This window comes from Diospyros lotus, chromosome 13, assembly GCF_014633365.1.
Source record: "Diospyros lotus cultivar Yz01 chromosome 13, ASM1463336v1, whole genome shotgun sequence".
NCBI classification, from domain to species: Eukaryota; Viridiplantae; Streptophyta; class Magnoliopsida; order Ericales; family Ebenaceae; genus Diospyros; species Diospyros lotus.
Window position 1 is genome coordinate 4,326,349 of NC_068350.1, and position 60,948 is coordinate 4,387,296.

The 60,948-nt window shown below is 32.7% G+C and overlaps 2 protein-coding genes and 2 non-coding genes across 14 annotated transcripts; 2 read left to right on the plus strand and 2 right to left on the minus strand.

Moving 5' to 3' along the window:
* Window positions 1-15,827: 15,827 nt before the first annotated feature.
* TRNAD-GUC (transfer RNA aspartic acid (anticodon GUC)) lies at window positions 15,828-15,899 on the minus strand. Its single transcript has one exon. It is a non-coding gene; the product is annotated as a tRNA-Asp (tRNA).
* A 1,719-nt stretch (window positions 15,900-17,618) lies between these two features.
* LOC127788452 (protein ROS1A-like) lies at window positions 17,619-54,569 on the plus strand. 10 transcript variants are annotated; one of them, XM_052316718.1, is made up of 21 exons: window positions 17,627-17,758; window positions 41,526-41,675; window positions 41,812-42,091; window positions 42,742-44,448; window positions 44,635-45,003; window positions 46,243-46,333; window positions 46,418-47,837; window positions 47,970-48,049; window positions 48,226-48,310; window positions 48,404-48,495; window positions 48,577-48,645; window positions 48,789-48,825; window positions 48,920-49,002; window positions 49,433-49,903; window positions 50,298-50,334; window positions 50,425-50,482; window positions 50,713-50,852; window positions 50,953-51,018; window positions 51,126-51,240; window positions 51,320-51,358; window positions 54,242-54,569. In XM_052316718.1, the coding sequence occupies exons 1-21, from the start codon at window positions 17,750-17,752 to the stop codon at window positions 54,367-54,369; spliced, it is 5,526 nt and encodes a 1,841-aa protein (XP_052172678.1). In that variant the 5' UTR covers window positions 17,627-17,749; the 3' UTR covers window positions 54,370-54,569. The 10 variants fall into 10 exon arrangements, with proteins under 10 accessions (XP_052172682.1, XP_052172678.1, XP_052172676.1 ...); XM_052316716.1 differs by having other exon boundaries at window positions 17,632-17,758; window positions 41,440-41,675; XM_052316715.1 differs by lacking the exon at window positions 17,627-17,758 and adding an exon at window positions 40,920-41,123 and having other exon boundaries at window positions 41,440-41,675.
* Window positions 21,388-29,201, plus strand: LOC127788455 (DNA glycosylase/AP lyase ROS1-like). 2 transcript variants are annotated; one of them, XM_052316728.1, is made up of 4 exons: window positions 21,388-21,690; window positions 26,961-27,051; window positions 27,136-27,558; window positions 29,071-29,201. In XM_052316728.1, exons 1-4 carry the CDS (start codon window positions 21,675-21,677, stop codon window positions 29,102-29,104), a joined length of 564 nt encoding a protein of 187 aa, XP_052172688.1. In that variant the 5' UTR covers window positions 21,388-21,674; the 3' UTR covers window positions 29,105-29,201. The 2 variants fall into 2 exon arrangements, with proteins under 2 accessions (XP_052172688.1, XP_052172687.1); XM_052316727.1 differs by lacking the exon at window positions 29,071-29,201 and having other exon boundaries at window positions 27,136-28,042.
* Window positions 36,496-36,567, minus strand: TRNAD-GUC (transfer RNA aspartic acid (anticodon GUC)). Its single transcript has one exon. It is a non-coding gene; the product is annotated as a tRNA-Asp (tRNA).
* Window positions 54,570-60,948: the final 6,379 nt, after the last annotated feature.

Here is a 60,948-nt window from a genome sequence, read left to right on the forward strand (position 1 = left end):
AAAGTGCATAAGTTTCATAGAATCTCACAAATAAATATGGAGCCAACCTGCCGGGCTATGGCCACCTCGTCCCGTGCCAAGTGCTCTAGGGTACCCTTTCTCCCTCCGCGCAAAATAATAGGTGCGCAAAACATATATATATGAAACTTGTACATGTATGCATCATGTATGCATTTGCCAACCACATGTATTTAAATTCCTGATTCTGCAATATTCATGCTGTTAACATCACTTACCCATACCGGGTATTTTCCCCATCATCAGATAAATTCAACATATCTTACTTCATAATGTTTACCACATTCAAGATGTAATTTATGGCACAAAAATGCTTAATGTAATTTACAACACAAGAATACTTCTTTGAGAGATGCTATTTAATATTAAATCTCAATTCACCAGTTGAGGAGTATTATAAATTTAATAACTATTATTCCCATAATATGATTATTGTGATTTCATTTAACTAGTGATAGTATGCATTTACTTGCATTCATGCTCATAGCTCAAATTCATTATTCGACCCCATACAATCAAATGACCACACCACGTGAAATTGCTGACCAAATATAATCCTGAAATTTTTCTAAGTAATGGACCAAATAGAACATTTTTTTTGAAAATGTTTTCATCTTGGAAAACTAACTCCCGGTAATTTGATTACTAACATTTATTGTTGTAAAAATGATTTTTAATGAATTTTTCAAGAAACGAAAACTATGTATTTCGATGGTGGTAAAATTGCAAATTCATGGATTTGTACTAAAACCAAAATTTTAACTTTTTATTTTTATGGATTTTGATTTTTTTGATATTTTTATTGAATCCAAATGGGGGTACTTTCTTATTTACATTTATGTATTAAAGTAAAGGAAAGTAAAATATAAATTAAGGAAAATGCAAACATTTACTTTTGCTGTGAGCTCGCGGCAAAGAGCTGGAACGAGCTCGCAGAAAGAACTGGAACGAGCTTGCTAGAACATCAATGAAGCTAAACGTGTATATATATAACTGGGTTTGTCGAACAGAACAGAACAAGGGCATTCGAATGACTGTTTAAGCATAACATATTGTGGATTAGCTAGGCAGGGCATGCTTTAATAAGCTTTTCAAATCTCTGGGGGTATCAGCTCGTTACGCATATTGAATATAAGTAGTTACAAGTGGGTCTCATATATATAGGCAAACAGTTTATATATATTTTCAGTTGAGGCTTTTGCTGTTTGCTCCAAATACCTTAATGAAATCATTTGAATGGACTGAGCATTTTACATTCAAACACAGCACATATACATATAAGAAGCATTTGGATCAGCGAGCTCATTCAGGGGGTGATACACACAAATATATATATATATATATATACATTGAACACTGCTTCTTTGGATGCAGAACGAACAGAGGTTCTCATCCTCACCTAGCTATATAAAATGCCATTCACGAAGAAAGCTTGGGGTGAAAACAAACCCCATTTTGAGATCGCAAGAAGACCCACAGAGAGATACAAAAGCAAAAGGTTGAACACAATGAGATAAAATGAACACAATGAGCTAAATGAGCTAAAATGGACACAGCAAGCCAACATGTACGCATTAATCATATTGGCAGAAGGAGATATGTGAAGGAACTTGCACTGAAAATCAAAGGGGAGTGCAAGAAGAACTTGCCTGATAACTTTGTTATGCAGAAAAATCCTCCATTCCTGAAGCTGCTATCAACCCAGACGAAAATACCAGCAACCAGGAGGGAAAATGAAAGATAAGGAGAAGAAGTCTTAGATAGGAAAGGAGAGTACGCACAAGAGAAAAGGTCTCCACTGCAGATGAAACATGAAGAGGGCAATGCGCAGTCTGCACCTGCAACTTTGTCCAAATGACCTGATTGCCCTTTACCTTTACAATGGTCAAATGGAAGACCAAGGGCACTATTGACATTTGATGGCTAATTTATTTTATTATGACTTTCTTTCAAAAATTTCAAATCTCATTCCCCAATTAGGCTCAGCCCATACCTTGGGCCATTCCATGGCCCAACTCATTAATCCAAATGAATTATCATAATCCAAGCCAATTCATAATATAATTAAAAATTTTGAACACATCACAATGGCCCAATTTATTTGGACTCTTCCCACATTGATGGATCCCAATTAAATAGGCTACAAAATTCTTATTTCCACTTACTCTTTATTCCAATAAACAAGGGAGAATATTTTCAACCCTCAATTAATTAAAGCAAAAAAATTTTGAACCCAAAATAAAATACCCAAAAACGTTTAGACCCCCTGACGGGTCGTTACAGTATTGGTTGGAACTAGTACTCTTGTATCGAGCGAGTTATTATTATATAATTTACGCATATATACTCTTTGTATCCCTAATAAACAACAGATCACCTTCAAGTTTATTTGCACCCTCTTCTCCATTTAGTTTGCTTTTCTTTAAAGATTCAAGGTTTTTGGGGGTATCTCTAAACAAAAGATTAAAAAAAAAATTGATATGATTAATTGTTTCATCACTCCCAACCACAGGACTTTGAATACTCTCATTGATATCTCTTGATTGGATGAGTTGGTTCTGATTGCAGTATTTGTTAATTAAAATATAAGATGAAAGACATTATATATGAAAAATATTTTAAATATTTATCTTTTATAATATGTTTGTTAAATTGATCTGATTATTTTAAAAATAATTTATGTAATTTCTTATTTGACTTTTTATAGATAAATTTATCTGACTCACCCTCTAGATAAATTTATATGATATTTTATAAATAAGCTTAAATTACATATATGTTATTTAATATATTTTTTAAATTACCATATATTTTCTCAATTTTTAAAATTTAAATGACATTATTCATTTCACCAATGTTTAAAATTTAAATTTCTCTATCTCTATTCTTATTTTATTATCTAATACAAATTTCTTTTGCCAAATTTTAAAATTATTTTATTCAATCTTATATTTTATTATCTATTATAAAAATATGTTTTGATAATTTTTAATTATTTAAGCGGAATTATTGTAATTCCATCAATAATTATTTATACCTTTTAAACTTTTTAGGATCTATTTTTTAACATGGATTTAGAAAATAAACATTATTTTTATTTTTAATTTTAATTTTTTTTTACAATTCACATTAATCATAAAATATTATTTTAATCATAAATTTGTTATTAATGTTAACATACAATTTTGAATGAATTTAGTAATAGGGATATTTTGATAAAAAAAAAACCATTATCTCGATATTTATTATATGTATTTAATAAACACATTAAAAAAAGTATAATTTTTAATAAATTTTAAAAATTTAACAAATAGTCTAATAGAAATTTGTGAATATTTTTTAATTTTATTTTGATAATTTTATATCTTGATTTAAAAATTATTTTAATTTTTTTATCTTATTTATTTTAACACATGCTACCTAAAAAATATTTGTAAATAGAAAAATCATTTCATTGACACAAATAGGCCTGTCTCTAAGAAGCCCCAGCCTGACGCGCTCAACAATCTTTATCAAGGTCGTCCTGGAGTTGGGCTGGTGCATTGTGGCGTTCAAGGGGCTGCCGACCACATATATTACACAGGATGTGCCCACTGCCCGCCACGCCAACTGCCATCTACTGGTCCATCGGATAATGCTACACGTCCAGAATCTCCTACAGAAAATCTTACAGGTAAATTTTATTTTTTTGCATTTCCCCCCCCCCAATACTCTCCCGCCCACTAAATTTTCCCCCCGCTCTCTCTCTCCTCTCTCTCTCTCTCTCTCTCACTTTCTTTTTCTTTTCTTTCTCACTCTCTCTCTCCCTCCGGCCAAGGCTGCCGTTGCCCCCCACCGCCGCTCCCGCTCTGGCCGTCGGCCGCCCCCTAGTCGCCCGACTCCTACTGTCGCCAACCCCACCGCACTCACCTGCCGCCACCGCCGCACCCACCTTGTGTTATCGCTTTCTCTATTTGTGGCATATTTGCAGCAGCTGCTTTACAATTCAATGGTTTGAAACCCATCTCTTCGTCTTCATCCTTAATCATTGTAGTCTTGAAATTTAAGCTACAAATTGAAGTCATTTTTGGAACGGGAACACTTTAAAAATAGATTAATTTCTTATTATTTTACTAAAAAATTGAAAATGATGTCACCAATCCTAAGTTAGAAGTCCACTACCCATCCCATAAATTCAAAGAAAAGTGAGAAATTTCAAGCATTTCAATCCTTCTGCAAATCCAGCAATCAATACAAGCACAGAAACTAAAAGAGAAACTCTCTCCTTCTCACCCAAATCACCATTAAAGAAACTCAGAAAGTATGGAATACTTTTGTATTATATTGTCAAACACAAATGAAATCTTTACATCTCCAAAAAATCTCTAGAAAATCAAACCAAACCAGACCAAAGAACAAAAGAACTCATTAACGAGAAAGAAAAATTTCTGACGAAACCGAGGATCAAAAAGAACTCATTAGCTCTTCCTCGCCATCAGGCCGCCGGTTCTCTTTTCCACCAAGTTCGCCGACTTACTACCCCGATTTCGCATACAACTTCGCATTCTTCAAAGCCGCCGAAGGCGTTAGACATTTTTCCCTCATCAGCGGTAGCGTGTTCGCCAGCTTCCTATTTGATTAATGGTTAATTTTGTAAAAATTTTGTTATAATTATACCCTTCTTTTGATCTTAAAAATGGTTTAAATTAGATATTAATATATATTTTATGGTTATATGCAAGTTTAAATTGAAAAATGAATGAAATGAAATTCTAAAGTAAAATTTAATAATAATAATAATAATAATATATAAAATTATATATAATACATATACATCATTATATGCATGCATGTAATATATATATATATATATAATATAATCTAATATATATATGTGTTATGTGTAATACATATATATAATATATAATTTATTAATAACATTAAATTATTTTTATTTTATTTTTTAGGCATGAAGAATTCAAGCCCATGAAGACTTAAAGTCCATGAAGAATTCAAGTCCATGAAGAAATCAAACCCATGAAGAAATCAAGCCCATGAAAAATTAAAGTCCATGAAGAATTCAAGCCAATGAAGAATTAAGGCCCAATTTGAGCAACCCATGGAAGATATTATTTGGAGAAGGCCCAAGGATTATTTTTAATCCTAATGAAGATTAAAAACCAATTTATAGAAATCTATTTTTATTTTTTATGTGAGAGCTTTATTAAGTGTGTTTTTTAGCTAAAATCCATTTAACTATTAGGTGGATATTATAGCTAAAATCCATTTAACTTTATGAGTGCTTTATTAGGTATGTATTTTAGCTAAAATCCATTTAACATTAGGTGTGTATTATAGCTAAAATCCATTTAACTTTAAGTGTGTGAGTGCCCATTAGATATAATTATGTCTAGTTGAATAATTGAAATTGTGTGGTTTGTATTGCATCTTGTGGCCTATAAATAGGTCACTTGATTGCATTTGTAAGGTGATTATTATTCTTGAATCAAAGTTTAGTTGTTTCTTTATAATTCTCTCTTTGAGAATTGTTCTTGTTCTTTCCCCTTTTCTTTAGTATTCTCTCTTGTGATCTTACTTCCTTCATTTCTTCTTTTAAATTCTTATGTCATTTATTATTACTTTATTATTCACCGCCTAAATGACCGATTAATTTGTGCCTTTAAATTTCTGCAATTTTAATTCTTGTCATTTAATTATTCACCGCCTAAATGGACGGTTAGTTTATGCCTTTAAAATTTCTGCAATTTTAATTCTTGTTATTTAATTATCCACCGCCTAAATGACCGGTTAGTTTATGCCTTTAAAATTTCTTGTCATTTAAATTCTGTTATTTAAATTACGTCGTTTAAATTCATGTCAATTAACTTTTAAATGGAAATGAGTAGCTAAATCTAATCTTGGGTTAAGGCAAGGACAGTGTCCAACGCCAATGATTCCCAAAGAAAGCTGCGCTTTAAATAAGTAACATTAATTTAAATTTCAGTATGAGTGTATCTTAATTATTGAGAAATCACTAGGTTTGGATGGGAGCGTAAGCCTAACTTAGAGCTTTCATGCCATGTATGAGAGTTATTAGAACTGGAAACGCTATCATACCCAAACCCGGATGATTAATTTAGTTATTTTGTGTATTAATTGCAATTGAATTTATGGTGGTTGCTTAAATTAGAATCCCGCATATCATGTATGGGGATTGCTTAACCTAGAACTATCATCATCTCTAATTGCATTTAATAACAAACCCTCATATCTGGAATTAAATTAATGTTGCTAATCTTTTATGCTAAAATTTGGGAATCAACGGGTTGGTACTGAAATTGTCTTAACTCAAGCACTATCCAAATTCATATTTTTACGTTTAATGTTTATTTCAATTTCTGCCTTACTTTATTTTCTAGTATCTGTTGTCTAAAAAAAAAACTCATAAAAAAACCTTGTTGCCAATTTGTCCAAATGCGTGTGCGTGTGTGTGACATTCTTTTTCTTTTGCCATAAATAAATCTCTCAGTGGACGACCTGGATTCATCCAGAAAATATAAATTTAAATTTGGACTACAACTGCACTCGTACACTGGCGAGTATAAACCTCTCACTAAAATAAAAAAAATATAAAAGTTTTATTATGATTTGTTTTTATTATGTTTTAATTGCAGGGTGAGAGTGCAGTCAAATTTTGGCGCCGTTGCCGGGGAGATTAAGGCAAAAATAAAAAGAAAAAAATAAAAAAAAAAAAAAAAAAAAGAATAAGCATCTCTTGATAAAATCGATAACTCTATTTCTCTTTTACTTTATTTTTGTTTGTGCATTGTATATGAGACTGAGATCAGGTAGAATTTTGAAACAGTATTTTCATATCATTCTGAGTCTTTACCTGCAATTGGATTGTCAACTTTACACTCATGTCTCAAAATTACTACAATCTGTCTGCACAAGATACTTATCATGATGAAAATTATCATTTTGAATCTGATTTGTCTAGACCTCTTAAGGATTATCTATACCCTCTTAGGCAAACCACTTTTGATTTGCAATCAGACACTACCCATTTGTTACCCACTTACCATGAAATTGAGGTTTGGTGTGCTGTGTGTGAGATTTCAGCTCATTTAACGGATGACTGCCCTATAATACCTGCTTTTAAGGAGGTATTGTATGGTCAATCCAGTTACACACACACACACAACTATGAGAGAATGTATTACCAGAACCATGAGGAAAACTACCATTCGGACTTTGATGCATATCACCTTAATTCACACTTTCATCCAAATTTCTCATGGGAAAATGATTTTGTAGCCCAACCACATGAGCACTTCATTTCCCAGCCTCAATCATTTCAAACTAATGAAGGGTCTACATTCGATGCATATCAACCCCCTCATGGGAGTTCATTAGAAGATACCTTCAATCTATTTATGCAAGGCCAAATGGAAATTTTTACACAAATGTCCAAATGTCAAGAACATACCATTAGAGTTACAGAGGACATTAGGAACCAATTGACACAGCTAACACAGACTTTGAGCATGTCAGAGCCTGTCCATCCCAACTCACTCCAAATCCCATTAATAAAACCCATCATCAAAAGTGAAAGTCAGGAGCAGGACATAGGAGTGATTGTCTTAAGAAATGGAGAAAAAATTGAGAAACTTGATGCCCCTAGGACAGTACACCCTTTGGTGCAAGAAGAGAGAGTGGTTGATCACAATGAGGTAGATGTCAATGAAGCCTTGGAGGAAGAAAAAGACCAAAATGATGTAAGAAAAGAAGAAACCTGGGAGGAAGAAGAGGATAAAATTCGAGAGTCAAAATGTGAAAAAATCATAAGTTTATCCACATTTACCCCTCAATTTCTATCTTTTAGGTTAGTCGATATTATTGAGGATCAAATTAAACCAAACACGTGTGAGATGTTTGTGCAAATTAATGTGCCATACGCGGATATAATAAAACCAACACCTCCGGACGATATATTTTCAAAATATATATGTGCATTCATGAGAAAAATCAATTTATATAATTTTGAAAATAACTTTAAAAGTGGTGTAGTGAATGGGAGATATTATACGATTAGGTGGGCAACCACTCATTTGATCCTTAATTGGAAGAAAAGAAAAAAAAAAATTCTAAAAAAAATAAATAAATAAAAATATAATAAAATAATTTTATATATATATACATATAAGTTGTTCTTTTTCTTCATTACTTAACTAGTGTTTCTCTATGTGCAGTCTAAATAAAATTTCTCCATACGAGTTTATGTATTGAAGACCGCCAGGTATGCCTATCTTATATCCTTTTATTGCCAATTGAGGACAATACGCAATTTAAGTTGGGGGATAAGGTGTCTACAAAATTTTACCTAAAAAAAAAAAAAATTAAAACAAAATTAATTAAAAAAAAAATTGAATTGAGAGAGACAGAATTGACGCTGGTGGTAGCCATCTTTTCTTGGGCAGTGCAATCACACTGCCCTATAAAGAAAGAAGGCACACTGCCAAATGTTGAAAACAGAGGCGCCGAGCGTTGAAAAAAAAAAAGGCACACTGCCAAATGTTGAAAAATGAGACGCTAAACGACGTCAAGTCTGACGGTGCAATTATGGCATGCCTCGAGTCGAGTGTAGAATAGTGATGCCCATTGCTCTATAAGAGACTCCATATCTGTGTGAGGCAAGTCACCCCTCTTGAGCTCAATCTTCTCTCCTTTATGTTATTCTCCGATCAGGTACTCTCATCCCTTTTGTAAAGTTTATAGTTCTTTACTTTCTTCTTAGTATAATTTTTTTTTTTTAAAAAAAAAAAAATGGATCTTTATCTCTTAAAAATTCACAAGTACTATCCATCTCTCCCGCAGAATGATTTGAAAAAAATTTATGTTGCTAGGTGTGAAAGACTTAGGTTGTTGATGCTTAATAACATCCCTGAAGATATTCGTTGGCTGATCGAAGCAAAAGTTCGATTAGCTGGTGAAACTTCACCTAGTTTTAAGCATTTTCCAAGCTTAGGGAAGAGTAGTTTTGCGAAGAAAAGAAGAGCGAAAAGAGTGAATGGTTGTTACAAATGTGCTCGATGGACCTGTAACACACGATGCAAATCTGTGGGGTTTACGTCCATAAATCGAGAAGATAAAATTAGTTTCATAAAGGATGGACTGAGTAAGGAGTCTTTGGATGATATCCGATTGACTCTTGAGATGCATCCATGTGGAATAGTGCAAAGAGAACTTCTTGCTTTATGGACCCAGTTCAGAAGTGACCACCAACGCTATAGTCTTGGGAATCTGACTAAAAACGACTCTGTTTGCCAATCTATAAGAAAATTGGATGGGAAGCTTATCCCCGCTTCATAGAAAGTGTTTAAGCCGTTTCTAGACGTAAAACCAGAGAAAGATGTGAGCCACAATCACAACTACTTATACATACGCATGATTTTTGTTTGTATTTATTTCTTGTTGAATTGTTGTATAGCTACTTTTGATCGCCAAACTTCTTTTCAGGACATACAAAAGGAACAAACATGGAAGGCCAGTTAGTTCGTCGAATCAATACCATATGCGTACTTTGTGGCTCTCAACTTGGGAGCGATATTTGTTACGCACTTGCAGCGAGCGAACTTGGTAAAAAACTAGGAGAGAAAAAAATTAATTTGGTATATGGAGGGGGAAGTCGTGGATTGAATGGTTATGTTTCACAAGCTGTACATCTTGGAAATTCATCAGTGGTAGGTGTAATGCCAATCCCTTTAGCTGAACCACATATTTTCGGGATTACACGCGGTCAACTTATAGAAACGACTTCTATGTCTGAGCGCATAGCTTGTAAGATTTATCAGTCAGATGCCTTCATTGCTTTACCAGGAGGTTTTGGAACACTTGAAGAAATCTTTTGTATAATCTCCTGGGCCAAGAGTAATCTCCATACCAAACCCATTGGACTTTTAAATGTTAACCATTTTTTCGATGGGTTACTCTCTTTTCTTGATCAGGCTGTGGACCAACAGTTCATTTCTCGTTCAGCAAGAAAGATTCTCATTTCTGCATCCACCATTGATAAGCTGCTAGAGAAATTACATGCTTATGTTCCACAGTACGATCCTCATGAGCCTCGGATAGACTGGTCTAAGGCAATTAGTAACAAGCGCCAAAGGGGTCCGATTAATTTAGATTTATCACTGTGAGAAATGCTCTTTATTAAGATGGCTGAGTAAGGAGTACTTTTTGTACTCTTGAGACGCATCTAGTTATTGTACACCTTGCAGGATTTTTCTTGGTTGTGTTCTTTAAAAAAAAAAACAAAAAAAAAAAACAAAACTGTGGAATGTTGTTAGCAAAGTCTTTGATAAGGTGGCTGAGTAAGGAGTACTTTTTGTACTCTTGAGACACATTTTGCTTATCTTATGACTTGCATGAAATTTTTATTTTGGTGTGAAAATATAAATATATATATATGGTGTGCTCATTTGTTGTTTAAGTTTTAGCAGTTCACAGCAAATCTATGAACTTGTGGAGTTACAGGTATTCTTAACAACCCTAATTTATTACTGCAATTCAAGTTGGGGGGTGTAAGGTTTAGTTATGAATTATTTGGTTCATATTTAACTGTGAGTTTGCTATTGCTAGTTTGTTGTCTTGTGTGAATTGATTATCTTTATCTGCTCTTATTAAAAAAAAAAAATGTGTTTTAAATAATGTTATTCCTAAAGTTTTGAAGTTATGCACTGATAGCCGGTTAAGTTTGCAATACGAAACATGGATGCATTGATTTCTTATTTGAAAACGTATGTGCATTAGAATAAGTAATTTGCATTAATAGGGGATTCAAAATTTAAAAATTGGTTATCGGTCATAAAGTCAAAGGTAACAGTAATTAGCTAATTAGTACATTGTATGATCCCTCAACAGAAATGGAGACTATTACCCAAGTAAGTGTTTGAGCCTAATAACCGTTAATTCTGAGTGAAATAACACTTACTCTAAATATGCTCTCTTGTTTATCTTATCTTTTCAATGGCTTCAAAATATCAATTCGCTTTGAATGTCTAGTATGATAGCGGATGAATTTGACTGGTTTCAAACTATGAATTAGATGACTGAGAAGCATGATAGGGGGATCAATTTCTTTCATTTTGAGCCTATTTCTTTCTTTAAATCAACGTCTTGTTAGCCCATTTGAGCCATTTGTAGTACAACTTCTTTCGTTACCCTTGTTTAACCCATAACCATATGAATTTTATCCAACCTGGTGTGATTTTGGGAATTAGTCTGTTTATCTATTTTCATATTTAAAGAGAAAAAGAAAAAAAAAGAAAAAAAAAAAAGAAAAAAAAAAGTGAAAAAAAAAGGGGGCAAATTCTCTTAGCTATTCAGCATAACTGTTTCAAAATAAATGCTAAAAAAAAAAAAAATCCCGACACACCCTTTGCACACTCTACCTTTTCTTTGACAACCCGTATTAACCTTATAGCCCCATTACAACCCAGTCTGGTTCTTTTTTATGCTATAAATCATGTGATCTCAGAATTCGAGTTTGGAGTAGGGAATCATGTTTAAATTTAGAAGTTACTCATCCAGAGCATTATTCCAATCATGAAGCTATGTCAATTTCCTTATTCTTTCATGAAAATACGTTCCTTGTATTTGGGATGACACCGAGTTTTGAACTTGTTCTGCATTTACTCTTATAACGGTGCACCCCCTTGTGTGTACACCTGAGGAATCCTTTTTATTGGAGAGAAAATCCATAGTGAGATTTGAAGTCAAAACTTTGAGGGAGTAAATCTGTGTGTTGGTTATCCTAATTTCCATTCCTGAGATTGTATGACCTTTAACCAAAAATCTGATTTAGAATGCTAAATTACTTATTCGATTTTATGCATTTTGGTTTCGAATTTGAAATTTTTACATTCATACAATTATTGTGAATAAAGTTTGGCAGGTGTATAATCTGATTGCTAAGGGACTAGCAATGTTTAAGTTGGGGGGTATGATTAATGGTTAATTTTGTAAAAATTTTGTTATAATTATACCCTTCTTTTGATCTTAAAAATGGTTTAAATTAGATATTAATATATATTTTATGGTTATATGCAAGTTTAAATTGAAAAATGAATGAAATGAAATTTTAAAGTAAAATTTAATAATAATAATAATAATATATAAAATTATATATAATACATATACATCATTATATGCATGCATGTAATATATATATATATATAATATAATCTAATATATATATGTGCTATGTGTAATACATATATATAATATATAATTTATTAATAACATTAAATTATTTTTATTTTATTTTTTAGGCATGAAGAATTCAAGCCCATGAAGACTTAAAGTCCATGAAGAATTCAAGTCCATGAAGAAATCAAACCCATGAAGAAATCAAGCCCATGAAAAATTAAAGTCCATGAAGAATTCAAGCCAATGAAGAATTAAGGCCCAATTTGAGCAACCCATGGAAGATATTATTTGGAGAAGGCCCAAGGATTATTTTTAATCCTAATGAAGATTAAAAACCAATTTATAGAAATCTATTTTTATTTTTTATGTGAGAGCTTTATTAAGTGTGTTTTTTAGCTAAAATCCATTTAACTATTAGGTGGATATTATAGCTAAAATCTATTTAACTTTATGAGTGCTTTATTAGGTATGTATTTTAGCTAAAATCCATTTAACATTAGGTGTGTATTATAGCTAAAATCCATTTAACTTTAAGTGTGTGAGTGCCCATTAGATATAATTATGTCTAGTTGAATAATTGAAATTGTGTGGTTTGTATTGCATCTTGTGGCCTATAAATAGGTCACTTGATTGCATTTGTAAGGTGATTATTATTCTTGAATCAAAGTTTAGTTGTTTCTTTATAATTCTCTCTTTGAGAATTGTTCTTGTTCTTTCCCCTTTTCTTTAGTATTCTCTCTTGTGATCTTACTTCCTTCATTTCTTCTTTTAAATTCTTATGTCATTTATTATTACTTTATTATTCACCGCCTAAATGGCCGGTTAATTTGTGCCTTTAAATTTCTGCAATTTTAATTCTTGTCATTTAATTATTCACCGCCTAAATGGACGGTTAGTTTATGCCTTTAAAATTTCTGCAATTTTAATTCTTGTTATTTAATTATCCACCGCCTAAATGGCCGGTTAGTTTATGCCTTTAAAATTTCTTGTCATTTAAATTCTGTTATTTAAATTACGTCGTTTAAATTCATGTCAATTAACTTTTAAATGGAAATGAGTAGCTAAATCTAATCTTGGGTTAAGGCAAGGACAGTGTCCAACGCCAATGATTCCCAAAGAAAGCTGCGCTTTAAATAAGTAACATTAATTTAAATTTCAGTATGAGTGTATCTTAATTATTGAGAAATCACTAGGTTTGGATTGGAGCGTAAGCCTAACTTAGAGCTTTCATGCCATGTATGAGAGTTATTAGAACTGAAAACGCTATCATACCCAAACCCGGATGATTAATTTAGTTGTTTTGTGTATTAATTGCAATTGAATTTATGGTGGTTGCTTAAATTAGAATCCCGCATATCATGTATGGGGATTGCTTAACCTAGAACTATCATCATCTCTAATTGCATTTAATAACAAACCCTCATATCTGAAATTAAATTAATGTTGCTAATCTTTTATGCTAAAATTTGGGAATCAACGGGTTGGTACTGAAATTGTCTTAACTCAAGCACTATCCAAATTCATATTTTTACGTTTAATGTTTATTTCAATTTCTGCCTTACTTTATTTTCTAGTATCTGTTGTCTAAAAAAAAAACTCATAAAAAAACCTTGTTGCCAATTTGTCCAAATGCGTGTGCGTGTGTGTGACATTCTTTTTCTTTTGCCATAAATAAATCTCTCAGTGGACGACCTGGATTCATCCAGAAAATATAAATTTAAATTTGGACTACAACTGCACTCGTACACTGGCGAGTATAAACCTCTCACTAAAATAAAAAAAATATAAAAGTTTTATTATGATTTGTTTTTATTATGTTTTAATTGCAGGGTGAGAGTGCAGTCACTATTCTACTTGCGCAGAGCCATAGAGAAGTCAGGCATCGACTGGGGTAGAATGGAAGACCCTTTCCGTCGGCTGGGTGGCACCGAAAAGCTGCCCTGAAACTTGACTTGTTTCTTGTTTCTTGGGCGGGGATAGAATGGTGAAAATAAAAGTGAGAGAACCTTGACATTATTGATGAAAATAGAAGCTTTGGTCTATTTCCTTTGTTGCAGAGAGGCTTGAATATAGGTGTCAAAAGGGCCGGGCCGGGCCGGCCCGGGCCCTTTTGTCATTGATAGGGCCCGGCTCGGCCCATGGCCCCCCTACAAAGGGGCCAAGCCGGGCAGGGCCGGGCCCTTAGCCCACAGGGCCTAGCGGGCCGGGCCCGGTGGGCTTGGCTTTTTTTTTTTTTCTTTTAAATATTTTTTTTAAAAATAATACATATAATATATACATATATAAATATCAAAATAATACATATATAAAAATTAATTTGTTTCTTTTTAAAATATTTTCTATCTTAATTCTTAAGTTTTAAATATTATTTCATTATTTTATATTTCAAAATTCTATATGTCTTATAATTTTTCTTGTGAATTGATATGAAAAATAATGTACATATAAAAAGGAGAATGTTTATTTATAATTTAAATATATAAAAAATTTAACTTAAAAATTTTAAATAAATTAATTGATAGTTATTATTTATATATATTGCGAAATTAAATTTTTTAGTATCCAATATCAATAATTACTAAAAAATAACAAAATTAAAAAAAAAATGAGTAAGGGCCTTACTAGCCCAACGGGCCATGGGCCGGGCCAGGCCGGGTCGTGGGCCCAATTTCTTTGGCCCAGCCCGTATGAACAGTAACGGGCCGGCCAAAGCCCGGCCCTTTTGACACCTCTAGGCTTGAAGACTGGTGGGTTCTTGAACTAGTCGTACTAAAGTGAGAGATGAGAGAGGAGAGAGAGAGGGGGGTGGAATTCAGTGGGCGGGAGAGTTTGGGCGGGGTGGGAGGTGTAAATGCAAAAAAATAAAACTTACCTGTAGGACTTCCTGTAAGCCATTCTAGACGTGGAGCATTATTCTAATCAATTTGAATTAAGTTTACGGTCATTCTCGCTAGTTGATGCATCTGAGCACATCTTCCACATGATTCACGTAGATAACATGAAAGTTCTCGATCGATGATTATGTTTGACCACGCTACTAAAATAATAAGAGTTAATTTGCATGGTGACAATTCTTTTTTTAGGACAACTATCCTTGCGTGATTCCTGTTACTCATGCCCTCAATAACATCATGAAAGATAAATTGCAAGTGTGAAATTTTATCTCACTGCGCAAAACGAAAATCGAACTTAAGATCCACTATACTAACATCAAGATATTATTTGTCCGACTGCTCGACTTATGCTATAGAGGTTACAATTCTCTCTTTATTAACAATTAGGGTGTAAGTGTAACGTGTAAATTAAAAAAAAATCTTTCATAGTTAAATTTTATTTTTTTTTAATTTTATTGAATGATATATATATGAATAGAGATGAGTAGGAATATATATAATACTGTAGTTGGTTTATAAAATGTGAAAAATCATAAATTTAAATTTTGTTCATGTGATCAATTTTAATTTTTTAAATAAAATATTATTAAAATTTAAAATATTTAACACGGTTTCAAAAAAATAAACACCAAATTGTAGATTCTTAATAAAAATTAGTTTAATTTAATTGCGCTTGAATCATCTAACAGCTAACAAGCCTATAAAAGCCAAAACAGTTGCACAGTACGCCGTTGCCGGGGATCGAACCCGGGTCGTCCGCGTGACAGGCGGAAATACTCACCACTATACTACAACGACTTTGACGACCGTACACAAAGAAAATATTTTGTTATCTCTTCAACCAATGCCTTCTTGGCCTACCCCTTGCTAAGAGCACAGGTTTAACGTGGTTTCGTACGAGTGCCTGATTAAGGATTTGTATATATGAAACCCAGTAAAGTGTAGTTTTAATTATTAGAGGCATGCAAAATTAAAAGATTCCAAATGAAATTTTGAAGTTAAATATTAGAAAATTTATTTCTAATAATTAATGTTACTAATAACTTGATACCATACTTCTAATTATTCCTTTATTGAAATTCTCGTCTCTGATAAATTTTTATATCATATTAAGACATCATATTAATAAGCTAGTTTGGCTCGATATATTATATTCTAATATTATTGATTAATTGGGATGTATATATAAAAAAAATTATATTAAAAAATATATATATTTTGACTTTCTTGTGCCAAAACTTTACCTTGTAAACATAGAAGACAATACCTGTGTTTTGAAAAGATTAAACTCAAAATTATTGGGATGCCTCTTTACATGGAAAGAATAAGTTTTCTCTTTTAACCTTTTTAAAAGTTTCTTTTACTTCTAGAAGTTTATTTAGAAGGTGAATTTGATACTTAGATATTATTTAAATAAAGATAAATTTTAATATATTAATAAAATAAACTAAATGTCATAAGTTGAAACAATATTAAGCTATATTGGTGTTTGAATTATGTTGGCTCAATGATTTAAATAAATCAATGATATATAATAGTGTCAATTTAGCCATTATATTTTAAATAGACCAAATCAACTACTAAATTTTCATAAATAGATTACGTTAGCTAATCATCAACTTTTCATCTTAATTTCGTTAGTTAGAACATTCCTTTAGTTCTATAGTAGGGTCAATTTGGCATTTTGTCAAAATTTAATTTATGATAAAAAAAATAAGTGAAAGTTCAATAATTTTTTTATAATTTATTTTATTTTTATCTATAAAAATTAAAAATTATTAAAACAAAGACTTATATTAATCTACAAACAACCTCGTCCAGAAATTAATCAAAAGACGTAAAATAACAAAAATATCCTTATTCAAATTGTAAATTTACTTTTTCTACTCATGTCATCTCTTTATTTTTTCGTGGTTGCCTTTAGCAAGCGTCGATTGTCATTACATTACTTCATTGTTTCACAATGATGGTCGACACTTGTTAGAGTCAGTCATGAAAAGGAAGACAGAGTAAGATGAAACAAAAATAAAAAAAATAAATTTATAATTTAAATAAGAGTGTTTCTATAATTTTAGCACCCGATAGTAAGCCTCCCGGTGAGGTTGTTGGGCTGTGGAAGGGTCCATGCATGCAATTCACGTATTAGGCACTTATATTGCACGAAAACACTTTATAGGAGTTGTTTTTCTGTTTCTGAAATATTTTTGAAATATTTTTTATTTTTATTTTAGATCTTATTTATATTTATTTTTTAAAAAAATATTTATTTTCATGTTTTCGTTTTTTATTGATGACGTTTTCTATTTTCATTTTCGTCCAAAATAAGATAAGCTGGGCACGCCGGCACGCCAATTGTTCTGTTCAATTCCAAATAATATACAGCCGTCAAGATAAATACATAAATAAATGTACGTTCATTTTTAATGCCCTTGTTGTCAGTCAGTCGTTTACCGGCAAAAGCCGTTCTCGGTTGAAAGATCAAAACCCATCGACGAGAAAAAGCCTGCTTGTTCTGCGTGCGTTGTGTAACTTGTGCTTGTTTTTTCCCTACTCGCTCTTCTCGATGAACAACCCTCTGCGGCCGTTTCTCTTTAATTCCGGTCACTGAAGCGGATCTCCGGCAATGGCACACTTTTCCGGCAACTCTAATGACCAAGGTCTGTATAGTTCACATCTTGTTCCTTTTTACTTTAACTTGGTGTATATGATCCTTCAAAGGCATGGACTCAAGATATGATAGAAGTGGGAAAAGATCAGAAAACATGTCTGGTCTTTTCCTGATGAAAAAATTTCATCTCGAATCCAAATTATTCACAATTTTTAATGGGTTTTCACTATGATATAAAGCCGTCTTGTTATGATTTTCAGAGCAAGGAGTAGGGGGTTCGGTGATAGAATTTTAGCTCGAAATTTCTCATTCTATGCTTGTGGGAAAAATATCTGAAATTCGTTTCTGCAATTTAACGTCTACTGATGAAATTAAGACACGGTGACAAACAGGGAAAGAAGATTGGGAGCTTCCCTACAGAGATGGCCAGAAAGGGATATCAGAATAGAGAGAGCTCAATTCCAATGAACCTAGTGAGGTCATTCTGCCGAAACTGCAGCCGATCTGCAGAAACAGACGAGAGTCAACTAGACCAACCAAAATGGTTCATACCAGAGATTTTCAAGTGGTTTTGAAGCTCATAGAATAGTTGCATGTTGTGAATCAACAAATTACATTTGGCATCAACAGGGATTTTTACAATTTGAAGGGGGGTTTAGCTAAAAGGTCCCAGGCTCCTGCTTTGCAGAGAGTTTAGCATGGATTCAGATGGAGTAAATGGGTCTTTAACAAGCCTATTAGCCCTTGCAGAAGCTGCTGCTACAACAATGGATTCTGCAGATGGTTCTCCGCTGCGAAGTTTTAATGCGGCTAGCAGTTCTTTCGTTCTTGGTTTCAACTCTCAGTTTGACGGTAATTGGTTCGAAGCCGGCTCCACGACATCGGACCTTGCAAACCGATATACCTCATTCGGGCCAAACATATGGAGCAACAGCAGCTGTGCGCCGGACATACCTTCATGTGAGCAAACTAAAGTTTTAACTTTCTGATTAGTTAGTATTTACCTACCATGCTTTCACCTGTAATCTTAACAGCAACTATGAACTTGGTACAATGGGAACTACAACAAAAAACAAACAATACGATAGCCATATCTTAATGATCAAAGTCAGGTTCAGTTCAAAGGTGTCAGGCCATTAAGTTTGCCAGTGGGATAGACGGCACATCAGCCTCATTTCCAACATAAAGATCCATCTACCAAATAAAATGAGGAAAGCAATCATCTATATGTAAATTGTGGATTCAAATCTTACCTGGAGAGTAGGACTTAGAAGGTGAACAATATTAGGTAGCAAAATACCATTGGGTATCCACTCCCGTCAATAGACCATCCTCTGCCATCCCAGTTTTTTATTCCCCACATCCCCATATGTTCAACCTCATAGCCAACTGGTGGATGTAGTCTCCAACATCTCTGGGCCTTCGCACATTAGGAGAAGGTTGCTTTGCCAACATAGGGTGAGGTTTATAAGTAACGAATACCTTCAAACCAGAACCCTATCCAGATAACATATATGAACACCTCCAAGGCTACAAAATATAAATTCAGATTCTTTTAGTACTCTATACTGCTTAAACTGATACAATATCCAAACCTGACCCTTCTGCAGATGGATATTTTACTCCCCCAAGACCTGCCTGTAATCGCAGTTCTCCACCAGAAGAATTGATAGATACCTTGTCAAGGAGGAATATTCCCTTCCAGTTTGAACCTATAACACCAGACCAGTCAAACAAAGTGGCAAATCAAGCTTATGATAAGCACAACTTAAATATAGATGAAAGAACAAATGAGACAAGGGATAAGCTGGGGAAACAAGTTGCTACCACAAATGTTGAATTCCAAGACCTCCACCATGATACTAAACAGCAACAGTTGCAGAAAGATGTGGTGAATACTGCTGCTTCTACTCAATTGGATGAGAATCACAACTCTGACAATGGAGGTAACCCTGGCATTGACCTCAACAGAACACCACAACAGAAACCAAGGAGAAAAAAGCATAGGCCAAAAATGGTTATAGAAGGCCAGGCAAAGAGGACTCCTAAACCAGTAACTCCAAAGCCTGCCAAGGAAAAAGGTAAGAGGAAATATGTCCGGAAGAATAGACTTGACAAAACCCCAAGCACTCCCACTGAAGAAATAGCATGTGGAAGTATTGATGCAACGAACACGCCACAACTAACAAGATCCTGCAGAAGAAAATTGACTCTTGACTATGAAAGCCTAGTCAGAGAAGAAAGATCTACATTTAGGTTGCAGTCTGATACAAATGCTGATTGGCAAGCAGAGAACTTATATACAAGAGTTGGATCACAATCAAATATGCAACTTGGCCAACGGATGGAGGTAACAGTTGACAAGACTCCAACTACACAGACCACTAAGAAGTCTCTTGAAGACTGCATATTAATGCCTGAAGAACAAGCCTTGGGCACACAGACTCCTGATAAAACAAGCGAACCACAGGAAAATTTGAAGGGTCACATCCAAAATCAACATATAAAAGGGAAGTGCCAGATAGTTTTCTCAGATGAAACACATGATAAACACGGAAATGATGCACAAGTAATGATGAAAAGTAACAGCATATCAGCATCCAGTCCAAACTATTCCAACTGCAGCAGCAGTTTGACCAACACAGAGCAAGGAAGCGGGTTAATGAGGGGATATTCATGTACAAATCATGAGGCAGAACCCAGCCGCACGAACATGATTGGAGGTCACTACAAGTCTTTGTGTGGCTACCTGGCAATGCTTCCAGCAAATATATATAAGAATAATAGGGGATATTCATGTACAAATCATGAGGCAGAACCCAGCCGCACGAACATGATTGGAGGTCACTACAATTCTTTGTGTGGATACCTGGCAATGCTTCCAGCAAATATATATAACAATAATAGGACTCCTGGCTTTTGTTTCCCTGCAATTTACAAGAAGAAGAGAACTGAAAAAGGGCATTGTTCAACCACATCAAGGACCTTTTATAGTGTGACTGCTGAAAAAGATAGTGTGAGACAAGCATCAGAATGGCCTGTGAATGATACCTCTGCAGCTCCTTCCACACCCGAAACACATTTGAGATTTTCTTCTGCTCGATTCAGCACTGGTAGCACATCAAACAAGAATGCCTCACCTATAGACGGGAAGGGTAAACTGTTTTTTGACCAAAAAGGAAGGATAACAAAAAAGAGATCCAAGTGTCCTACACGGGTATGTAACTTGGCTTCACTCATTGGAGTTGTAGCGTCAAGAGAATTGCCACCCTTTCCAGCTGGAGGTACCGCAAGGCGTGGTAGAATGCAAGGGCGTGAAGTTTCGTATCACCCTTACACATGCATGGAATCCCTGGTTGCAGTCACTCGTGCGACAATGACAACAAAGAAGCGGAGTAAAAGGAACCCTTTTGCTGGCTCAATGATAATTGGTATTGTATGATCACCATCAACATTGTCTTATTAGAAACTAAAAAATGTGTGTGCAATTCTGTAAATTTGTTCTCTTTTTTTTTTTTTTTTTTTGGGGGGGGGGGGGGGGGGGGGTGGTTGTGGTAGGTTCTCTTTATTTCTATCTCCTGATTCTTTTTATACATGTCATCTTTCAGATGCAACTCGGAGGAAAATTTCCACTATCGATGATATTGTTGATCAGTTAAAAGAGTCTAGAGATCAATAGAGAAAGCGTCCAGGGCAGAGACCGAAAGCACAGTGAAGAGGAAAAAGCACTTGTTCTTTATCAAAGAGATGGGACTGTTGTACCTTTTGGAGGTTCATTTGATCCTCTCAGGAAACAATGGCAGCGGCCTAAAGTTGACTTGGATGTAGAGACAAATTGGGTATGGAAGCTCCGCCTGGAAAATATAAACAGTGAAGGCATTGATGGAACTGACGAAGAAAAAGCAAAATGATTGCAAGAAGAACGAAGAGTTTTCAGAGGACGGGCAGATTCATTTATTGCACGCATGCATCTTGTCCAAGGTACCCATATAAATAATTATTTAAATCTTATGTCTAGGAATGTTACAATATATCTAATCATGTAACTAAATGGAAATCAGTACTTACAGTTATCAACAATAACTATGCATGTAATATATACATAATATAGGTATTTTAAATTAGAGTTGCACCATAAAGCACATGGTGATCAACCAGGCAGAAAAGTGATTGTGTTTTCCTACACCTACAACCTAGCAAAGTAGCAATATGGACTCGCTACCACACAAGCACAGGCATGACTGCATATTCACACATTTCAGCTGTTAATTTCAAATTCTTAGCAGAAGATGCTGGGACCAAATGGTAAGTTGAAACCTCCCTCCTTACGGTGAAGAAAAGATATGGAAGGGGCCAAAAAGAAGCATCATAAATACCAAAATTGTTTCAATATTGTTGAACTATTAACCATCATCTTATCTAAAAGCTTGAACTGTTAGATAGAAGGCTAATTTTATCTTTTATATTATCATTTTTACTCTCAACAAATATGATTTCGATTGAAATACAACATTCAGTTCTACAACTTCGAGTTATATGTCCAGATTCTGAATGAACTATATTTAAAATATAAGCAATCACTGGATTAACTAATCCCCTGAACACTCCAAGTGTTGAAAGTATTATTCCTTATTAGAGCCATTCCCAAGCACAGCTAAAGGAGGGTGGCTTAGGTAGCTCAAAGGCAACATAAAAACCTTCGGATATTTTTTATATGAATTCTAAACACAATGATTAGTAAGCTAGATTTTGCAACGACTTAAATGGGATTCAGTCTTGGTTGTTATTGTTGCTTTGACATCACCATATTACCTTGGGAACTAGCTGTAAAGGAGATACACAGCAGTCATGCTAATGCAGTATCAAGTCTTGAGCTGCTGTTGATCTGAAAATTATCCCATAGGCAATTAAAGTAAAGATTTTGTCTACATAAACTTTTCACTATCCCAAAGGCATCAATATCTCACATATTATTTTCCAGTTATCAGTGTTCTAAAAGGCGCTAGGCGCTAGTCGGGCGCCCGACTGGGGCCTAGCGCCTAGGGCGCCTAGGCGGCGACTTGGAAAATAGTGTTTTTTTTTTTAAATTTTTTGATGCAATTTGATATCAAGTAAACCAAAGTTGGAATAATAAGTGAAATAATGAATTTAAACATTAAAAAACTTTAAAAACAAACTGTTGTAGATTAGTACTGAGGTCAAGATGACAAAAACAACAATAATACAACATAAACATTTAAACATATATGAAGAATCTAAGTAATATCTAGTTATCTTAGTGGATTTCTTCTTCTTCCTCTCCATATTCTTCTAGCACATGATCTTTATCAGACTCAAAATCAAATTCATGATGCTCTTGTTCATCTTCTTCTTCTGATTGAAAATCATCTTCATGAAGTTCTCTTATCCTAGAACTTCTTCGAGGTTGAAGCATGTCGTCTGCTCCAGAAGCTTCACCAACCATTTCCCAAGTGAGCCCCATACCAGGCTCAATTTCTTCATCATCTTCTCTATCAACGATCCATCCTTGTGCATTACTAGCATCACTAGCAAGTAGCACATCAACATTCCTCTCCTTCTCCCTTTTTTGCTTGTTCATCAGTTTTGCATTAAATTGGACAAAGACTAGATTGTTCAATCGATTAACATCTAGTCTATTTCTTTTCTTCGTATGTATCTACATGAAGAAAATGAAAGCAATATCAATAATTCAATATAAATGATAGATAACTAATTGATTAAAATATTGAAAACACTTTAAAATATGCACTAACCCCTTCAAAAGTACTCCAATTTCTTTCACAACCGGATGAACTACTAGTTAACGAGAGGATCCTTCTCACCATTCGTTGCAAGTTTGGTGTTTGATTTCCATAAGTCATCCACCATTTAACTACATAGGTTAAACAAATTTGAAATTTATACACTAAACTAATATACGATAGAAACTAAAAAAAAAAAAGTCCTAAGGATTAAAGGAAGGAATTTTATACCTGGGTTATAATTATCATCATTTGTTGCACACCCTTGAATTGCCCATGACTTTCCAAAAACTCCTTCTTTGCAAGTATATTTTGGCAACTCAACATTTAAAATATGCCCTTGCATGCGATCATCACCATAAAAAAACATCTCCACAGCATTAAAAAACCCATCCATCAGTTCATTATCAAATTGCATATCCATATCTTTGAACAAATAATATGGATTCAAAAGGTAAGCCGCAAAATGCAATGGACTATCTAGCCTATCTTTCACTCTTGCATCAATAATTTCCATAGTAGGCAAATAGTTCTTTTCAAGATTGTTTAGGGCCTCCTTAATATCCTTTTTTGCCTGATTAATCTCTCCATATAAAAAGCCCATAGAAGGCTTCTTATCTGCATCAACAATTCGAAGCACCTTCACCAAAGGTGCAAAAACCTTAAGACATATAGTCACACCATTCCAGAAAGCAATGCTTAACACAGTTGCATAGGTTGCTTTCCCTTTAACAGTCTTTGACCACTTGCACTCCTCCCACTCAGAGCTAGTAAACATTGCCCTCAATTGGCTCTTTTTCTCCATTAAACTTTGTAGAGTAAGGAAAGAAGAAGCAAATCTAGTGACACCCGGTCTCACTATATCCCTCTTATTTGTAAATGACCTCATTAAGGATAAGGTCTTATGATGTGCATAAATAAAGATTGTCAAACTCTTGGCTTGATCAATGACTTTTTTGTACCTTGACAGTTTTCCAATGCTTTCAAGCATTAAATTGATGGTGTGAGTAGCACATGATGTCCAAAAGATATTGGGTCTCTTCACCTTCAATAACTTTGCCGCTCCCATATTGTTGGCAGCATTGTCAGTTACCACTTGGACAACATTTTGTGGCTCAACTTGCTCAATGCATTTGTCCACATACTCAAAAATGAGTTCACTTGTATGTGCCTCCTCTGAAGATTCTTTAGAAGAAAGGAAAGCAGTACCTGCATTAGAATTAACACATAAGTTCATGATACTCCTTTTTCTATCACTCCAAGCATCTGTCATAATGGAGCACCCATTTCTTGCCCACTCTTCTTCATGCTTCTTTAACAAACCTTTCATCATGTCAACTTCCCCCTTTAGCAACGTTTCCCTCAACTGGTATTGACTAGGAGGATTGAAGCCTGGCCCAAATTGACCAACTGACTCAACAAACAACTTGAAACTGTCATTATCAATGGCATTGAAAGGAATACCGTGCTCATAGACCCACCTAGTACAATATTCACGGACTGTCTGTGTCCTCTCTTTAAAGAGTGCTTCGTTGATATTTTGTTGTCTTTGTGTCATTTTTACACTTGAACCAGCTTCAGGGCTGATGGAGCTTGCAAATTTATCCATAGGGCCAAGTGTGCGGGGTGGGTTATTACTCCCTAATTCTTGCAATTCATCATCGCCATTCCCTTCCCCCTTTTCAGAAATATTGACTGTTGATCTCATCAGATCTTCTTCCTTTTTCTTATTCTTCTTTTTATTCCTTGCCTCCTCAATTGCATTCTTGCATTTGGCTCTATCATCTGGAGAAGCTTTTGGACATGCAGATACATTTCCAGAAATGTGGCCAATGTGTTCTTTAACTCGGTAAACACCGCCAGAAATCACCTTACTGCATAACTTTCATTTGACTTTGTCCATATTCTTGGGATCAACTAGCATCCCATACTCCCACCCCACATCATTTGACTTCCTTTTAAGAATTGAGACGGTAGCGGACGATGCTTCCGTACTCCCCGTTCCAGACATCACTTAAACTGAACAAAATCAAATCTGAAAATCATGTGGAAGTCAAAATCAAATCTGAAAATCATGTGGAAGACAAAATCTGAAAATCAAATCTGAAAATCATTGCTAACAGCCTAACACAAATCTGAAAATCAAAGCTAACAACCTAACACAGGAACTTAACATTGCTAATAGCCTAACACAAATCTGAAACTGAAAATCAAAATCATGTGGAAGATAAAATCTAAAAATCAAATCTGAAAATCGCTAACAGCCTAACACAAATCTAAAAATCAAAGCTAACAGCCTAACACATGAACTTAACATTGCTAATGCTAACAGCCTAACAGATTCCAAGTAGAATCATAATCAGGATGATCTTTCCAATGGACTAAGAACTTTCAAACCTCTCCATCCCTGGTAAAATAATCAGCAAATAGCATTAATTTTATCTTTGTGCACTGAATTTACTGGTAAAGGTAATGCAATGTAAGTTTGGGTAATGAAGTCTAGTTTGTGTTAAGGAGGTTCAATAAGAATCAATGAAAGGATCATCAGGTGACTTATCAAGGAAAAGAAAAAAAGAGAGAGGCTAACACAAATCTGAAAATCAAAATCATGTGGAAGACAAAATCTAAACATTGCTAGTGAAAGACATGGTTAATAAATCTGAAAATCATAGATGATGGTTAATAAATAGTTTTAAATACATAGTACATACTGTTAGTGATGCTTGAAGGCGGCGGACTGAGAGAGAAAGGGGCTCGGCGGTGGCAGAACACAGAGGAGAGGCGGTCGGCGGCGAGGGACGCGGTCGGCGGCCGGTGAGAGAGGCGGTGCGGTGGCCGGTGAGAGAGGCGACTAGTAAGAGAGGCAACCGGAGAGGTTGCTCGGTGAGAGAGGTGGTGCGGTGAGAGAGGCGGCCAAACAGGTTGTCGTTCCAGCAAGCAGCGGCGGCGGGTCCGGCGACAGCGAGGAGGGGAGCAACCGGTGACGCACCAAGATGAGACAACGAGAGGCGAGAGAGAGAGGAGGGGGGGAAATCTGAAAACGAAATGAAATGTAAACCTAAAGCTGAAGAAAAGTGTGGGGGGCGGAGGCCTAGGCGGTGGCCACCTAGGGCTGCGACTGGCGGCTAGGCGGCCGCCTAGGCGCGCTTGGAACCGCCTAGTCGGGGGGCCGCCTAAATGGGCCGCCTCCCCCAAAAGCGCCACGGCTGGCGGCCGCCCAGCGCCTAGGCGGCCGCCCAGCCCGAGTTTTAGAACACTGCCAGTTATTCGTCTTTGAGAAACCAAACCACTACCTTGGACCTGAAAAAAAAGAAAGTTTCCCAAAATGTTTTTTAAGTGTAAAAAGCAGAAGTTACCTCCACGAAGACATCAGATTCAAGCATGGACTTGCTTTACTCCAACAGTTGGAATAATAGAAGCAATTGTGTGAACATTCATCAAACTTTACTAAGTTCTGTTGTTTTTACCATGGTGAGTAATTGTTTGCAGGAGATAGACGCTTCTCTCCATGGAAAGGATCAGTGGTGGACTCAGTGATTGGAGTTTTCCTTACTCAAAATGTCTCAGACCACCTTTCCAGGTCAGTTGGGAACTTGTAACTTCAATTAAGGAATTTAGCACAGCTGCAGTAGAAAACCTCTTTGACTCTAATTTTCCTGTCCAGTTCTGCCTTCATGTCTATTGGTGCACTCTATCCCCTTAAGTCAAATAGAAATGATGTACCATGCTCTGAGGAGACAAACATATGGGCCAAAGAACCGGAAATGTGTATACTGGATCAAGAGGACACCATCAAATGGCATGAAGAGAAGACAAATCAATCAGCCGGCAACAGGATTTCTTTGACACTCCCTGGTGATTATTATGATACAGAAAAGGAAGTTGTCAACAGTAATGAATTGCTTGGAAGCAACAGTAGTGGAGAAAATTTAACAGATGATTTGACATGTAAATCCTCAGATATTTCTGGAAATTATCTGCAGATTTACAACAAATCAACGGGAAACAGAGTATTCATTCACCTGGCAGAAACAGAAGCAAATTCCATGGGAGATAATAGAGAAATGGATGATGTAGTTTCTTCTCGGTATTATTCTTCTTCCTCGCAAACCTCCATGGCAAATGTTATTGTAACAGCTGGGCACAGAGGCCTTAAGTTTTGGGACATTCGGTAAAAAAAAAAAAAAAAAAGAATTGTACTTCCACCTATTATCATCCTTATTTTCTATTTACAGTAGTCTATAAATCTTGGACACTTCATAGGGTTGTCATACCAGTGTCATTGGTGTGTCAAACACTTGCAACACACCCACCTGGCATGTCCAACACTTCCTCAAAATTTTTTTAAAAGGATATGTGAGGGGATATGCACAGTGCACACGTTGTCCCTATGCAAACACTTTCGAAGACTCAAAAGTAGGGATTTTCTTTTAGACTCTTTAGTTTCATACCTTGGTAATTGTATGATTCTTTTGTTTTTCCTTATTTCGATTGTATTATTATTCAGTTTCCATACTCTTCACACTTCTAATCTTGGGTCTTTAAACATCTGGATTGTGAGGAGCGAAAACAGCTGAATTGTGAGTTGATTGCTAATTAGATTAGAGCTATTTATTTGGAATTTTGGCTTATGAATTTTAAATGCATATTTGTGAGTTTTGAATATAGTTTTGATTCTGTTGATATTTTATTATGGTTTAAAAATATAAAAATTAATATGTATCTCAATCATGTCATGTTTTACCTTTTTTTTTTTGTTGAAAAATGTCGTGTCCTGTGTCCCCATGTCCATATCCATGCTTCATAGTTTAATGTAAATAATATTGTTTTACGACAAATAAAGATGGTTCATTTTTTGGATGGAGAAAGAGTTATTTTATTTTAATCAAGTTGAAAAGTTCTAAAACAGTCCAAAGGTCCTTTAGAGTTGAAAATAAATTTGTCTTTCTATGTTAATGTGCATTTAATAGCACTTGAAGTTTTTAGTTTTCAGGCTTTTTGTTATCAGCTTTTTTTAGGTTGTTTTTATTTAAAAATATATGTTATTTTATAATTTTGATTTATTAATTTCATTTATTTGTATTTTTATATATTTGTCTTTTTCCTGCCCCTCCCCTTTGAATAAGAAAGTAGATTAGAGGAAGAAATAAAATGAAACAAATATTTTATGTCAAAACAAATGGAGGCTAAACTAAAAAAAAAATTAGGTGTGTAATTTTTATATTTTGATATAAGACATTTTTTTTTTTAGAAATATTTTACTAAAAAATATATATGTCAAAAACAAATGGAGCCATAGTTTAAAATATTGTTTAAAATGCTTATTTATAAAATATAATAGTCTCACAAAAGATAAGACTATAGATAAAAATGATTGGTAAGCTATAATTCACGTAACTGATGACTTCACGTAGTAGCGTGGGTGGTATTAAGGTTTGATATGTTGTCTATTTTTTTTTATAAAACAAATGAAAGGGAAAAAACGCAAGGACCGGAGAAAAAATCTTCTTTTCTTTTCTTGATTGAGAATATCCTGCGTTAACTTGTATAATAAATATTAGTGCTCGAGTCTTTATGGAAAGTTCTTTGCTGTTTCCAGTGCAGTGATCCTTTCCGCCCTCTGTGGGACCTGAATACAACAGTGCAGCGGACCGTTCATAGTTTGGACTGGCTTCCAGATCCGAGGTATGCGTTGACATTTTTTAGTTAGTTGAAACATATCTATCCCTTTTATGTTTAATATTTTCTTCCTGTTTTCTGAATTTGTGGTACCTTATGCTTCTAGATGTATTATTATTATTATCATTTTTTTTTAAATTATGTCTCACCGCTGTCGTTCTCAGCCACCCTTTCTTTAAAATTACACTGAAAAGATAAATTACGAGATGTGTCCAAATGACTAGAGTGGTGGGCCTTCGGCCCCTTACTGATATCACCCTCAGGATTCTCCTCCAAAAAAAAATATTATATTTCTCTCAAGAATCGAATATAGTTTCTAAATATATTATTATTGTATCTGTTGATGATGGTACCCTAAGGATCCTCAGTTTGGTGATGGCTGCATATGATGTTCCTGTTTCTGGAAAACCATTTGTTGGATGGAACCCAACAGCAAGGATTCCACAGTTACTACTGTTCACCTTTTACTGTTAAAATAATTTTAATGATACATATATAGATAATAATTAAAATCTCTATATATGATGTGCAAATATAGAATTGAACCCATCTGCAAAATAAATGCAAGTTAGCTACATAGACGATGGAGACGTACGCAAGTTTAGATATGGAAAAATCATCACAAATCTCGATTAATATCACTTTGTTAAAAGAGTACCCTTATATGCATGCTAATTAGTTTCTTTAAGAGCATTTTTTAAAATAACAAGATAAGAAAGTATCAAAATAAGTGAGGAATAGATTTCGGACCAAGATATGGAATGATCAAAATAAAGTTGAGAAGTATTATAAGATTTTTATCAAACTGTTTCTTAAATTTTTTAAAATACACTAGATGACATAAATGTCATTTTTTTTTATCTATAAAGACCAAGATATGCTTATCTTGAGGGGGAGATAAGCATATCTTGAAAAATCAAGATAAAAAGTTATTAATGATTTTTTCAAGAATAGTCAGATAAACTTAATAAACATATTGAAAAAAATAAAAGTTCAGAATGCATCACATATCTTAACTTTTTCACCTCATATCTTGATTAACAAAAGCCCCATTAGTATTTAAATACCCTTAAAAGTTAAAAGTTGTTTGTTGGAGTATATTTAATATATATTTTACTTTTAACCAGCCTCGAACCTACAATATAATTCAAGAACTCATTGTCTCAAGAGCCATAATTATGTTAATTTAGAGGCCCATAAATTTGAGAGGAAATTGACTATTTTCTCTTTGTGTCTAAATGACAATTTTGCCCTTATATAAATCTCCCCCCCAACTCAAAATCTGCAGAACGCAGCTCTCTCTCTCTCTCAAACTCTCTCTCCTTCTTTCTTGTACTCACTCAAGAACAATTTTTTAAATCAAACTGTTTGTTAAATTTTTTAAAATGCATTAAAGGACACAAATGTTATTTTTTTTTTTTATCTATAAGAACTAAGATATACTTATCTTAAGGGAGAAGAGATAAACATATGTTGAAAATCAAAATAAGAAGTCATGTGATTTCTTTTTTAATGATCACTAAATAAATTTAACAAACACGTTAAAATAAAATTTTAAAATATTTTTTATATTTAATATTTTTTACTTCATATCTTAATTAACAAATAGAGTCAAGTAAACTTGGCTACAGATTTATGAGATGCATGAAATTCTCCGTTCATATAGTTGACAATTATGGATATGAACAGAATCTACTGGGAGTCCAATAATCGTGCTTGAGAAGGAAACACACTTCACTTCTCTTCTCTTTCTGGGTCAGAAAACAAATATGAAGGAGATAATATGTTTTTGTACATTTGTGTACTTATTATGATCTAAAAGTGATCAGATTCAATTTTTTAGTGTAAAAAAAAATTAATTTAAAAAAAATATATAACTCATCATAAAATTTATGATATGTAACTCTTCACTCCTAGTCATAATCCATTTATAAGTAAAAAATTATAAACTTAAAATCAAAACTACTCAAATCCTATCATTAATTTCAAACAGACTCAAATAACTACTTTTTAAAATTAACTTTTATCATTAATTTCAAACTCAAATCTTATCATTAATTACATAAAATTTTTATTACATTAACTTTTTAAAATTTCAATCTCCCTCAACATAGATTTCTAGATCCGCCTCTACTTATTATGTATATATCTACGCTTTTCTTGAGATTATCTCTTTCAAAGACAAAACATTTTTTCTTTTTTAGAAGCAAGTTTTTTCATAGAACAAAAACTAAAAGTATTTTTATATTAGGACATACCCCGAGCTTCAAAATGAAAATTAAAAAAAAAATCTAATCTACTAATATATATATACATTCCTCCTAACATGAAGAGAATATATATATAAATATTAAAGTAGAATTCCTAATCATCATATGGCTTCATTTTGATAATAGAATTCTTGATTGTCATATGTCTTACTTCCCTAAGTATTATAAGATTTTTGATGTGAATGCTAATATTTGTGATGTCAATACCCAGTTACTCACTAAATAAGAGATAATAGTTATTGTATGTAATTTTTTTTAATAAAAACAATTTGTTTTTGTTACATAAAAGTGGTTTTCGCAACTCAAATTTATAATTTCTAGTCACCCAGAAAAAAGATAATTTTATCATTGTTACTGATGAGGGAAAATGCCCTCGAGTCCACAATTAATCCTATACCTTGAGACTACAACCAGTAATAACAAAGACATGTGTTCGTCGAGAAGCCAATCTAAGGTTGCCACCCAACCTAAGTCTGGAAGAGACATGTGGCAGATACGTCTCAACAAACAGGCTAGCCTTTTGCTCAATGAAGATTCCTTGGATTTCTCGGCCTTTTCATCATTCCGAAGATCATGGAGATGAAAATTATTTTGAACCCCTCGAAAACGATTACAATATCCATATCACCAAGATCATGGTTCCGCAAATGATGAGATTCGAATCTTGGAGGTTCGAAAATGGAATTCTTATCTTGACAAGAGAATAAAAATGAAGCAACCAAGACAAGTAAGGGATTCCTCTCTTGTTTTCCTTGAGTTTTCAACTATGTACTTTGACTGCTTGAGTTTTCAGCTATGTACTTTGACTGGGGAAAAACTCTATGAACTGACTTGAACGTCGAAGTGATCATTGGGGAACGAGTCCCCAACTCCATTTTGCAGGTGCTTGGTCCAAGACAGGAGCAAGGCCAGTCTTGAATTTTTTAGGGTCCAGGGCAAAACTAAAAATTAGGCCTTCATATATATATATATATATATTTAAACATAGTGATGAAGTCACTCTTATTTTCCAATCAAGATCTAATATGTCCAAATTAACTAAAACTTTAACATTTAAGTCAAATAAATTGTATTGATTCAAACTTCAATATATTAAAATTTAGAATAAAAGGCTACAATATATAAATAAGATAAATACTTATAACAATTCAATAAGTTTTTTTTTTCATCTAGCAAAATAAATTCTCTTTCATCTAGCTAAAAAAAAAAAAAAATTCTCTACATGCTAAATAGCTAAAGCAAAACAATATCAATCTATTTGAAATCTCTTTGCATCTTTAGCATTAGCAACCAACAAAACAAAAACATCTAAGCATTGTTACTTGAAAGTAGAAACAATATAAGAAAAACCAATGTAATTTTAATACTTCAAAAAATACTTCAAAAAAAATATATAATATAACCTAAAATTTAAGAAACTCTCCAGCACACCCAGCACTCTTCGAACTTTAAAAGCAGACTTGAAATCACAAATCACAGAAACAGAATTCAAAATTGGACTTAAAATCATAAATCAGCATGCGGAGCACTCTTTGGACTTCAAATCAAAAGCGAATGACTTCAATTTCAAAAGCAGACGGGAAAAAATGAAAGCGACTTGAAACATTGAAACGAGCGGACTTAAGTCCGCTGATTCGCTGAAGCAGACTTGAAGTCCACTGAAAAAGTCCGCTTGTTGGACTTAAGTCCGCTGAAGCGGACTTGAAATTTGTTCGGCCCTAAATTATGGGCCCCCCTTGAATAATGGGCCCGGGGCAATCGCTCTAATTGCCTCCTTTTAGGGCCGGACATGGACAGGAGAGGGTGATCGGTTCAATATCATCAATTACCTTACCCTCGAATAAAAAAAATAAGCAAAAGAAAAGTATTGGATTGTTACATCACATGAAAATTTTATTTTATTTTTTACTAGAAAAAAAGTTAGATTTTTTCTTTACCTAACCAAAAAATATATATACGTTTTCATTTTTTATCTTAGGTGACGTAAACCAAATTAAGAACAAAATTGTACATGGTACCTCCAAAACTTAGTGCACTACAACGCGAGGATTCATGTTTATTGAGCAGAAGGCACGTAAATTAATTAGTTGCAAAACTTCTTGATTTGAGTAGGAAAATCTTATTTTTACCTAAATTATATTCGAGCCCATTACTTTGCTCCCTTTAAGTTGAGTAGACTTTGATAAGGTATTTAAGACTAAAAAAATGTTACATTGTTAAATATTATATTATCTGCATCAAATAACATAATATTTGCTAGAGGGCTAGCGTTCCTCCCCCCCCCCCCCCCCCCCCACTTGCTAGTCCAAAAACTCTTTAAGACTAATTAGAGTCTATCAATAATATTGTAAAAATTTGTAATCTTATATGAAAATAAGTATTTTTTTATCTTATCTTATTAATAAAATATTAAAAAAATTATTTTATAAATATCTATTTGAAAAATGTAGATTAAAAAACAAAATATAGGTATACAAAATGTCGATCCAAACTTATAATAAGTTTCATGTCTTGTCTTACAGGATCACCTATGCATGCAACAGCCATCTTTAAAGCCATTTCGATGATGATGATGATGTGGACTTCAGTTTAATTAAGAGGTTTTTGTCAGCTTTGGGGGAGGGATCTTTTTTTTCCTTCTTCGGATGCAGTGGTAGATTATTATCAAAGGGAACTGATATTCTATTGAAGGTTTATCTGCACTCTCTTCTCCATTTAGTTTGCTTTCCTTTAAAGATTCAAGTCTTTGGGGGTATCTGCACTCTCTTCTCTCCATTTAGTTTGTAAACAAATAATTAAGGTTGTCTTTGTTAAAATAAGTAACATAAAGAGAGTATCAAAATAAAATCGAAATATTTTTCGAACTAAAATATAGAATAGAACTCAAGATAAGAGTGAAAAATATTTTAGATTTTTATTAAAATTTTTAAAATGTACTACAAGACACAAAATGTCATTTTTTTTTTATTATCTGTAAAGATCAAGATATGCTTATCTTGAGGAAAAGAAATATAAGCATATCTTAAAAAATTAATATAAGAAGTCAATTGACTTCTTTTTCAAAAATCACTAATAAAAACGTTAGAAAGGGTAAACATTTAGAATACTTTTCATATCTGATCTTTTTTACCCCATATCTTAATTAACAAATATTACCTAATTTTTTTTAACATGATTAATTGTTTAATCACTCCGAGATACACGTGAATGAGAAATAACTAATCAGGACTTTGAATGGTCTCGTTGATTTCTCTTCATTGGATGAGTTGGGTCTTTCGCCATTAAGTTAATCAAAACATATGATGAAAAAAGTCAAATATGAGAAGCATTTTGAATATTTGTCTTTTTTAACATATTTATTAAATTTATCTAATTTTTTTTAAAAAAACCCTCACGTAACTTATTATTTGATTTTTTATAGATAAATTTATCTGACTCCTCTTTTAAATAAATTTATTTGATATTAATTTTATAAATAGATTTAAATTACCCATATACCCTTTGTGGGTTAATTAATATCATTTAATATATTTTTAAAATTTAAATTTATTAAGTCTTATTTTTATAGTAAAGTTGGTTTTAAAAGAACTTGTTTATTTAAGTATTATAATTAATATCATTTAATATATTTTTAAATTATCATATATTTTGCTAATTTTTAAAATTTAAATGACATTATTCCTTTTACCAATTTTTAAAATTTAAATTTCTCTCTCTCTCTATATATATTTTATTATCTAATACAAATTCCTTTTACTGATTTTTTATTATTTTATTTAATTTTATATTTTATTATCTATTATGAAAATATATTCTAACAATTTTTAATTATCTAAGTAGAATTATTTTAATTCCATCAATAATTATTTCTACTTTCTAGTTTTTTTAGAATCTATTTTTAAACATGGATTTAGAAAATAAAATACTATTTTTAATTTTAATTTCAATTTTTTTTGACAATTCACACTAATCATAAAATACTATTTTAATCATAAATTTATATTAATGTTAACATACAGTTTTTAATGAATTTGTTAATAGAAATATTTTGATAAAAATCTTTATTTCGGTACTTATTATATGTATTTAACAAATATATGAAAAAAAATGTATAATTTTCAATAGATTCCAAAAATTTAACAAATAGTCTAATAAAAAATTTTGAATATTTTTTAACTATTTTATATATTGATGTGAAAATTATTTTAATTTTATTTTAATATTTATTTATTTTAACACACCCTACAAAAAAAAATATTAATGAATGAAAAAATCATTTCATTGACACGAATAGACTTGTCTGTTAGAAGCCCTAGCCTGGCGCACTTAACAATCTTATCAAGGTCGTCTAGGAGTTGGACAGGTGCATTGTGGCGTTCAAGGGGCTGCGCCGACCACATATATTACGCAGGATGTGCCCACTGCCCGCCACGCCAACCGTCGTCTACTGGTACATCAAAATCACCAGCTAGCTAAGAGGCATGAGAGTAGTCAACCTTGGCCCACAAGACTAGTTAACAGTAAATATATGTGATTTGTTACGCTCTCGTGAGTAAGCATTAATCAATTTCAATTAAGTTTAGGGTCATTCTCGTTGGTAGATGCATCTGTGCATATCTTGTACATGATTCACATAGAAAACATGAAAGTTCTCGATTGAGGACAATGTTTGACCACGCTACTAAAATAATAAGGGTTAATTTGCATCGTTACAATTCTCACTCTATTAACAGTTAGGGTGTGTGTAAGTGTAATATGTAAATTAAAAAATATATTTAATAGTTAAATTTTAATTTTATTGGATGATATATATTTGGATAAAGATGAGTACGAATATATATAATAGTATAGTTGTTGGTTTCATATAAAATGTTAAAAAATATAAATTTAAATTTTGTTCATGTGATAAATTTTAATTTTTTAAATAAAATATTATTAAAATATAAAATATTTAACATGGTTTCAAAAAAATAAACACCAAAATGTAGATTCTTAATAAAAATTAGTTTAATTTAATTGCGCTTGAATCATCTAACAGCTAACAAGCCTTTAAAAGCCAAAAAAGTTGCGCATAACGCCGTTGCCGGGGATCGAACCCGGGTCACCCGCGTGACAGGCGGGAATACTCACCACTATACTACAACGACTTTGACAAATTTTAAGGAAAGAAAGTCTATTCTTATCACTTCAGCGAATACCCTCTTGGCCAGACCGCAGGTCTAACGTGATCTCGTACGAGTGCCTCTTATTAAGGATTTGTATATATGAAACCCAGTAAAGGTAGTTTAATTATTAGAGGCATGCAAAATTAAAAGATTCCAAATGAAATTTTGAAGTTAAATATTAGAAAATTTATTTCTAATAATTGATGTTACTAATAACTTGATACCATACTTCTAATTATTCCTCTAATTAAATCATCATCTCTGATAAATTTTTGTATCATATTAAGACATCATATTAATAAGCTAGTTTGGCTCGATATATTATATTCCAATATTATTGATTAATTGGGACGTATATATAAAAAAAAATTGTACTGAATAAAAATATATATTTTAACTTTCTTGTGCCAAAACTTTACCTCGTAAACACAAAAGACAATACTTGTTTTTTTAAAAGATTAGACTCAAAATTATTGGAATGCCTCTTTGCACGGAAAGAATAAGGTTGCGTTCTCTTTACTTTTTAATTTTTAATTTTGAGTTTTGAATTTATTTTCACTTTTCTATTTTGATAGTCTATTTTTAAAAAATAAAAAACGAGTTCTCTTTGTCATTTTGAAAAATTATTTCTCAAAATAGAAAATTAAAAAATGCGTTCTCTTTGAACTTTTGAAAATAATTTTTTAATAATATTTTATTCAATAAATTTGATTATTTAGTAAATTGAAAATATTCAATGTTAATATATTATTAAAAACTATATACATTTTAAAGTTAATGAATTTTATAATATTTTTTCCTATTATAATAATAAAATACAAATAAATAAATGTGTTTTGAGTTTTGAGTTTGTTTTGGTTGAAAACACTCAAAATAATTTTTTATTGTTTTGAGTTTTCTTTATAATTTTTTTTTTTGTTTTCAAAAATACATTTTTAAAAATAGTAAAGAGAACGTGTTTTCATTATTTTAGAAAATTAAAAACTAAAAATGATTTGAAAACAGTAAAGAGAACGCAGCCTAAATTTTCTCTTTAACCTTTTTAAAAGTTTCTTTTACTTCTAGAAGTTTATTTAGAAGGTGAATTTGATACTTAGATATTATTTAAATAAAGATAAATTTTAATATATTAATAAAATAAACTAAATGTCATAAGTTGAAACAATATTAAGCTATATTGGTGTTTGAATTATGTTGGCTCAATGATTTAAATAAATTAATGATATATAATAGTGTCAATTTAGCCATTACATTTTAAATAGACCAAATCAACTACTAAATTTTCATAAATAGATTAGGTTAGCTAACCATCAACTTTTCATTTTAATGTCGTTAGTTAGAACAATTCTTTAGGAGGCATTTGGTACATGAGAAATTTTAAAATTCTTATGAATGTTAGGTTAGAAATCTGTATTCCCATGTTTGGTACAATTTTTTTATAAAAAGAATTTTGGAAAATAAGCTTTCCGGGAATAATTTTTAAGTAACTTTCCCACAAAAAGATTTCTATAGAGGGGTTGAGAATACAAATTTTCTATAGACTTGGGAATGTTTTTAACAAATAAAAAAACTAAAACACCCCCTTATCCTTTTATAACCCCATACAAACATATTATATATGTAATATATTTATATTATTTATTATAAAATATTATATATATTAAAGTAAATATTCATACAAATATACATATTATGTATATATATTATATATATAGACATGTATATATATACATAATGGGTAAAAAATGATATTTTTTGGACTTTCTAAAGATGTTGTGGGTCCCAATATTTTATCTAGTAGAAAAAAATTATTATTTTTAAATAAAAAAATAAGAGTAATTTTGAAAAAAAAATATGAATTCTCAATAATGTTGGATTTAAACCAAACATAGGAATGTAAGATTCTCAGAAAAGAATACTCAATATTCTTGAGAATGTTTAAAGTTAACAAAATATAGAATTACATAAATTTTGAAAATCAAAAATTTTCAAAAATATTTCCAAAACTCATGAATCTCAGGAATTTAAAAATTTCTTTCATACCAAAAGCCCATTAATTCTATAGTAGTGTCAATTTGGCATTTTACCAAAATTTAATTTATGATAATAAAAACAAATGAAAGTTCAACAAATTTTTTATAATTTATTTTATTTTTATCTATGAAAATTAAGAAATTATTAAAACAAAGACTTAAATTAATCTACTTTGTGTGACAACTTATCGAGAAATTAATCGAAAGGCATAAAATGAAAAAAATATCACTCAAATAAAAATTTATTTTCTTTATCCCGTTATCCGTCTCTTTTCTTCTCTCTCTCTCTCTCTCTCTGGCCGTCTCTAACAAACACCGACTACTACTGGATCGCCTCACCGACCCCCGTTGGCAATCTCACCGCCTTCAATGACCCTCTCGGTGAAGCTCTTTAGAAAGATCCAAATACTTTGAGAGAATCAAACCTCCTAAAGCGAAGAGTAGAAGGTGCGGGCGATGAGCCAATGGCTACGCTCTCTTTTGGGAATGAGATGCGCTCGTGTGTGGCTGTGAGGATGCCTCTTCATGCTAGTGCGAGCCTGAAAGCGCTACATTTGGATATGATTATCATGATTTCGTTTGATGGAATTCTGTGGGGCCCACATCTGCCCATTGCCGGGAGACCACCAATCTTGCCTACAAAGGAGGGTTTTATTATATTAATTTAATGTGAATGTTAGTTACAATATTTTTATTTATTTATGCTTATATATTAGTTAATTGTGTATTGTATCACATTAATTAATGAATGTCATTAAGAATTGTTATAATTAAATATTTAAATAATAGTTTTATTTATAAATACTTTTAATTCATTATAAAGGAATAAAAATTCTATTATTCTTAATTGATTATTATAGAAAGGTAATTATAAAATTAAATAAATAATATATAACACTATGGATACAAAAATCTTATAAATATATAAAATTATGATTTATTATTTTCCAGTTATACAATTAATATTATTATTATTTTTTAATGAAAAAGTAGACTTACTGACCATTAGGGAGGTAATCCGTTTTATATTTGTAAATTGAAAAATTAAATGTAATAGTTAAATTAATTTTTTTTAAATAATATTTGTATGAAGATAAATTTAGATGTAATAGTATAATCAATTTATGTTAATCGGTTGAAACCAACCAAATTAAATAAATCCAAACGTTAAATCTAAGAGAAACAACCGGTTGTAATTTTACAATTTAAAAATTATTTAAAATAGTTTGATTTAAATTTTAAATTTTAATAAATCATCGAATCCTCTCCCCAATATTCCAAAATAAATAAAATGAAATTTTTTATAGTTTGTAAATTTTATTTAGTCATTAAATTACAAGTTTAATAAATTCTTAAGTAAATAATAAATTTACATTTTTATTTAATAATTAAAATAATTTTTTTAAAGTAATTAAAATGTTACCAATTCTTTTACTTCACAGTCATTTTTTTTATTTTAAAGTAAAAATACCAAATATTATTGTTATTAATATATTTTCTCCGATAGCCCATTCGACGACAAATAAAAACAAATAAACAAATGTAATGCATCACATGATTCCTAAAATTGAACCCTAATGGCGCTAATGCATGCAATAATTAATCTATTCTACCAGATAATCTCATAAAATGACAAAAATGTTCTTACCCAAATTATAAATTTTCTTCTCCTACTTTCGTCTTTTTTCTCCCTTTCTATGATCGTCTTCAACAAGCGTTGACCATTATTACATTGCTACACCATCTCATAGCAATAGTCGATCAGGCAAAGAGGCGAAGACGGCTAAGTGATGCAGTGACAATCGACGCTTATTGAAGACAATCATAAAAGGAAGAGAGGAAAGAAAAATGGAAGTGAAATAAATTTATAATTTAAGTAAAGATATTTCTATAATTAGACCATGGTGGAGTTCTCTTTGGGCTACTAAATACATGTTAAATGATAAAAATATTTCTTACATCTTATCATCTCTCCTTATAGCACCTCACCACCTTAGATAAGAGGTATTTAGTCATGCATTTCATCGGCTCACTTCACCTCATCATCTAACATCACCACACTATCTCAAAAATATTTTTGTCATTTGATGCATAGGGTAGCTATAGCATTTTCCTCTATAATTTTAGCACCCTTCAGTTAGCCTCTCGGTGAGGCTGTCGGGCTGTAGAAGGGTCCATGCATGCAATTCACGCACTAGACACGTGCCAGGCACGCCACTTTTTCTGTTCAATTCCAAATAATATACAGCCGTAAAGATAAATACATAAATAAATGTACGTTTGTTTAATGCCCTTGTCGTCAGTCGTTTACCGGCAAAAGCCGTTCTCGGTTGAACGATCAAAACCCCTTCGACGAGAAAAAGCCTGCTTGTTCTGCGTGCGTTGTGTTTTTTTCCCTACTCGCTCTTCTCGATGAACAACCCTCTGCGGCCGTTTCTCTTTAATTCCGGTCACTGAGCGGATCTCCGGCAATGGCACACTTTTCCGGCAACTCTAATGACCAAGGTCTGTATAGTTTACATCTAGTTCTTTTTTACTTTAACTTGGTGCATATGATCCTTCAAATGCATGGACTCAAGATATGATAGAAGTGGGAAAAGATCAGAAAACATGTCTGGTCTTTTCCTGATGAAAAAATTTCATCTCGAATCCAAATTATTCACAATTTTTAATAGGTTTTCACTATGATATAAAGCCGTCTTGTTATGATTTTCAGAGCAAGGAGTAGGGGGTTCGGTGATAGAATTTTAGCTCGAAATTTCTCGCTCTATGTTTGTCTTCCTCTACCTAATATCTACCCTTTTTTTGTGTTTTCACGAAGTAATTCGACAGATTGTGGAAAAATATCTGAAATTCGTTTCTGCAATTTAACGTCTACTGATGAAATTAAGACACGGTGACAAACAGGAAAAGAAGATTGGGAGCTTACCTGCAGAGATGGCCAGAAAGGGATATCAGAATGGAGAGCTCAATTCCAGTGAACCTAGTGAGGCCATTCTGCCGAAACTGCAGCCGATCTGCAGAAACAGACGAGAGTCAACTAGACCAAGCAAAATGGTTCATACCAGAGATTTTCAAGTGGTTTTGAAGCTCATAGAATAGTTGCATGTTGTGAATCAACAAATTACATTTAGCATCAACAGGAATTTTTACAATTTGAAGGGTGGTTTAGCTAAAAGGTCCCAGGTTCCAGCTTTGCAGAGAGTTTGGCATGGATTCAGATGGAGTAAATGGGCCTTTAACAAGCCTATTAGCCCTTGCAGAAGCTGCTGCTACAACAACGGATTCTGCAGATGGTTCTCCGCTGCGAAGTTTTAATGCGGCTAGCACTTCTTTCGTTCTTGGTTTCAACTCTCAGTTTGACGGTAATTGGTTCGAAGCCGGCTCCACGACATCGGACGTTGCAAACCGAGATACCTCATTTGGGCCAAACATATGGAGCAACAGCAGCTATGCGCCGGACATACCTTCATGTGAGCAAACTAAAGTTTTAACTTTCTGATTAGTTAGTATTTACCTACCATGCTTTCACCTGTAATCTTAACAGTAACTAAGAACTTGGTACAATGGGAACTACAACAAAAAATAAACAATACGATAGCCATATATTAATGATCAAAGTCAGGTTCAGTTCAAAGGTGTCAGGCCATTAAGTTTGCCAGTGGGATAGACGGCACATCAGCCTCATTTCCAACATAAAGATCCATCTACCAAATAAAATGAGGAAAGCAATCATCTATATGTAAATTGTGGATTCAAATCTTACCTGGAGAGTAGGACTTAGAAGGTGAACAATATTAGGTAGCAAAATACCATTGGGTATCCACTCCCGTCAATAGACCATCCTCTGCCATCCCAGTTTTTTATTCCCCACATCCCCATATGTTCAACTTCATAGCCAACTGGTGGATGTAGTCTCCAACATCTCTGGGCCTTCGCACATTAGGAGAAGGTTGCTTTGCCAACATAGGGTGAGGTTTATAAGTAACGAATACCTTCAAACCAGAACCCTATCCAGATAACATATATGAACACCTCCAAGGCTACAAAATATAAATTCAGATTCTTTTAGTACTCTATACTGCTTAAACTGATACAATATCCAAACGTGGCCCTTCTGCAGATGGATATTTTACTCCCCCAAGACCTGCCTGTGATCGCAGTTCTCCACCAGAAGAATTGATAGATACCTTGTCAAGGAGGAATATTCCCTTCCAGTTTGAACCTATAACACCAGACCAGTCAAACAAAGTGGCAAATCAAGCTTATGATAAGCACAACTTAAATATAGATGAAAGAACAAATGAGACAAGGGATAAGCTGGGGAAACAAGTTGCTACCACAAATGTTGAAGTCCAAGACCTCCACCATGATACTAAACAGCAACAGTTGCAGAAAGATGTGGTGAATACTGCTGCTTCTACTCAATTGGATGAGAATCACAACTCTGACAATGGAGGTAACCCTGGCATTGACCTCAACAGAACACCACAACAGAAACCAAGGAGAAAAAAGCATAGGCCAAAAGTGGTTATAGAAGGCCAGGCAAAGAGGACTCCTAAACCAGTAACTCCAAAGCCTGCTAAGGAAAAACCTACAGGTAAGAGGAAATATGTCCGGAAGAATAGACTTGACAAAACCCCAAGCACTCCCACAGAAGAAATAGCATGTGGAAGTATTGATGCAAAGAACACGCCACAACTAACAAGATCCTGCAGAAGAAAATTGACTCTTGACTATGAAAGCCTAGTCAGAGAAGAAAGATCTACATTTAGGTTGCAGTCTGATACAAATGCTGATTGGCAAGCAGAGAACTTATATACAAGAGTTGGATCACAATCAAATATGCAACTTGGCCAACGGATGGAGGTAACTGTTGACAAGACTCCAACTACACAGACCACTAAGAAGTCTCTTGAAGACTGCATATTAATGCCTGAAGAACAAGCCTTGGGCACACAGACTCCTGATAAAACAAGCAAACCACAGGAAAATTTGAAGGGTCACATCCAAAATCAACATATAAAAGGGAAGTGCCAGATAGTTTTCTCAGATGAAACACATGATAAACACAGAATTGATGCACAAGTAATGATGAAAAGTAGCAGCATATCAGCATCGAGTCCAAACTATTCTAACTGCAGCAGCAGTTTGACCAACACAGAGCAAGGAAGCGGGTTAAAGAGGGGATATTCATGTACAAATCATGAGGCAGAACCCAGCCGCACGAACATGATTGGAGGTCACTACAATTCTTTGTGTGGGTACCTGGCAATGCTTCCAGCAAATATATATAACAATAATAGGACCCCTGGCTTGTGTTTCCCTGCAATTTACAAGAAGAAGAGAACTGAAAAGGGGCATTGTTCAACCACATCAAGGACCTTTTATAATGTGACTGCTGAAAAAGATAGTGTGAGACAAGCATCAGAATGGCCTGTGAATGATACCTCTGCAGCTCCTTCCACACCTGAAACACATTTGAGATTTTCTTCTGCTCGATTCAGCACTGGTAGCACATCAAACAAGAATGCCTCACCTATAGACAGGCAGGGTAAACTGTTTTTTGACCAAAAAGGAAGGATAACGAAAAAGAGATCCAAGTGTCCTACACGGGTACGTAACTTGGCTTCACTCATTGGAGTAGTAGCGTCAAGAGAATTGCCACCCTTTCCAGCTGGAGGTACCACAAGGCGTGGTAGAATGCAAGGGCGTGAAGTTTCGTATCACCCTTACACGTGCATGGAAGCCCTGGTTGCAGTCACTCGTGCAACAATGACAACAAAGAAGCGGAGTGAAAGGAACCCTTTTGCTGGCTCAATGATAATTGGTATTGTATGATCACCATCAACATTGTCTTATTAGAAACTAAAAAATGTAAACGTATGTGTGAATGTGCAATTCTGTAATTATTTTTTTTTTGGGGGGGGGGGGTGGGGGTGGGGGGGGGGGAGAGATTGGGGTGGGTTCTCTTTATTTCTGTCTCCTGATTCTTTTTATACATGTCATCTTTCAGATGCAACTCGGAGGAAAATTTCCACTATCGATGATATTGTCGATCAGTTAAAGAGTCTAGAGAATAGAGAAAGCATCCAGGGCAGAGACCAAAAGCACAGTGAAGAGGAAAAGGCACTTGTTCTTTATCAAAGAGATGGGACTGTTGTACCTTTTGGAGGTTCGTTTGATCCTGTCAGGAAACAACGGCAGCGGCCTAAAGTTGACTTGGATGAAGAGACAAATAGGGTATGGGAGCTCCTCCTGGAAAATATAAACAGTGAAGGCATTGATGGAACTGATGAAGAAAAAGCAAAATGGTGGCAAGAAGAACGAAGAGTTTTCAGAGGACGGGCAGATTCATTTATTGCACGCATGCATCTTGTCCAAGGTACCCATATAAATAATTATTTAAATCTTATGTCTAGGAATGTTACAATATATCTAATCATGTAACTAAATGGAAATCAGTACTTACAGTTATCAACAATAACTATGCTTGTAATATATACATAATATAGGTATTTTAAATTAGAGTTGCACATAAAGCACATGGTGATCAACCAGGCAGAAAAGTGATTGTGTTTTCCTCATCTAAGCTCGAGCTACACCTACAACCTAGCAAAGTAACAATATGGACCAGCTACCACAAGCACAGGCATGACTGCTTATTCACACACTTCAGCTGTTAATTTCAAATTCATCGCAGAAGATGCTGGGACCAAATGGTAAGTTGAAAACTACCTCCTTACGGTGAAGTAAAGATATGGTAGGGGCCAAAAAGAAGCATCATAAATACAAAAACTGTTTCAATATTGTTGAACTGTTAATCATCATCTTATCTAAAAGCTTGAGCTGTTAGATAGAAGGTTAATTTTATCTTTTATGTTATCATTTTTACTCTCAACAAATATGATTTCGATTGAAATACAACATTCAGTTCTACAACTTCGAGTTATATGTCCAGATTCTGAATGAACTATATTTAAAATGTAAGCAATCACTGGATTAACTAATCCCCTGAACACTCCTAGTGTTGAAAGTATCATTCCTTTTTAGAGCCATTCCCAAGCACAGCTAAAGGAGGGTGGCTTAGGTAGCTCAAAGGCAACATAAAAACCTTTGGATATTTTTTATATGAATTCTAAACACAATGATTAGTAAGCTAGATTTTGCAACGACTTAAATGGGATTCAGTCTTGGTTGTTATTGTTGCTTTGACATCACCATATTACCTTGGGAACTTGCTGTAAAGGAGATACACAGCAGTCATGCTAATGCAGTATCAAGTCTTGAGCTTCTGTTTATCTGAAAATTATCCTATATGCAATTAAAGTAAAGATTTTGTCTACGTAAACTTTTCACTATCCCAAAGGCATCAATATCTCACATATCATTTTCCAATTATTCGTCTTTGAGAAACCAAACCACTACCTTGGACCTGAAAAAAGAAAGTTTCCAAAAATGTTTTTTTAAGTGTAAAAAGCAGAAGTTACCTCCACGAAGACATCAGATTCAAGGCATGGACTTGCTTTACTCCAACAGTTGGAATAATAGAAGCAATTGTGTGAACATTCATCAAACTTTACTAAGTTCTGTTGTTTTTACCATGGTGAGTAATTGTTTGCAGGAGATAGACGCTTCTCTCCATGGAAAGGATCAGTGGTGGACTCAGTGATTGGAGTTTTCCTTACTCAAAATGTCTCAGACCACCTTTCCAGGTCAGTTGGGAATTTGTAACTTCAATTAAGGAATTTAGCAAAGCTGCAGTAGAAAACCTCTTTGACTCTAATTTTCCTGTCCAGTTCTGCCTTCATGTCTATTGCTGCACGCTATCCCCTTAAGTCAAATAGAAATGATGTACCATGCTCTGAGGAGACAAACATATGGGCCAAAGAACCAGAAATGTGTATACTGGATCCAGAGGATACCATCAAATGGCATGAAGAGAAGCCAAATCAATCAGCCGGCAACAGGATTTCTTTGACACTCCCTGGTGATTATTATGATACAGAAAAGGAAGTTGTCAACAGTAATGAATTGCTTGGAAGCAACAGTAGTGGAGAAAATTTAACAGATTATTTGACATGTAAATCCTCAGATATTTCTGGAAATGATCCGCAGATTTACAATAAATCAACAGGAAACAGAGTAATGATTCACCTGGCAGAAACAGAAGCAAATTCCAAGGGATATAATGGAGAAATGGATGATGTAGTTTCTTCTTGGTATTCTACTACTTCCTCTCAAACCTCCATGGATTCATTAATGACTCAAACTGCGAAAAGAGTGGCATCCTCCTTGCAGGAATCACAAGTAGATTTGGAAACTAGATCTAACACCAATAGTCTTACAGGATCTTCTTTTCTGAAGCTATTACAAGGAGCAGAAACCCTCCACAGCATACATGAAAGGTACATAGAAGGCACTAAGTGCAACATACAAAACAAGGATAGATCAGATAATCATAAACCTTTATTAAGGTCCATGAATTCCAGCAACTCTTGTTTGCAAACGAACCCTAACTCAGGAGTAGTAGAAGCTGAATTCTTGGAGATGTTGGAAAAAGAAGGCCTGTTATCTGATATTTCCAGGAAAAATGGAGAGAAGGGCACAAGTGAACAAAGTAGGGTAACAGCAGAATCTGTAAACCAGGCTATGATTCAAAAGAACATGACTGCAAGTTTTCAGGAACCACCAAGATCTCCTTGTGCAAGCAATCATGCATACAGCAGCCTTCAAGGTGGAGTGAATAAGATCTTCCAGTCTCAAAACAGGCCAGGGGGCAATTCCAATTGTGGTGTTCCATCACAGGCTGAAGAGCATAATTGTAGAATGCAGCAAGCTCTTGAAGTCCAAAACATTTCAAGAGAGAACTCAGATGTCTCAGAGAGTACCAACGTAATTACTAACCCAAAACATGTCGAGCACAAGGAGGTTGAGTCAATTTTGAAGGAGCGTGGATTTCTTCGTGGTAAGGCAATCAATGATACAACTTCTGATATATCCAAACTGAAGAGGCCAAGGATTGGAAAACAGAAACAGCAAACATGTGACTGGGATAGCTTAAGATTGCAAGCACAAGCCAATGGTAAAAGAAGAGAGAGAACAGCTAACACAATGGACTCATTGGATTGGGAAGCAGTACGCTGTTCAGATGTTAATGAGATCGCTAACACCATCAAGGAAAGGGGCATGAATAACATGCTAGCAGAGAGAATCAAGGTAAATATATTGCATTGCCTAACAGATATATCATTTTCGAGCATCTGAATTGCAAATAGCTATCCAATATTTGTTAGTTACAACATTCAACACAGAGAAGCCATTTAACTGATGATGGTTGAGAAAATGCAGGATTTCCTGAACCGGCTGGTAAGAGAACATGGAAGCATTGATCTTGAATGGTTAAGGGATATTCCACCTGACCGAGCAAAGTAAGTGAACAGAAAATATTCAGATATATATTATATCTGCTAAAAAGAAAATTCTGAAGAATCTCATAGCTACTTTACTGTGATGTATAACATTATTAAACTGACAAAAAAGATTCAGTTTCTGCATATGATAAAAATAGTGGTCAAACAAATACTTGAAGAAATTCTGTTTGCAGAGAGTATCTGCTGAGCATTAGAGGGTTGGGCTTGAAAAGCGTAGAGTGTGTGCGTCTTTTGACTCTTCACCACCTAGCATTTCCAGTAAGTTATAGGTTGAAGTCTGAAGTATCTCGCAACAAGATGAATAAATCACAATTGTAACTGAAACATTTTATTCTTGTAAATCTTCTTCAGGTTGATACAAATGTTGGGCGTATAGCTGTAAGACTAGGATGGGTACCACTTCAGCCGCTGCCTGAGTCACTTCAGTTGCATCTTTTAGAACTGTAAGTATCAAGTTCCAACTGATTTTAAGTAATAAATTGGTCATTCACAGTGGAAAATCTAATACTTCTGTTCCTACACAGTTACCCTGTACTGGAATCAATTCAGAGATATCTGTGGCCACGACTGTGCAAGCTTGACCAAAGAACATTGTAAGACAGAATTCTTATTGCATCTTTACACTAATTATAGATGGATTTTCACATATAAGTACATAATTGGCAAGAATAAAGAGCGAGTTTATCATCAAATCATGCAATAGCATTTGCTCATTTATGATGCTATTGAATAACAGGTATGAGCTACATTACCAGATGATTACTTTTGGAAAGGTATGTAGTATTTGCTAGAAATATGAGCAAGATTCCTGACCACTAGTCAATTACAAACATATATGCTAATAGGCATTTACTATAAATTTTGCAGGTCTTTTGTACAAAAAGCAAACCTAATTGCAATGCATGTCCAATGAGAGGAGAATGTCGACACTTTGCTAGTGCATTTGCAAGGTCTTGCCTCATCATCTGTAACACACTCAAACCTATAAATTTCAATACAAACAAAGAGCCATGGAAGGTGAAAGAAACAATAAGTTCAGTAACAACCATATGAAGGATAGCTGTTATAGGAAAAACACAAAATGAGGGGGCATATGCAGACTCATTAATATAAACATGCTCGCGTGCATATGTACCTAAATACACAGTCAGTTAGTAAAGGTAAAGATATGTTGAGAAAAGCAACTTACCCTATCAGATTTTGCTCCCATGAAAGCATATTACAGTAATTCCTAATATTTGGACAAAACTGCCCTCTGCTTACCGCATGTTAGTTGAGATCACTGAAGTTAAAAAGATGGCTTCCTAATACAAATCCACACAATCTACAATGAACCATCATCTAATACATCAAATGACTTTTTAACCATGTTGGATGCAGTGCAAGGCTTGCCCTTCCAGGGCCAGAAGAAAAAAGAATAGTCAGTGTAGCTGAAAATGAAGCTGCTAATCAAAAGCCGGTGGAGATTATCAAACCATTGCAGCTATCTCTACCTCCAGCTAATCAGCAACTGCAGACACAATACGAAATCAATAATCACAAGCCTATTATTCAACTGCCAGCAACAACACCAGAGCCTATTATTGAAGTGCCAGCTACCCCAGAGCTGGAACAACTAGAAGCACCAGAAATTGACATTGAGGACACCTTCTGGGAAGACGCAGACAAAATTCCTACCATCAAACTCAATGTAGAAGAGTTCACTCTGAATTTGCAAAACTACATGCAACAAAATATGGAACTTCAGGAGGGTGATATGTCAAAAGCCTTAGTAGCTTTATCTACTGAAGCTGCTTCAATCCCTGCACCTAAACTTAAAAACGTCAGCCGGCTAAGAACAGAGCACCAAGTGTAAGCAGGCACTTCCCACATCTCTGAAAGATTGGCAAACCATTAATTATGTTCCTGATTCCATTACCTTTTATGGGATAGAATAAGATTCCTTTAGCCACAGAAAGTGAAAGGATCACCGTTACAAGCCTTAGATGGTAAATTGTAGAACTTAGGGAAAACCCATTGACAAACTACAGACCTAAACTGAACAAAAATTCAAATTATTTCTAGAATTATGTTTCCACATGACAGATAGTAAGTGAAAGTGTGTTCCTAATTGATGAGGAAACTTGTTTCAAAATAAATTCAGTAAATACAAGAAAATATACTCATCACATAACTCTTTTTCATGGTACGTAACACTGGTGAATCTTGCTATTTATTACAAATTTGTTTCTTCATAATTCTGCAGCTACGAGCTCCCCGATTCACATCCTCTGCTTGAAGGGGTTAGTACTACTGTGTCTACGTTTTGAAGAATTTGACTCATGCATTTCTAAATTTGTTTTCTGATTTGAGTAAATTGGCTAAAAGTACAGCTGGACAAAAGAGAACCAGATGACCCGTGCTCATACCTTCTAGCTATTTGGACACCTGGTAAGTACAAAACCAAACAATCATCCAGCAATGCGTATTGTATGAATGAACTCATTACAATGTCTCAAAACATCTCTTTCATTCTACGGCAAGATAATCCAAAACCAATTCAACCCATCAGCGACATCATCCTACAACTATCAAGTAGATTTAATAGATAATTGCATAATTAGCTTATATGCTTTCAATCTTGCTCTCCCTGTTGCTAACCAATATCACTGTCATGTCAGGGGAGACTGCATATTCAATTCTACCACCAGAAAAGAAGTGTAGCTCCCAAGAATTTGGTAAGCTATGTGATGAGAACACATGTTTTTCATGCAACAGCACCCGGGAAGCAAATTCCCTGACTGTTCGGGGGACCCTTCTGGTGAGGATAAGCCTATTACTACTGTTATAATATGATGTAACAAACTATTCACATCAACTGCATCAAATTCTACATGATATTTATGATGCATTGTGAACAGGTACCATGTCGAACAGCTATGAGAGGTAGTTTTCCACTCAATGGTACATATTTTCAAGTTAATGAGGTAAATAACAATGGCTATCCTCAGCTAATACAAATTGCTTCTTATAAGCTGTCTTTTCCAATTTATGGAGTAGTAAAGAGAATTCTGAATTCTGAATTCCTTTGCAGGTGTTTGCTGACCACGAATCTAGCATTAATCCAATTGATGTTCCAAGAGCTTGGATTTGGAATTTGGCAAGACGAACAGTGTACTTTGGAACCTCTATACCAACAATATTCAAAGGTAAAGGACCAAAAAATTGGTGTTATCATTTATGGTCCACATTCCAAGAATGAATTCCCCTTTTGTTTCTTTATGTCAGGTCTATCAACAGAAAGTATTCAGTACTGCTTTTGGAGAGGTATGTAAAGATGGCAAGCTTATGTTTTTCCCGTTGCTTGCATTAGCTTCAATGATATTTGTACAACCCCATCAAACCACAAATCAAATAAAATGAACTTAATATCCTGACAAAGACTGCATAATTCCTCCACTTCTCTTATTGTCATGACATTGCATCAAAGATTAAGAAACCTATAGAAAGATATGAACTAAATCCTACTTGAACGTTAACCAGAGCCTCAAAGGAAAATTCACACTAATTTATCATGGGGATAACCCCCAAAAAATGGTGAAATATGATACATTTTCCTAAAGATTTTGATGCGGGACCATAGGAAGATAAGAGATTAAGAAGAAGAAGAGAAGAAGTCATCAGAGAAGAGAAGAATCCAATAAGAAGCAAGAACGAAAAGCAGAGAGAGAGAGAGAGAGAATTGCAGAAAGTAGGGAAGAAACAGAAGAGATTAAGAAGAAGAAACAGCTATGATAAATCAAAACAGAACAAGATAAAAACTAATCTAAATCTTATTTTTAAAATCAAAATAGAAAAATACCCCTATCTGATGTTCTTGAAATGTCTTAAGACTGAGAACCTTTGCAGCTACTAAGTGGAATTCCTGATTTTGTAGATTGGCTACTTGCTTACTGAAACTCTTCAAGAATGAGTTAATTATGTCCTATTCATACTTTGTACGATGCCCAATATTTTTAAGACACGTATATTAAAAATAGAAATGTCTTAAGAGGGTGAACCTTGTACAAGAACAAATCCAAATAACTTAAGGGGAGATATGATCCAAAAAACTCAAAACCTAATAAGGAAGAAAGGCAAATCTCCTCTAAGCCACGGAAAAAGGAAACAGGAGTATTTCCTCAAGACAAGAAACGAAACAAAGTTCTCAAAAACTATCCTCTTTCTTTCACACCAAAGGTTCCAAGTGGTACTATTGATAGCAACAATCTTATTATGATCTTTATAATTTTTTTCTTTTATGAGCTAGTGAATAATATAAATACAAGTGTAGGTTTGGAAACATATCATTCAACTTCAACCAGACTAGATTTTCCATTCTCACACTGATATTACCTAAAATCAATTTTCTGGGAACCAGACAAGACTGAGTAGTTTGACCAGTAAGACCAGGAACCGATAAAACCAATCAGATTCAAGGCAAAAGATTGGCCAGTTTTGTTTCTTTTTCTTTTTTTTTTTTGCTTGATCATTTTGTGATGGAGATTGTATTAAGTTGGTTCCTATACCTCTTAAATTTGAAAATATGTGGCTCAAGAAAAGAGGACATTTTAGCCAGCTAGAGGTTAAGAGGTATTGGAACCAACTTAATACCATCTCCATCACAAAATGATCAAACAAAATTTCAGGAACCTATAAAGGCAGAACTAGAATCATTGAACTTTTTATTACATTAGCATTACTCTTTTATTTTTTTTTACCAAAGTAGCATAAGATTGGAGATTTTTACCAAAGTAACATTGGATGTTGTTCTAGCCTCAGTTCCACTGGCTGGTCTAGTGCCAAGATAGACCAGCCAATTGGACTGGAGACCCGCTCGTTTAACTGTCAAGATTTTGGCGGAGACTTGACAGATCAGTTCAAGCTCATTATCATTGCAGCTCCGGTGGTTCCACCACTCCTCATCCACCCGATCTCCTGCAAAAACAACAGTATTAGATCGAGCAAGATGGAAAGATGCATCATGCATAACCCTTTTGTTCATTAACCTTAACATATGATCAGCATCACCTCCAACATTGCAAACTCCATACACACACATATATACTCATAAGATTCTGTGAATAGCCTAGGAAACGAAAAGGAATCTAAATTTGAATCTCTTTGTGTTCATCTTACAATATTGAATTCATTTATTTCTCATTATTATTATATTAGTATTCAAAACTCATATTTCACTCGACAAAATCCATGAGATTATAACACAATAGAGGCCTAGAGATGGAGGGATTAATTACAGGTTTAGAAAAATATCATTATTTACAGCAAAATGGATACCAACTTTCATGGAGTTTAGAATGGTAAGAGACCATGTAAAACAAGCAGATCGGTCTTTGCTAGAGATCAAGTTGATGAGGAGCAGTAGATCTACACCAATAATCTGCTAGTTTAACTAGTGAGTCTCCCTTTGGGGGAGACCGCCAGTCCAATTGGATGGTCTCTTTTGGCATTAGACCAGCCAGTTGAATTGGCGGGTCTGTCTCAGTCGTGGCTTAGACAACATCTAATGCTATCTTGGTAAAAATTTCCAATCCAATGAAACTATAATAAAAAAAAAAAAGGAAAAAAATACTGCTAATTTAATAAAAAAATCTAGAATCATTTGGGTAATGATCCTCCCTGTGCAAAGAAACTGATATGCTGTAATTTTGGGACATGGAATTTGCCATCTCTAGATTTTACTGAGTGTACCTGCCACCTGACAAAGGAAGGTCCATTGATATGGAAACTTAATAACATTGAGATCACCTGCTGAACACTGAGGACCGTTCCAACAGATGCTAGCGGGATGGAAAGTTCTAACCACCATTATCTTTTATTCCCCTCTGGTGCTGTAAAAAGTGAGGGCAGCATGAAATGGTTTCAAGCCTTAAGAACACATAATTCACTATCAACTTCAAGAAGCTTCAGCAAACATGCATCTAGATCCAGCAAAATCCCGACAGGGAGATGAAATGTCCAGGAACTTGCACTATGGGGGATTAGGGGACTACCTTTTTCGCAAGTTCAATCATCCAATTGGATTTAGGGTTTAGGAGCACATTTTGCATTCATGCAAGCAACAAAAAGCTAACATGCCCCTGATCCATGTATAACAATCATGTATCTTTACTAATGCCAGCTGAAACATGCAAATTATTCTTTTCCCAGGTTTTGTTTGCGTTAGGGGATTTGACCAGAAGACAAGGGCACCTCGTCCTCTCATGGCAAGGCTACACTTTCCGGCTAGCAAACTAACCAAGACAAAAGGTAAGACTAATGACAAGCCGCAGGAGTAAAATATTGACTCGCAGCTGGTCGGGTCCAAGATGAAACATCTGGTTTCAGGATACTCATTGATATTATGGGCAAAGGAGATCTGCTAATAACGTGTATTATCCCATATGAGACTGTTGTGCATGTACAAATTACCAAATTATAATTATTTCAACCATGCTCAAAGTTGAGCAATCCTTCAATAATCAGCAGAGTTATTCCATTTTATTCCTACTACTATATTGAACTGCATTAGCAATCACGGACTTTTGTTTTGAGAAGGTAAGACATTTTATTATTTTGGTTATTCTAATACATATACCAAATCTCTGAACTGATTTTTCAACCCTATTGATGGATAATTGTTGCCCAATAAAAAAACCCTAATTCAATTCTGGAACCCATTTTCCTCCAAGATCTTTTATGTGCTCTTACGATATTTCATTATCTGGTTGCATCTCAAACGTCGGTTTCTTTTTTCCTTGTTTGTTACTTATTATTATTTTCTAGATTATCTGCACAGATTCAGAAAAAGCCGTCATGCTTTGGCAAGAAGAGAGAGCAAGGACTTCTGAAGGATATAGCCAAAAATCATCAAACTTTTGCAGTGTAACACTTTCTTGAACGGCCGTCGTCAAAGGCGCTCATCACCACAGCATGAGGTTATCAAACACTATAAGCAAGTCATGCACGTGCGAGGAAGAACTCTTAAAATGAGTTTTTTTTTTATTTTTTTACTAATTTGGAGATTTGAAAAAAAAAAAAAAAAATCACACAATAGGGAAGGGAAACAGTACTTTGGAACACAAGCATGGCATATTGAGATTGAGTGAGCAAAAGATGGTACAGGGATATGGGAACACTAGAACTAGAACTCAACACAAAAAGAGATGCAGTTTAAATTCGTTGCTTCAAGTCTTGGAACTGCCCAATTAACGACAGAACCACAAGCTTTTATTATGCAAAATGCTTTCTTTGTAGCTTATTAATCAGTTGTCCAAATATGAAGCCATGGAAACTATATATTATCATAAAGCATATCCATAGAACAGAACGAGTTTCGGTTTCAGTCAACTCTGCTGCTTATCATGAAAGAAGTTCAACTTAGTTAACCATGACATTCCCAGCAAAGAATATGTCATCGGGCAAGGTTGCAAATGTAGTGGTTATGCCAGTAAAGTGTTGGAAAGATATTTGTTAGGATCAAATTAAACAGAGAAATCACACACACAAAAAAGAGAGAGAACACAAGAATTTAGGGTAATTCAATCTCTCAATAGATCTACATTCACGATCCCAAAAGGAGATAATCTACTAATCGATCGAAGTTGTAACTTTTGAGCTGAAAAAGTATAAACCTCCTCACCTTACACCACCATAGTAACCATATGGAAAGATCATTCACACAAACAATGTCATGGAGTATAAGATTCAAAAATAAGCACCTTTTTACTCAACATGTCCAACGCTTATGTCCAGGTACCTCCGACTTAGGTATGAAATAGAATATAAATGGTCCCCTGGCATGTTGGCCTCTAGGAACATATATAACTCCCAACAAGTTTATCAGTTTCACCAAGCTTTTAGGGTTTAAGAAAACTCCTCAAACTTGGTTTACCAAATTTAGTTTCATTGTTAGCAATTTCGAGTTTACTTTTAGCCCACATGACTCTACACTAGGTATTTGTCAATCTATTAATGGTATTATTCTCCTTATTTTAGGTTGATGATATGATTATTAGTTCTGATGATATTATAAGCATTTTAAATCTTATGATAAAATACACTAACCTCCCCTATGATTAGGCTAAATCCAAAGGACATCCCTTCTATTTTAGGAAATTATAATGGCCTTTTCTACCATTAAAAATAAAAAAGTGACCATTTTATCCCTCTCTCTTTTCAAATTATCAAAAATGTAATCTATATATATATATATATATATATATTATAACAAAATACCCGCCAAATTCTTTTCCTGCCCATTTTCAGTTTCTATTTTGATGTTTTATTATGTTTTGTTCATTTTTTTTTCTTACCCGAAATAGAATTTTTGTAGATCATTAATTAAGTCTAGATTTATGAAAAACGTACGTATAGTTCTTGGAACTTGTACATAAGTTTTTTTAGCTGAAAAGTATTTGGAGAATGTGTAAGCATAGTATACGAAGAGACAATATCTAATCCATATTAATTTTTAAATATTAATATAAAATTTTAATTAAAATAAATTATAAAAAAAGAGAGATATTTTTAAATCGGAAGAAATTTTGAGATATCAAGTAATACTATCGGGTGCCAAGTAAAATTTTTAAAAAAATAAATTTAATTTTTTATTTTATTTCCCATAATTTATCTCTCATTCTCTCTCAATAAAGCCACCACTCAAAATTCTAAAACCCTAAATTAGTTTCAAAATCATGCAAAAAAAAGTATAAATCATATATATGTTTATGTTATTACTTAATTTTGAAAATTAATTAGTTGGTAGGTTATGTTAAATTAGTTATTTAGGCAAAATTAGATTATTTTAAATAAGTCATTTAAGTTATTTTGACAAAATTAATATTTTGTATAGGTTATTTATATTTATCATATGTTGTCATATTTCTTTTGAAAAATTTATTATATTTTATATTTTGATTATTGACAGTAGGAATATGTAAAGTCATATAAGGATAATTAATTCTGAAAATTTGATTATTGTCATTTATATAATTAATTGATTATTTAAATTGTCTTTATTTTTTTATATATAGTTTAATTAATTTAAATTTATTTTTTTATAATTTTAAATGTTATAATATAATATATAACTTAAATATTATAATTTTATTTTTTAAATTTATTTTTTTTTGTTGCTTTCTTAAATATTTGACCTATCTTGAATGTGGTAATTGATTGTCAGAAGGAATATGTAAAGTCATGTATGGATAATCAATTTTAAAAATTTTATTATTGTCATTTATATAATTAATTGATTATTTAAATTATCTTTATTTTATATATAATTTTAATTGATTTAAATTTATTTTTTATATTTTTAAATATTATAATTTTATTTTTTAACTTATTTTTTTCGGTACTCCATTAAAAATTTGACCTATCTTGAATGTAGTAATTAATTGTCAAGAGAAATATGTGAAGTCGTGTATGGATAATCAATTTCAAAAAATTGATTATTATCATTTATATAATTAATTAATTATTTAAATTATCTTTATTTTATGTATAATTTAATTAATTTAAATTTATTTTATTATAATTTTATATATAACTTAATTAATTATTATCATTTATTTAATTAGTTTAACCATATTTTCTTATTTTCAACCAATTAATTTTAACCATGTTTCTGGTTTGTCAATGTAAAAGAATTTTGTGCAACAATTTAATTCTTTGGAAGTCGTCCTAACATTAAAATTTTTAATTAATAGTTATTTTTTAACTTTAAGTTATCTAAGAGGAATATATAAAATCATGTATAGATAATCAATTTTGAAAATTTGATTATTATCATTTATATAATTAATTGATTATTTAAATTATCTTTATTTTATATATAGTTGAATTATTTTGTAATTTTAAATGTTATAGTTTTATATAATTTTATATTTTAATTAATTTAATTTAATTTTTTTAAATTTTAAATATTATAATTTTATATATAACTTAATTGATTATTATCATTTATTTAATTAGTTTAACTGTGCTTTTGGTTTTCAATCAATTAATTTTAATCGTGTTTTTTATTTGTCAATGTGAACAGGTTTTGTGACAATTTAATGTTTTGAAAATCGTCATAGCATTAAGTTTTCTAGCTAATAGTTATTTTTTAACTTTATTTTTTTTGTTACTTTTAAAAAGTTTTTACCTATCTTAAATGTGATAATTAATTGTCAGGGAGAAGATGTGAAATCATGTATAAATAATTAATTTTGAAATTTTGATTATTATAATTTATATAATTAATTAATTATTTAAATTATCTTTATTTTATATATGTCAGTTAATTAATTTAAATTTATTTTTTTAAATAAGTCATTTAAGTTAATTTTGACAAAATTAATATTTTGTATACGTTATTTATATTTATCATATGTTCTCATATTTCTTTTTAAAAATTTATTATGTTTTATATTTTTATTATTGACAGTAAAAATATGTAAAGTCATATATGGATAATTAATTTTAAAATTTTGATTATTATTATTTATATAATTAATTGATTATTTAAATTATGTTTATTATATATATATATAGTTTAATTAATTTAAATTTATTTTTTTTATAATTTAAAAAAAATATTTTGTATAGACTATTTATATTTATCATATGTTGTCATATTTCTTTTGAAAAATTTATTATGTTTTATATTTTTATTATTGGCAAGAGGAATATGTGAAGTCATATATGGGTAATTAATTTTAAAATTTTGATTATTATCATTTATATAATTAATTGATTATTTAAATTATCTTTATTTTTTATATATATAGTTTAATTAATTTAAATATATTTTTTATAATTTTAAATGTTATAATTTTATATATAACTTAAATATTATAGTTTTATTTTTTAATTTTTTTTTTGTTGTTTTCTTAAAAATTTGACTCATGTATGAATAATCAATATGTAAAGTTATGTCAATGTGAATAGATTTTGTATAACAACTTAAATTTTTAGAAGTCGTCATAACATTAAGGTTGCTTTCTCTTTACTTTTTAATTTTTAGTTTTGAATTTTGAATTAATTTTTAATTTTTTGTTTTGATAATTTGTTTTTAGAAAATTAAAAACACGGTTTTTTTGTCATTTTGAAAAATTATTTCTCAAAATAGAAAATTAGAAAACGCGTTCTCTTTAAAATTTTAAAAATAATTTTTTAATAATATTTTATTTAATAAATTAGAAATATTTAATATTAATATATTATTAAAAATATATATACATTTTTAAGTTAATGAATTTTGTAATATTTTTTCTCATTACAATAATAAAATATGAATAAATAAATAAATAAATGTGTTTTGAGTTTAGAGTTTATTTTGGATAAATTCAAAACAATTTTTTATTGTCTTGAGTTTTCTTTACAATTTGTTTTTTATTTTCAAAAATACATTTTTAAAAACAGTAAAAAGAATGCGTTTTCATTATTTTAGAAAATCGAAAATAAAAAATGATTTGAAAATAACAAAGAAAACGCAGCCTAAGTTTTTCAATTAATAGTTATTTTTTAATTTTTCCTTGTTACTTTCTAAAAATTTTGACTTATCTTGAATGTAGTAATTAATTATCAAGAAGAAGATGTGAAATCATATATAGATAATCAATTTTGAAAATTTGATTATTATAATTTATATAATTAATTGATTATTTAAATTATCTTTATTTTATATATATAATTTAATTAATTTAAATTTATTTTTTTATAATTTTATATATAACTTAAATGTTATAATTTTATTTTTTAACTTTTTTTTGTTGATTTTTTAAAAATTTAACATGTTTTAAATGTAATAATTGATTGTCAGGAGGAATATATGAAGTCATGTATGGATAATCAATTTTGAAATTTTGATTATTATTATTCATATAATTAATTAATTATTTAAATTATCTTTATTTTATATATAGTTTAATTAATTTAAATTTATTTTTTTATAATTTTATTTTTTAACATTATTTTTTTTATTTTCTTAAAAATGTGACATATCTTAAATGTGGTAATTGATTGACATGAGAAATATGTGAAGTCATATATGAATAATCAACTTTGAAAATTTGATTATTATCATTTATATAATTAATTGATTATTTAAATTATCTTTATTTTATATATAGCTTAATTAATTTAAATTTATTTTTTATAATTTTAAATGTTATAATTTTATTTTTTAACTTTATTTGCAAATGTAGTGAAGTTTTTAGTGCGATGAAGTTGGTAATTAACCCTAATTTGATCTCTAAGTGTACGTGTATACTAGAAACATGTCAGGTTAGTATAGTGTTTAAGGTTTTAAGGTTTGAAATGTGTTAATAATGACTATGTGCTAAAACATGTTCTAACGTGTTATGCTCACCTTCTCAACAGTAAAAATCTGATCTTTATTGAAAGATTGAAAAGACCGAAATTGAGGAGAAAAATGTGCTTCATCAATTTTTAGAATTTAATATTTATATTTGTAAAATAAGTTTGGGGATTCCGAATATATATGACGTAAGTACTAATTAATGACATTACATTCTAGATTTCTTCATTTAATGATGAGGTTACTACGTCGTTGAAGTCTGGTCGTGAGTTATAGATACATTGGAAAACTATGAAGAGTGTTTTGTCAAAAGGGCTCTCCTTGACGATTTGTTGACTAATGCAACTAAGAAGATTCGATTGATGATCAAGAAGGAAGATAACTGAAAAAAGTCTATCTGATTGGTTTCGGATTACAATATATTTTTTTATTTTTTAGTATGACCTATTCCTATAAAACTTTTGAGGTTGTTTTGTTAATTGTTACTGAATTTTATTTGTTGGCTTTTGTTATAATTTCTTATGCAAGGTAAACTTGGTTTGCTGATTTTTTATTTCTAAATATTTTGGTT

Excerpts from the sequence above, each read along its gene's own strand:
- LOC127788452 (XM_052316716.1), top strand. The coding sequence starts at position 41,499 with ATGAAATTAAGACACGGTGACAAACAGGAAAAGAAGATTGGGAGCTTA. Across the intron at positions 44,449-44,634 it reads TGCTGGCTCAATGATAATTG|ATGCAACTCGGAGGAAAATT; the intron begins GTATTGTATGAT and ends GTCATCTTTCAG. Across the intron at positions 50,483-50,712 it reads TCTAGCTATTTGGACACCTG|GGGAGACTGCATATTCAATT; the intron begins GTAAGTACAAAA and ends CTGTCATGTCAG.
- LOC127788455 (XM_052316727.1), top strand. Across the intron at positions 27,052-27,135 it reads GTCTCAGACCACCTTTCCAG|TTCTGCCTTCATGTCTATTG; the intron begins GTCAGTTGGGAA and ends TTTCCTGTCCAG.